The sequence below is a fragment of the Eretmochelys imbricata genome, chromosome 1, assembly GCF_965152235.1.
Source record: "Eretmochelys imbricata isolate rEreImb1 chromosome 1, rEreImb1.hap1, whole genome shotgun sequence".
Lineage (NCBI taxonomy): Eukaryota > Metazoa > Chordata > Testudines > Cheloniidae > Eretmochelys > Eretmochelys imbricata.
The window spans coordinates 217,741,416-217,813,504 of NC_135572.1; the positions used below are offsets into that span (position 1 = coordinate 217,741,416).

Consider the following 72,089-nt stretch of genomic DNA (forward strand, 5'->3'; position numbering starts at 1 on the left):
AAGCCTGGCAAGTATTTGTTGCTTTCAGACCCCACAGCAGTACTTATGGAGTGGACCCAGATCCCTTGTGGACAGTTCAATGCAGTGAAAAGTTCCTATCTCATGATATGAACAACCTTATTAATGACCAACCAGCCTTTAACCTTTTTATTTTGTGGGGGACAGGAATTGGTAAGTAGTCAGTGGGTGGCTTCAGGCACACCAGGACTTGATGGGCTTCTTAGCACCTTTACACTCTCTCCTGCATTGGCTAATGTGGCTGACAATCTGTGCTGGGGATGGATAATAAGGAAAACTGTGCAAATAATTGCTTTTTTTGGTTCAGTGGTGAGAATGAAACAAAGTTAGTTCAGGCTGACCTCAAAGAATTTTTACATTTTTTTTAACAGCAAAACAATAAAGTACAAAACTAAACATTTTGTTTGTGTAGGGTAGGGTTTTAAACTTTTACAATGTTTCATTTGATTGTTTTCTTCAAAAAAATGGAATTGAGGAAAATTCTGAAACAAAAATTCCAAAAATGTCAGAATGAAGCATTTCAAAATTTCTGAAATGTATTTTTATTCAACAAAACCAGTTCCCTGAAACTGACTGAAATTCACTAATTGTTTCAGTCAACCCAAATCTGCATTTTTCTGTAAAATAAATATATAAAATAGTTTGCATGAACACTTTTGCCCAGCTCTAATATTAATGAATTGTCTGTCACACTGTCTGAAATGGCTCATTACCATGAATGCCTGCCTCTGGGCAGACTGTCAAAAACAGGGCAGACACCCTAAACTAGTGATAGATTCTATAATTAGATTTCACCAACCCAGTGCTAAATGTGAACTACTGGATCACTACAACAGTCTCACTATGGAGTCATAGACAGTCCCCCTAGACTCTCCAGTCTATCTTGTCACCCAGGCAAACTGGATTTAGCAATAAATGGTCACTTACCCCACACCAAAAAAAAAAAAAAAGGTTGCTTCCAGTCCTGCGAGACCACTTACTTATCGCAGATCAGTTGGTACGCTAGATCTTACACCAAAGACAACGCCTATAGCCAATTCTGTAATAAGATATCTAAAGGCTTATTAATTAGGAAAGAGAAATGAGAGAGTTGTTTACAGGTTGAAGCAAGCAGACATACACAAATGCGTTATAATGATCTGTCACTTTAAAGCGTCTTTCAGGGTGGACCCAGGGGCTAATCCCAGAAGACCTCTGGCTCCAGCTTGGTGTCTCTGGTCCTGTGAGAGTTCAGAAAGCAAAGAGATGAAAAAATTTCCTGTGTCTTTGATTTAATTCCTTCATTCGGCCTCCAAGTCCATAGGATGAGCTTCCTTGCATGTAGAATTTTCAAGGTGCAATAGAGTCATTATCCAATCCTTTGTATGGTGATGTTCCTTGATGTCCCATCTGATTTTGGTACTACTACCAGGTGGGCAAGGGGGTGGGAAGAAACTTTCCATCTGGGTCCCAAGTTTAGGGCAAATGTTTTCAAAGTTATGAATATTTCCTTATCGTGTGGAATACAGATGTTAGAGGGCTTATTCCTTCACCCACTTACTTCCCTGGTCCTTCTCGCATAAACAGAGAGCAACAATACCCAAAGTCCAAGGTGCAAACAATTCGATGTTTATTGGGGTGAACTTCCAGCAAGCATGATTCCAGTTTCCTTCCTTAGTGTCCCCCTTCCCAGCTCTGACACCATAGAGCCTTACCTGTGTCCCTGTTCCCATTCCCCCACTTAGCCAAACGTGATTCCAATTTCCCCACCCCCATTCCCTGATCCCATTCCCCTCTTACTTCCTGTTTGACTGCAGACTATGTAGTAAAACTTGAGTTCTCTTTGCTATACCTTAACCAATCATTTTCCTGAAATTTAACTAACCAATCCTAACATATTGTAACATGATTAGCCAACCAATTATACCACACCACCTTAATTAGTTTACACCCAGCAAAATTAATTATACAGCAGACAGAAACAATCACAGAACCGGACAGAGATTATACAGACAAACAATAGGGAAATGGGGACTACAGTGATAGAACAACTCAGAAATGAGGACTTCACATCCCAGCTATTGATAAGTGAGTTCTTGCCAGACAGGATGCTATCAAACTAAGTTTCCTTTTACATCTTCTAGGCACTTCCCTTTCTCTGGAGGCGATAGGCATTGTCAGGACAGGATTGTATTTCTAACAGCCCAATAGCACCTTATTTCAATGTGACTAGTTTGAAATGTGAGGATGTGACCGGTCGCTTCCCATTTTATGGCTGCCTCTGCTGCTTAGCCAAAGGCCTAAGAACAGGGCCTCAGACTGTCACAGTAAGAGAAGGCTCTTACACCGGCAGACAGTGATTTTGATTCTTTCTTTTATACCTCTAGAACTGTCTAAGTGATAAGAATACACCTAAATTAGAGTATAGGCCTTTACAGACAGGCCTAAATATCTATATCCTAACAACAGACATTACAAATAAGATTAATGCATGCAGTAACTTACAAGCATTCTATATCATCTAAAAAATAAATACATTCTTATAAGACTAATAGCTATTTTGAGCATAAGTAAACTGGTCTGGTCTCCAGCTATGAGTTTGTTAGTTCTTAGCTAATGCTTTCAGCCTTGGCAAGAGCTGGCATCTGGCCTGCCGGCATCACACTGTCCTTTCTCGTTAATATATTACCAAAGAAAATAAGGAAAAGTTCAAACTCATCACATCTTTAGATCATACTGTAAGATAAATCTCTTCTCTACCAGTGTTTCTCAGAGAGCCAAGGCAGAAGAAAAATCTGCCAGTAAATTCAAAGATAAATGAAACCAGCAACTAAATCAAAGAGCAGGATGCAAACCTAATCCCTGGATAGATTTGACTGTTTTTCTGCATTCCCTGTATACAGTCTAGATACTGTGATGGACACTTTGGAGATGTCAGTAAATAGATAGGAGGAATAAAAGGCTCAGTGTTGGATCCAATAACACACCAGGACTTCAAACCTATCTCTGAACATAGTATGGTTTCAGCAGAGGCAACAGTCATAATCCCTGTCAAACCCATGATTATTTCTTTACTTGATAAGGTCATGCCTTGTGAGAACTTGGATTGGCAATTTCCAAGTAAAACCTGGGGCTGTGGGAATTGTTGGTCGTTCAGCAGTGGGCATTTTTCCTTTGCATCAGGTCTGACCTTCGTTGCCCAACATTGCAGTGAGAGGTGCTGTGCTGGTTTAATGTCCTTTTTACGAGATGCCAAATTGTGGCCCTGACCACGTGTAGTCATTATATTGACCATGTGGGACACAGGGTAAATAAACTGAGCTGAATATCAAAATATAACATGGAGACATTGCACTTAATGGTTTTCATATTTTTCTTCATTACACACCTCTGTATTGTACATTTCTGTGAAGCTGCCCCAGAATGCCAGAACTGAGCCATCAAGAGCTGACCTGCACAAATCTGGCTTGTCACGCTCCTTCCAGGGAACAGAAAAACAAAGATGCAAGGATACAAAGAGCAAAGGTACTGTCTTCATAAACGGCTGACTCTGTACTTTCTTTTGCTGACCATCATCAAACCTCTTCCTCCTTTCACTGCCCAGCATTAGATATTTGGAATGGTAAAGTAAAAATGTCCCTCTGTATGTCACACAGAACCCTGATATGGGGGGAGGTAGGTGGGTAACAGCACCTAGAACCAAATAGGGGTGACATACATGGAGGTTTGAAGATAGGGACTCGCAGCTTGGGCAAGAATGACAAGTACCTATTTCCTCCAAGAATTCTCACTGGCTGCCAGATCCTCAAGGGTATTTAGGTGCCCAGCTCCCACTGAAATCAATGGGAGTTAGGAGCCTAAATACCTTTGAAGGTGGGGGACTGAGTGTCAGTTATATTGGGGATGGGGGACTGAGTGACAGTTATATTGGGGATGGTTATTAGACAAGGTCAGGTGAGTCCTGGCTTTGGGATCCAAGTGCTGCCCAGATAAATTACAGTCTGACCCCAGAGTCTCAGGACAGGTGTTCACTCTGCCCAACTTTATGTTGATTTTCTTCCCATTTGACTCGTCAGCTCCAGCTCCTCCCTGGTGAATCATTGCAGAAATTCTGGGGATTCTCTGCCTGGTATCACTGGGAGCAGCAGTGCCCTTGGCTGTTGAGTGTAAGTATTTGCAAGAAAGACACTAAAGGCCAAGTTCAGATATTAATTGTCACTAGTCTCAATACAGACTGACACTGCTGAAAATAAGGAGGTTACTGTGGCTTTACGGTAGTGACTGAGAGCAGCATCTGGCCCTAGGGATCTGCTCTGAACTATTAGAAATAATTTGAAGTAACCATTCTCCTTATCAGTGCACTTAATTCTCTTTTATTGAGACATGTGAATGCGGTTTTTGTCTTGTTTTTCCGTAGTGCAGGGATGGGTGCAGAAAGGAGGTGCAGAGCACATCAGATGAGGAATGTACAAAGAGCTCCCGTGAAAGTCTCCAATAAAGGTTGCTGTGAGTCTTGACATTGACTTACGGTGTCTTTGCTGTACTGGATGCCCATCTATTTGCACGTCATGTCCAGAGAGGGATTTGAATGCTGTCTGGAGTAACGTGAAATAGGGAAAAGGCCCAGAAATGGCCAGTGAGACAGAAGCAAGCCCTGGGTGGAGATTTGTTGTGATTTATGAGGGACAAACAGGAACAGCAGCAACAGTTCCAGGAGCATCTACTTCAAAGTCATAGGAGAGGTTATCTAGGCTGCACTGACTAGTCTGCCAGTAAATCTTTGCCCTTCATTGTCCAAACAGGGATTGAAAGATTACCCACCTGGCTACTTTTGAGGTGGTGGTTACTGTAGTGCAGTGAGAAGGAATCCTGAGCCATTGGCTCCTCTCCTAATAGGAGAGGTGAAACTATGCATTGGGCCTAGGATACTATTACAGATGATAAGGCTGTACAGGCTGCTGATGTAGGGTCTCTGCAGAAAAATATTGTCAGCCATTGTGGAATGAGCCGTACTCCTTGGGAATGCAGCCACATTCTGTTGTCCAGCCGTATTAGAGTAGTACAAGGTTGAGACCCAGATGCTGGTGCAATTAATTAATGTACTGATATTGGAGCAGTTTTCAACAGCTGCCCAGTGAAGGTGCTCACCGCCAACTTCGTACTTTCTTTTGCTGACCATCATCAAACCTCTTCCTCCTTTCTCTGCCCAGCATTAAATATTTGGAATGGTAAAGTGAAAATGTCCCTCTGTATGGTACCAGCCGTCCACATTGCCCGAGGCCGTACAGTAAAAGGCAGTTCTGAAGGAAGAGCTGACCCATAAGCCATTGTGATTTTGGTCACACTCTAGCACTGAAAGGCAGTTGGAATGGGTCAAAGATGGGCCACTGAAGAAAAAAGAAAGAAAATACATTGGATTCTAAGAGAAGGAACAAAAGGGACAAAAAGCCTCACCCGGAATCCTGAGGGGTCCGCCAGCCCCTCCTGTCGTCTGTTCCAGTGTAGAGGATGGGAGCATTTTAAAAAGTGCTTTGTGGAATGTGACTATAGAGAGATATATGGTACTACAAAGGCCACAAGAGTCAGGTTGCTTAGGGTTTCCAGAAGTAGCCATGTTACAGTGGGTGAGGGAGCATTCTCTGTATTCAATCTACAGTGCTCCTTGCAATCCTCTGGGATGAAAGAAGAGAAGTATAAGATACATTTATGATCCCTTTACAGGTCACTCCTGTATGGAGTGGGTGGCTTTAAGAGGTGGCTTTTTCTCCAGAACAGAAAAGAACTGGAATTCCAGCTAGGAATTTCCTTCTGCAGAAGGATCACATCTATTGGTAATCAGTGATGCCCAGGAAACGATAAATAACTGTGCACTGTGATTTGTGACTTGACACTGTTGCAATACCATTGGAAAATGTGAAGGTTCTCAGCCCTGTGAGGTTACGGGAAAATGGCCATCTGTCTAGGAGTTCTGTAGAAATATGGGAAAATCTACATCTGTTACAGCAGTGGTTAGCCCCTTTCCGTTGTAAAATTTGCAGACATATAAAGAGCAACAACAGGTTGTCAGGACACACCCATGTTCCTCCTGCATCCTGCAGATGTGATGACTTCTCTGTCCTTCATCACAAGAGGGGTTGCAACCTGTCTCTAAATTCCCAGTTCTTCACTGATCTCCCTAAGAAGCTCCATCAGTCACTGGACTTTTAAAGAGGCTGAAATCATCCATCTCACAGAGCAAGTCCCAGGAATAAGGAAGCCCTAGTAACCCCAGTGGATGTTTTTAAATGCTGAACTGTTTCACTCCCTGACAATTGTTGGCTCTGTTTGCCCCTCAGGATTTCAGTATTCAACCTGATCTGTTTAGATCCCTTGACTCTTCTGTCCCTCCCAACCCCCATCTGGGACCTGTTCCTGGTGATCTGCACAGAAGCCCACTGGATTGGGTTGAGGAATAGCACCAGCTCTTGGTGGGCCTGGGAAGAGGGCTCAGGAGTCAATGCTATAAAGTGAGTTTGACATTACCTAGTTTGTTTTTGTTTTCTTTGTGGTTTAAAAAATAAAATAGATCAGGTCTTGTGATCCTTAGTGTATTAGTCAATTCTTATACATGCACCATTCCCACTGAAATCAGGGAAAGTTGAGCCGGAATAAACTCAGGGTTAAAAACTGATGAGGGACTCAAGGATTTTGCCCAGTGGCTTTATGACAATAATGATATACCACTTATTTAGCACCTTCCATCTGAAGTTATCAAAATACGTTACAAACATTAGTTAATGAAGTTGCAAATCACTTTGTTGGAAAGTCAATATTATTATGATTCTTACATTATAGGTGGGGAATTGAGGGAGAGACAAGGTAAAACTTAAAGTCACACACTGTTAGAGCCAGGACTACAGTTTAGATCTCAGGATCCCGGTACAATGCACTGACCATTAGACCATGCACCCTCTGTAATTTTGCCTTTGCCTATTCTGGCTTTAACCATTTTATTTTCTCTAATAATTAAAAAGACCGTCTCCCCCTGAGTAAGAGGCCTCTAGTGATGCCACTTGTATTGCAGTCCCCCAAAATGGCTCTCTGGAGAAAGCAAGTAAACAAGTGTTGCCAAATTTAACGTGGTAATCTGTCTAGGGCAAACTGTGACAGTGTTAATGGCTTAATTGGAATTTTACATCATTTATCCATTGTCTCACTGTCCATATCTGGTTCAGTACCTCTGCCATATGCCATGGAGCTGTTTCTCTCTTACTGCCCCCAATTCTGAGTTTTTCTTCATCCTATTTTGGCAGAGAATCTCATTAATTCCCCATTCTGTGTATGCCCTGTTCATGTCTTTTGCAGTGTAATCTCTACCAGCACTATGGAGTCCTGTTCAGTGGTGCTCTCCAGGCCTCCAGCTGTGAAGTTCTTGCCCCATGGATCTGTGAGAGAGATCTGAAGGAATCTCCTGCTGCGCTTTCCCAGAAAATGTCCATTGTTCATGCTTGCGGGATCCTGACTGCCTAGTAAGGACACGCCTAAAGCTGAGGTGTGGAAGGCAGTGTCAGGAAAGCACTTCTCCATGGAACAGTAGTGCATAATAAGGTACATTGTGGGATGAAGCAAGACACAGCTGTAGATATTAACCAAAGTTCTATTTCAGACCCACTGGAATTATTAATTTACAACAAACACCCACTGAGACAAAGACAGAGTAGGTGCAGCCTGTTATACTGTCTGTCTTTTAGCATGAGGCCCTCTAGATAAAGCTTTTCTTAGATAGGTGTCCAGGCAGAGTGTGCTTCTCCCTGGACTCTGCAGATGGATCACATCTACTGGTGATCAGTGCTGCCCAGGAAATGATAAATGCCTGTGCATTTTGAACTGTGCCCTGACATTGCAACAAAACCATTGGCAGATGAGAAGGTTCTGAACCCCGTAGGGTAACAGGGAAATAGGATTATGGGAAAATCTACACATGGCACAACAGTGGTTAGCCCTTTCACTTGTAAAATTCGCAGACATATAAACAGAAACAACAGGTTGTCAGGAAATCCACACTCCAAACATTTCCTAAAGAGACCCAGCTCTTATTTCTCCATCCAGGACTGACAGCTTGTACACTCCCTTTAGGGCAGGGCTGGTACTTTTTCCTTCCCGACAAGGAAGAACAGTAACTCCTTCCTCTCATTGCTGAGGACACAGAGGGCATATTCACCCCACCTCACTCCCTCAGAATCCTACATCATTTTAGCCTCTATGGTAAGAGGGCAAGGTTCCTGATTCACCCCATGTCACTTTTAAGCACTATGACCCATTAATCTGTCTCAGAGACTGACTCTCTGTTTCCAGTCTCCTTGACTCTGGCACTGCACCATCTGGGCAGAAAAGGAATCAAGATGATGGGGTTGGCAATACTGATGTCTTTGTTTTGCTCAACCTGCTGGCACTCTTGTCAGTGGAAATGAAGCTGCTAGTGCTGAGTCAGGTGATCAGACAGTCAGAGAAGTTAGAAATGATATAGTCTTAGATCCCCCTGCTCATTTCCTGGGGGCCAATGCAGGATGTTTCCCTGTAGCACTTTCCTAGTGCCATGCTGCCATTTTAAATGTCCAAAACTCTGCAACTTCAAGTACTTCCCTTAGACATCCTGTTCCAAGAGACTAAGGTCCTATGAAAAGAAAGTGTTACAAACTCTTTAGCCTGACTACTGGGCATGTCATTGATACCGTTGCTTATTAACTTCAACATTTAAATAGCTGTGACTAAACTTTGAAGGCCTCGTCAGCATCACTGTAGCTCAAAGATGAAAGCCCCTTTATTCTGAACCTTTTGGCCTGGGGGAGGTCTTCTGAAATTAGCAGCCAATGAACTTCCTGTGCAGTTTCACATGTAACATCATAAAGAAACTAAACCTTCCTCTTTTGGCTTGGGCTCTCCATCTTCTGTCAGGACAGCCAAAGGAACAGATATTTTCTCCCTGGGGATTGACATATAAAGGACCTGATCAGACACAGCACAGAAAAGTGCATTTCAGCTCTCCTGCCTCTTCCCAAAAAACTACAGGTACAAATAAAGGTATTGTGGCCAAATGCTTCTGGGGCTTTTAATATTAGAGAAGAACATTAATGTATGCACAATGTATTTGTGTTTTCTTATTCAAGAAATGAGAGTGCTTACCATGAAAATTACTATATAGCGGTATAACTTTGATTTTATTTTTCTGTGTTTATAGGTTAGGAAAAGTGGTATGGATGGTATATTTAAAGATTTACTTGTGAGACAGTCCAGATGATGTGTAGTTTTCTGTTTATAGTTCTATGCCCTACTCCTCCTTGGGGTAACATGCATTAGCTATAGAGATGTCTGATCTAAATTCCTGGGTCTCAACAACGTTGAACTTTAGAGAAATCATATGGCCCCATCTCCAGTTATTTTACCTTTAAAGGCAAACTCTAGTAGTTCAGCATCTCACAAAGAAATTGGTAGATTCAGTATATAGGGATAACAGGAAACATTTGTTATAGGCTCTCAAGAAAATATGTTTGAGAGAACAGTTTACATTATAGATGAAGTGATTTGTTTTGAAGGCTGTTGTGACAGGGCATGGTCCCACACCTGTCTCTTTTCTAACTTGGAGACCGTCTTCTGGTCAAAACACCTTGGGTAATTAATTTACACTGTTCTTTCCCACCACCTTTACGGACGCGCAGTTCTGTATTTACAATCGCTTACTAACCTTAAGGACACAGAAGTTATCTTCCCCCTGAGACATTGCTCCTGGCTCTGACTCTGAAAAGCCTACCAGTCTATTTCTTCCCCTCAAGTACTTTCTCCCTGTGCCTTTCTACTTTCAGGGCTAATTGGCTTAATTAGCCTTGTAGCTCTCTCCATTCCATCCACAAGCTTTGCCCCTCGGGTTTACTCTGGGGTGATTTAATTGGTGCTCCAGTGATCAGAATGCTGGTACAGCTGCTGTTCCCCAGCCTTTGTCACAGTTGTAAACGAAGGGAGAAGTTAAATGAACCATATGAACTTGTTTGTGAAGATGGTGTCTAGTTGAGTACCCCAGAGAACTCTATCGTGTCTGGGTTTACTTATGTATTTATTCATGATCTGTAAAAATGAGTGAATAACACAATATTGACATGGGAAAGTGTTGGGAACATCATGAAGGACTCTGCAACCTAGAGAATTTAGAAACATTGACAGGAAATAAGGTGAGAACCAAGCCGGACAAAATGAATCTGGGTGAAAATATTCTAAAACAATGAGATTTAATAGTACAAAAGACATTTTGGAGATCAGCAATTCTAATATAGGGTAAAAATGGACAGAATAGTATAGCAGACAATAGCTAATTTAGATTTGTTTAAGCAGAAATAGCTTGTCACAGAGCAGGATGCCATATCTAGAATTCTGCATTCTGTTCTGGGCATCTCCATATGAAAAACATGTAGGATATACTAAAATATGAGGATATTCAGAGGAGGAATAAAAATAGTGATTAAGGGCAAGATCGATTCATTAATGAAGTATGAGGGAAGCTAAAAAGAAGGGAGTAGGTATAGGCTATGGTTGCTAACTAATGTCAAAATAAGAGATTTTGGAGAGCATGAAACAGTCTACAAATATTGGGAGATGTAAACACAAAGGATAGAGAAAGAGATTGTTCTGGATAATCCAGAATATAATTTGTATAGATATAATGGTATAGAATTAAGAAAAATTTGCATTAGACACTACAAACATTTTACAACAGTGAGTGACTATTCAATAGCTTCCCAAAGGAACTGGTGAGAATGCAATCACTTAAATTATTTAAAAATGGAAAGGACAAGTGATAAAGGGTCTGATACAGCAAGAGGCTGAGCACCCTCAGATCCTATTAATGTCATAGATACTCAGCAATTTAAAGAAGTTGCTCAGCAAATTGCAGGAGGAAACCAACAGTGTGCAGAACAGTCCTGTACTGGTACTAAATGGATCTAGGAATAATGCCTTGGTTTGTACTAATGAAAATGAACACACATTACGCAAAGGATAAAAGAATACAGAACTAAAAATAATATTGCTACCACAACCATAAACTCTTGTTCGAAGTGCTACAGACAGTTGGAGCTGAATATTACTTTTCTACATATTAGTCAATATCTGTTGGCAGTAGTGAATACAGGTGATCCCTTTCCATGATTTCTTATTATCAAATAGCGTTAATGAAACCTAAAAATCAAAGGCAGAAAAGACCTTGAATGACAAGGCCATCCTGTCCATTGTCCCTTTCACACTTACACATATCCCTCGGACTATTGAATTGCTCCCAAGAGTAGGATTTTTCAAGTCCATTTTTAAGAGGACGCATGGGAATGTTTTTTTCCAGCCTCAATTTTTTTTATCCTGTATCCTTTTGACTGTCTCCTCCAAGCCTCTTATAACCTGAATCTATCTAGTAACGATAGCCCCTCATTTCTCTGTAGATGGGTGGCACTTTGGAGAACAAAATACTGTATATAGAATTACTATGATTATTTATTATTTGTATGAAAGTACAGCCTAGAGGCTCCGACCAAGATCAGGGAAGCATTGTACTAGATAATGTACGAAAACATAGTGAGAGACAGTCCCAGCCCTGAAAAGTTTGCAATCTGAACCACTGTATAAAATATTAAAGGGGGTTTAGGTTGTTCCATTTTAACATCAGTTTCTGTGAGGCTCAGAGGTAGCCAAAATATATTTTAATTGTTCATGTTTAAATAGAGGGCAGATAACAGAAAAAAAAGATAAGATGCATGTGCTGCACTGATGTCCTACATTACGCCATTTCCTCTCGCATTTCTGTTCCTCCTGATAGAGATTATTGTAATGTAGTTATTTAAACCAATCATTGCAATGTCTTGAGATTTGTTACCTGTTGTGATTTATGTCTCATAGATCCATTAGTTGTTCATTAAATGTCATCTCAAAGAAGAGCTCTGTGTAGCTCGAAAGCTTGTGTCTCGCACCAATGGGAGTTGGTCCAGTCAAAGATATTACCTCGCCCACCTTGTTTCTCTAATATCCTGGAACAGAAGCATCTGCAACTACACTGCATATTATCCACCATCATCCACTAAAGCAGAGTCTACAGTTTCCACACTTACAGTCCTCCAGGAATGAGTGAGCAGGAAGTGACTTACACAGAACTGAAACTTCACGCTCCTTCTGAGCAGCAGAGGAGTCAAAGACCTAGGAACTCTGGGAGCAAAGGTATTGTATGTTAACATGCTGCTAACATATTTTCTGTTTAATGTCTATAGTCAGACCTCTACTCCTCCACCCCTGGAAACTGACATTCGACTTTTTTGAATTATAAAGTAAGAATGTTCCTCTGTTATGCTACCCAGTGCCATGCCACTTAGAAGATAAAACATCTAGGAGCAAATAAGGGTGACAGTCACTGAGGTCTGAAAATAGGACTCTCAGCTCTGGCAGTCATGAAATGTACCCAACTGCTCAAGCAACATGCAAGGACAGTTAGTTTGGAGCTGGCTTTCAAACCTGATCTGGTGGGTAGGTTTGGGGTCCAGGTGCTGCCCAAACTATAGTCAGACCCCAGATTCTCAGGACAGGGACTCACTCTGACCATCTTTATGTTCATTCTCTTCCTGTCAGACCCATCAGTTCCAGCTCCTCCCTGGCGGATCATTGCAGTGATTCTGGGGATCCTCTGCTTGGTATCACTGGGAGCAGCAGTGGCCTTGGCTACCAAAGGTAAGTATTTTCAGAAAAGACACCAAGGGCCAAAATCTGATATTAATGTCACTGGTCTAAATACAGACTGACACCACTGAAAATAAGGGGGTTATTCTAGATTTACAGTTGTGACTCAGAGCAGTATCTGGCCCAAGGGATCTGCTCTGAACAATGAGAAATAATTTCACATAACCATTTCCTTATCTCTTTTCCTGAAATCTCTGAATGCACATTTTGTCCTAGTTTTCCCTGGCCCAGGAAGGAGTGCACAAGGGAGGGGCAGAGCACATCAGATGGGGAATGTACAAACAGCTGCTCCCATTGCCTGTGAAAGCTCCCAGTCAGGGTGGCTGCAAGTCTGGACATTGACACAAGGTGCCTTTGCTTGGTTGGGTGCCCATCCATTTGCACGTCATGTCCAGAGTGGGATTTGAACGCTGTCTGGAATAAGGTGAAACAGGGAAAAGGCCCAGAAGTGGCCAGTGAGACAGAAGCAAGCCCAGGTTGAGCTTTGCTGTGATTTATGAAGATCAACAGGAGCAGCAGCAACAGTTCCAGGAGCATCTACTTCAAAGTCACAGAAGAGGTTAACTAGGCTGCACCGACCAGTCTGCCAGTAGATCCTTGCACTTCCTTTCCCCAAATGGGATTGGAAGATTATCCACCTGGTTATTTTTGAGCTAGTGGTTACTGTAGCCCAGTGAGAAGGAATCTTGAGAGATTAGATTGGTTCCTTTTTTGATAGGAGAGAAGCAAACTGTGCAGTGGGCCTAGGATGTTACTGCAGATGAAAGGCTGAACAGGCTGCTGTTGTGGAGAGATGGGGGTCACTGCAGAAAAGTATTGGTAAAGATTGTGGAATGAGCCGCACTCCTTGGGAGCGCAGCCACATGCCTTTGTCCAGCAAGTGTTAGATCGGTGCAAGGCTGAGGCTCAGACGGCTGTGGAATCAATTTAGTGTACTGGTACTGGAGCCGATTTCAGAAGTTTCCCAGTGAAGGTGGAGATGTGGGTGCACTGGCACCAGCTGTCCACATTGCCCGAGGCTGTACAGCAAATGGGAGACTTCCTGGCAGTAGAGCTGACCCATAAACCAGCATGATTTTGGCTGCACCCTAGCACTGAAAGGCAGTTGGATGGGTCATAAATGGACCACTGAAGAGAAGAAAGAGCATACATTGGATTAGAAGGAAATGAACAAAATGAACAAGCATCCTCTCCCAGAATCCTGAGGGGACCACCAGCCTCTCCTGTCACTTATTCCAGTGCGGAGGATGGGAGCATTTTAAATAGTTCTTTAGGGAATATGACTGCAGAGAGATAAGTGGTCTTACAGAGGCCACAAGATTCCTTGGTGTTCGAAGGACTAGCCATGTTACAGTGAGTGAGGGAACATTCTCTTTATTTAATCTACAGCACACTTTGCAACCCTCTAGGGTGAAAAAAGTAAAGTATAAGGTACATTTATGATCCCTTTACAGGTCACTGCTCTCCAGGCTGCCCTGATCAGTGGGTGGCTTACAGACACAGCTGTTACTTTTTCTCCAGGACAAAAAAGGATTGGCATTCAAGCCAGGAATCCTGTTCTGCAAAGGGATCACATCTACTGGTGATCAGTGACGCCCAGGAGATGGTAAATTCCTGTGCACTTTGATTTGTGACCTGACAGTGCAGCAATACCATTGGCAGTTGTGAAGATTCTGAGCCCTTTATGGTTATGGGAAAATGGACATCTGTCCTGGAGATCTATAGGATTATGGGAAAATCTATATCTGGCACAGTAGTGGTTAGCCCCTTTCATTTGTAACATTGACAGATGTGTAAAGAACAACAACAGGGTGTTGGGAAACAGCTGTGATCCTCATGCATCCTGCAGATGTGAGGACTTCTCTTATTTCCACCACAAGAGGGGTTACAACCTATCTCCAAATTCCCAGTTCTTCACTGGTCTATCCCACAAGCCCCAGAATTCACTGGACTATCAAAGAGGCTGAAATTATCTGTCTCACAGGGCTCATCCAAATAGAAGGGATGTTTGAAAATGTACTATTTCTCTCCCTGGCATTAGATTGCTCTGTTTGCCCTTCAGAATTTGAATCTTCAGGCTGCTCCTGTTTAGATTCCTTGTCTCTTCTGTCCCTCTGAAAACTATTCTAGGACCTGTTTGCGGTGTTCCACACAGAAGCCCACTGGATTGGATTGAGGAACAGCACTGGCTCTGGGTGGGCCTGGGAAGATGGCTCAGGAGTCAGTGATATGAAGTCAGTTTGATATTAGTTATTAATATTGGTGATGGTGGTGGGGATTTTGTGGTTTAAAAAATGGGTTAAGTCTTGAGTTCCTTAGTGTTTAGTGTTGTATTAATTTAGATAGAATATATATGCCAAACATATTACCAAAACCAAATCACTAACCAATTTTAAACAGTGTTGAACAAGATTGGGTCTTTGGTGTACAAAGACCTGATCCTGCTTATTATCATGGTAAATACACCATTAAAAATCCTTTAAACCTTTTATTAAAGACACAAAAAAGAGGAAAAAACATAAAGCATTTGAAATGTAAAGTATTAAGTATGGCTTTTATTTTTAACAACATGCCTTCTTCCCTTTCTCTTTAGCTGGAGAGAGTTTAGAAGGAGACCTCTCCTTGTCTGACAGTCTTAGAGGGTATCAAAGATTATAGTAACTGGCCTTTTGGGGAAAAGAAAAGAAATTAGTTGAGATTGCTGCTGCTGTTAAAGTTCAATCCCGTTTCATCCCAGGTGTTTTTTGGGATTCAGCTGGAGCTCGTAGGGGTGGCGATGACATCTGGAGCCCTCTCTCTGGCCCTTTTTGGTCAGGACATTTCTCAGGATGAATATCATCAAGGCCTGGGGTCCCAGAAAACTGTGGGGGTGGCAGCCAGGATGGTGAAGCTTGCTCTAGCAGCCACCATCTTTTCTCCCCAAAGTCTTTTTTTCTTTAAGGAACCACAAAGGGAATGGTGGGTGTAATTATCCCATCCCCACATTATTTAGTTCACCAGTTAGACCTAGTTTCTGATACACCAATATTGGTTTATTAATTTCTGGTTGCACATACTCTGTTTTCATCAAGCATGATTTCAGCTTAGTCTTTGAAGCATATTAGTAGGCCTTTTTGTTGACACTAATTCAGTCTTTCTATCTCCCTGTCTATCACACCTTTCCCCTTCAACATTTGTTACAAAACATTATTGTCACATCTCATAAATACATTTCCAGAAATACATTTCACATATTTTTACAGTTGAGCTCCCAGTTAGGGTAAATTTGTAGGGCCAGTTTTCAAAACAATAATCAGTCCTCATACACACAATGGTCCCATTAAAATCACAGAAAAGTTAGCCAGAATAAACACAGGGTTAAAAAGTGATTAAGGACTCCAGGATTTTGACCAATGGTTTTGATGATGATGATGATGATGATATAACACTTCTCTAGCATGTTCCTTTTGAAGATATCCAAACACTTTACAAACATTAGTTAATGTAGCTGCAAATCACCTTGTTGGTAGGTTAGTATTATTATGAATTTTATTGGTGGGAAATTGATGGACATGCAAGATAAATGGCTTGCCTAAATTCACACAGTCGGTGGAGTCACAGTTCAGGGCTCAGGATCCCAGCACACTGCATTGGCCACTACACCATGAACCCTTTAGTTCTGCCTCTGTTTATGCTGGCTTTACCCACTTTATTTTCTCGAGTACTGAGATAATCTCCCCCTGAGGAGGTGGCCTCCAGTATTGCCACTTTTATACCAGTCTCCTAAACTGGCTGTCTGTGAAAACCAAGTAAATATACACTGCCAAATTTGACATGATGATCTGTGTCTAAGGCAAGGTGTTACAGTGTTAATGGAGTCAGTGGAAGTTTGCACTATTTATCCATTGTCTGACTGTCCACTTCAGATTCAGTCACCCCTGTCACATGCCATGGAGCTGCTTCTCTGTTACCGCTGAGTTTTTCTTCCTCCTATTTTGTCAGAGAATCTCTTGCTAATTCTCGTGTGTGTGTGTGTGTGTGTGTGTGTGGTGTGTGTGTGTTCTATGCATTTATTTTTCAGGGTAATCTCTAACAGCCCTGTGCAGCGCTGTGTCGTCCTGTTTAGTGGTTCTCTCCAGGCTTCCAGCTGTGAAATTCCCTCACCATGGATATGTGAGAAAGACCAGAAGTAATCTCCTGCTACACTTTCCTAGAAAATGTCCATTGTTCATGCTTGCAGGATCCTGATCACCCAGCAAGGACACCGCTAAAGCTTCTTCGCAGTTAGAAAAAATCTGCTGGTACTTCATAGGGGTTATTAGCTGGGATTGCCATGATTCCAGAAATCATATAGGTATCTGAATGGAATTGTACCTGAGCCCCTAGGAAGAGCAGCATAGCTTTGGTGTACAAGAAGGCAAATTCCTCATAAAGGAAAATGTTGCTGATGTTTGTATTCCTGCTCTTTAACATGATTGTATTGTAAGACTACTGGAAATAGAAAAAAAGTAAAAGCTGATTTTATGATATTTTTTACTTTATTACATTTCATTCAATCACAGAAAAAATATTCAGATATGAGAATAAGAATGGTCAGACTAAAAATACCTGTTGGGGAAAATAGTTTAAAGGTGTTCTTTAAAGGTATGGTGAGGCCACATCTGGAGTATTGCACCCACTTTTGGGGCCCCAACTGCAGAAAGGATGTGGACAAATTGGAGAGAGTCCAGCAGAGGGCAATGAAAATGATTAGGGGTCTGGGGCACAAGATGTATGAGGAGAGGCTAAGGGAACTGGGCTTATTTAGTCTGCAGAGGAGAAGAGTGAGGAGGGATTTGATAGCAGCTGTCAGCTACCTGAAGGGAGGTTCCAAAGAGGATGGAGCTCGGCTGTTCTCAGTGGTGGCAGATGACAGAACAAGGAGCAATGGTCTCAAGTGGCAGTGGGGGAGGTCTAGGTTGGATATTAAGAAAAACTATTTCACTAGGAGGGTGGTGAAGCACTGGAATGGGTTACCTAGGGAGGTGGTGGAATCTCCATCCTTAGAGGTTTTTAAGGCCCAGCTTGACAAAGCATTGGCTGGGATGATTTAGTTGGGGTTGGTCCTGCTTTGAGCAGGGGGTTGGACTAGATGACCTCCTGAGGTCTCTTCCAACCCTAATCTTCTATGATTCTATGTTAAGTACAGAGATCACACTTTAAAAGAGTCTTCCATTTGGAAATATGGTCACTCAAACCAGTAGCATATTTAAAAATAGAAGAAACTTTTCATGTGGATCCACTCTACATACAACATGGGAGATGCACACGTACAAAATGGGAAATGACTGCCTAGGGACTGTCACCTGATGTGCTGAGACTACCTCTGAGCCCATTTTCGCTGCCCTTTTGGGACTCCAGAACCCTGTCTTGTTGAGCCAGACACTCAAGCTTGCTGCAACATAGACCCAGGGTCTGAACTATGCCCCCAAAGCTGCAGACTAAACTGAAAACAGCTCAGCAAGTGCTCCTGTGTCCAGCACCCAGACATCCAGCTCCCAATGGGATCCAAACCCCAAATAAATCCATTTAACTCTGTATAAAGCTTATATGGGGTGTGATCGGGTAAGGCCAGATGGCTATAGAAAAGTAGTGGGAGATAGATATATTAGCTCCAGGCTAAACAAATTCCTGATACCAGGATAAGTGAAATGGCAGCTGCTCCAGGTCAATTAAGACACCTGGGGCCAATTAAGAACTTTCCAGAAGGCAGGGAGAATGCTAGGTTGACTGGAATACCTGAAGCCAATCAGGGGCTGGCTGAAACTAGTTAAAAGCCTCCCAGTTAGTCAGGTGGGTGTGCATGTCAGGAGCTGTGGGAGGAAGTTGCGCTGTTGGAGAGACTGAGTAGTACACACCATATCAGGCACAAGGAAGGAGGCCCTGAGGTAAGGGTGAAGTGGAGCTTGAGGAAGTGAGGGCTGCTGTGGGGGAAGTAGCCCAGGGAATTGTACATGTCATGTTTCTAAAAGGTCAGCTACCATAGCTGATACTATTACGGTCCCTGGGCTGGAGCCCGGAGTAGAGGGTGAGCCCAGACTCCCTCCCCACCCCCTTTGCCCCCTGATTAATCACTGAGACTGGGAGACAACAGAGACTGTGCAAGGAAGGATAACTTCTCCTCACCTCCCTCACTGGCTTATGATGAAAATGGCTCAGTAGACTCTGACCCTTGTCTCTAGAGGGTCACAGTGACCCTCTGAGGCTAGCGAAATCCCCCAGGAAACACGGGACCTACAGCGGCAAGGACAGAGCTTTGTCACAGGGGTAAACTCATACATTGTCCACCCTCTATAACACTGACAGAGAGATATTTTCTGCGGAAAAGGACCTAGGGGTGACAGTGGACAAGAAGCTGGATATGAGTCAGCAGTGTGCCCTTGTTGCCAAGAAGGCCAATGGCATTTTGGGTTGTATGAGTAGGGGCATAGCGAGCAGATCGAGGGACGTGATCGTCCCCCTCTATTCGGCATTGGTGAGGCCTCATCTGGAGTACTGTGTCCAGTTTTGTCCCACACTACAAGAAGGATGTGGATAAATTGGAGAGAGTCCAGCGAAGGGCAACAAAAATGATTAGGGGTCTGGAACACATGACTTATGAGGAGAGGCTGAGGGAACTGGGATTGTTTAGTCTGCAGAAGAGAAGAATGAGGGGGGATTTGATAGCTGCTTTCAGCTACCTGAAAGGGGGTTCCAGAGAGGATGGTTCTAGACTATTCTCAGTGGTAGAAGAGGACAGGACAAGGAGTAATGGTCTCAAGTTGCAGTGGGGGAGGTTTAGGTTGGATATTAGGAAAAACTTTTTTACTAGGAGGGTGGTGAAACACTGGAATGCATTGCCTAGGGAGGTGGTGGAATCTCCTTCCTTGGAAGTTTTTAAGGTCAGGCTTGACAAAGCCCTGGCTGGGATGATTTAGTTGTGGATTGGTCCTGCTTTGAGCAGGGGGTTGGACGAGATGACCTCCTGAGGTCCCTTCCAACCCTGATATTCTATGATTCTATGATATGCACAGCTGTTTGCTCCCCCAGGTATTAATCACTTACTCTGGGTTAATTAATAAAAAAAGTGATTTTATTAAGTATAAAAAGTAGGATTTAAGTGTTTTCAAGTAATAACAGACAGAACAAAGTATGTTACCAAGCAAAATAAAATAAAACACGCAAATCTAAGCCTAACACATTAAGAAACTGATTACATATAAAATATCACCCTCAGAGATGTTCCAATAAGCTTCTTTCACAGACTACAGAGTAGCAGCTGTGTTAGTCTATATTTGCAAAAAGAAAAGGAGTACTAGTGGCACCTTAGAGACTAACCAATTTATTTGAGCATAAGCTTTCGTGAGCTACAGCTCACTTCATTGGATGCATTCGATGGAGTGAGCTGTAGCTCACGAAAGCTTATGCTCAAATAAACTGGTTAGTCTCTAAGGTGCCACTAGTACTCCTTTTCTTTTCACAGACTAGACTCCTTCCTAGTCTGGGCCCAATCCTTTCCCCTGGTACAGTTCTTGTTAGCTCCAGCTCAGGTGGTAACTAGGGGATTTCTCATGACTGGAACTTCTTTGTTCTGTTCGACCCCCTTATATACCTTAGGCACAAGGCGGGAATCCTTTGTCCCAATCTGGGTTAGCACCCCTCCTTCTAAATGGAAAAGCACCAGGTTAAAGATGGATTCCAGTTCAGGTGACATGATCACATGTCACTGTAAGACTTCATTACCGATTTGTCAGCACACCGGTATACAGGAAGACTTACAAGTAAACAGAGCCATTACAACCAATTGTCCTGGTTAATGGGAACCATCAAGATTCCAAGCCACCATTAATGGCCCACACTTTGCATAATTACAATAGGACCTCAGAGTTATATTTCCTATTCCTAGTTTCAGATACAAGAATGATACATTCATACAAATAAGATGACCATACTCAGTAGATTATAAACTTTGTAATGATACCTTACAAGAGACCTTTTGCATAAAGCATATTCCAGTTATGTCATATTTACACTCATAAGCGTATTTCTATAAAGCATTATGGAGTGCAGCGTCACAGACGAGTTGTAATAGAGGTTTATAAAACAATGAATGGGACAGGGGAGGCCATTGGCTAATGTAGTGCCCATCTTTAAAAAAGGGAAGAAGGAGGATCCTGGGAACTACAGGCCAGTCAGCCTCACCTCAGTCCCTGGAAAAATCATGGAGCAGGTCCTCAAGGAATCAATTCTGAAGCACTTAGAGGAGAGGAAAGTGATCAGGAACAGTCAGCATGGATTCACCAAGGGCAAGTCATGCCTGACTAATCTAATTGCCTTCTATGACGAGATAACTGGTTCTGTGGATGAAGGGAAAGCAGTGGACGTGTTGTTCCTTGACTTTAGCAAAGCTTTTGACACTGTCTCCCACAGTATTCTTGCCAGCAAGTTAAAGAAGTATGGGCTGGATGAATGCACTATGAGGTGGGTAGAAAGTTGGCTAGATTGTCGGGCTCAACGGGTAGTGATCAATGGCTCCATGTCTAGTTGGCAGCCGGTGTCAAGTGGAGTGCCCCAGGGGTCGGTCCTGGGACCGGTTTTGTTCAATATCTTCATAAATGATCTGGAGGATGGTGTGGATTGCACTCTCAGCAAATTTGTGGATGATACTAAACTGGGAGGAGTGGTAGATACGCTGGAGGGCAGGGATAGGATACAGAGGGACCTAGACAAATTAGGGGATTGGGCCAAAAGAAATCTGATGAGGTTCAACAAGGACAAGTGCAGAGTCCTGTACTTAGGATGGAAGAATCCCATGTACCGCTACAGACTAGGGACCAAATGGCTCGGCAGCAGTTCTGCAGAAAAGGACCTAAGGGTTACAGTGGACCAGAAGCTGGATATGAGTCAACAGTGTGCCCTTGTTGCCAAGAAGGCTAATGGCATTTTGGGCTGCATAAGTAGGAGCATTGCCAGCAGATCGAGGGAAGTAATCATTCCCCTCTATTCAGCATTTGTGAGGCCTCATCTGGAGTACTGTGTCCAGTTTTGGGCCCCACACTACAAGAAGGATGTGGAAAAATTGGAAAGAGTCCAGCAGAGGGCAACAAAAATGATTAGGGGACTGGAACACATGACTTATGAGGAGAGGCTGAGGGAACTGGGGATGTTTAGTCTACGGAAGAGAAGAATGAGGGGGGATTTGATAGCTGCTTTCAACTACTTGAAAGGGGGTTCCAAAGAGGATGGCTCTAGACTGTTCTCAGTGGTGGAAGATGACAGAACAAGGAGTAATGGCCTCAAGTTGCAGTGGGGGAGATTTAGGTTGGATATTAGGAAAAGCTTTTTCACTAGGAGGGTGGTGAAACACTGGAATGCGTTACCTAGGGAGGTGATGGAATCTCCTTCCTTAGACGTTTTTAAGGTCAGGCTTGACAAAGCCCTGGCTGGGATGATTTAATTGGGGATCGGTCCTGCTTTGAGCAGGAGGTTGGACTAGATGACCTCCTGAGGTCCCTTCCAACCCTGATATTCTATGATTCATTCTGCAGCTCCTAATTACCATTTCCTTTGAAACAAAAAATGGGGGTTCACAGTGAAATTAAAAATGGAATACATTGTAAATGGATAAAATTAAATATTCCATTGACATAACATAAAATTAACACGTGGAACTCAGAACTCTATGATATTCTTTGATAATCCACTGCTGAGAAGTAAGCCCTCTAGCTCACTGAGATTAAAATAAGAATTAGACATTTATGGGCTAATTCTCCTCTCATTTACACTTACCTCAGTGGAGTTACACCTGATTTACATCTGAGTAAGGCCCTTCCAACAATGAACTGCATCTTCAGTGAAATTAGTTAGAGTTTAAATTTCCATGATCATCCATCACCATTTTTCAGGACATCAGTTTATTAACAGCGAGGGTGGTACAAGGCGGTGTCAGGGAGAAATTTCTCCATGGGATAGTAGTGCATAATAAGGTACATAGTGAGTGATGCAAGACACAGTTGTAGGGTATTAAACAGGTTTATTTCAGCCCCACTGGAGGGATTAATTTACAACAAACACCCCTTGAGTCCAAGACAGAGTAGGTGCAGCCTCTTGTACTGTGTGCCTTTTAGCGTAAGGCCATTTAGGCCGAGTTTTGATTAGGCAGGGATCCAGGTAGAACATGCTCCTCTCTAGACAGAGGGGTCTTTCCCATACTCCAAACATGTCCCTTAAAAGGCTTAACTCTCTAAAGAGTCCCAGCTAATACCCTTCCATCCAGGACTGACAGCTCATGCACTTCATTTAGGGCAGAGCAGGTACTTTTCCTTCCCTACAAGAAGTGCAGTAACTCCTGGAGCTATGATATTATATAGCTATGTAATCATGATTTTATCTTTTCCCTGTTTATAGCTTAGTACAAGCAGTAGGGATGGTGTATTTAAAGATTTACTGGTGACACAGTCCAGGTGACATGTATTTCTCTGTTAATAATTCTGTGATCTACTCCTCCTTGGGGTAAAATCCATTAGATCTAGATCAGAGATGGGTCCAATCTAAAATTCACCCCATCACGCTCCCCCCGGAGTCCTGCATCATATTAAGTTCTATGATAACAGGACAAAGTTACTGCTTCACTCCATGTCACTTTTAAGCTACGTCTGCTCCACAAGGTAGGGGTATGATTCCCCTGTTTGCATACACATACTCGCAATGGCACTCATCGACCTAGCACAAATATACAAAGCAGGATCATTGCAGTAGCAAGGATAGCAGCAGTGGAGGGATGGCTTAGCTGTGCTGAGTACATACCCACTGGTATGGACTCGTACTGGTATTTCAGATGGATGTGTACTTGACACGGCTCAGCCATGCCTCTGTTGCCACTCTCCATGCTACCATGGCTACACTCACACCCCAGCTCATAGTGTAGACATAGCCTTAGGCACCACGACCCTGAAACTGCCCATTGATCTTTCTCAGAGGCTGACTCTCTTCTCTTTGTTCCCATTCTCCTTGACTCTGGTGTCACATGATCTGGGCAAAGAAGCCTGAAAATGATGATGGGGTTCATGTTGGCCCTACTGGTACGGCGATGTTTTGCTGGGGCTGCTGGCACACCTGTGCTGAGGCTGGTGATCAGACAGTCGGAGAAGTTAGAAATGAGACAATCTTGAATCTTCAGCCTATATCCCAGGGGGCAAGGAAGGATGTTTCCCTGTTGCACTTTCCTAGTGCTGTCCTGTCACTTTAAATATCCAGAAGTCTGGGGCTTCAAGTATTTCCTTAGTGGAGACTGTTCCAAGAGACTGAGAGCCTAGGAGCACAAAATGTAACACATTGTTTGGCCTAACTACTGTGTGTGTCATAGATACTGTTGCTTCCTAACTTTAAAAAGCTGTAAATTAACTTTGAATTTAACACAATGAGCCAAGTCACATCACTGTAACTCAGGAGGCAAGCCCCTTTATTCTGAGCACTTTGGACTGCGGGAGGTCTTTTCAAATTAGCAGCCATGGAACTTCCTGTGCGATTTCAGACAGAACATCATAAAGTAACTAAAACTTCCTCTTTTGGCTTGCATTCTCCATCTTCTGTCAGGACAGCCAGAGGGACAGATATTTACTTCCTGGATATTCATATATAGAGGATCAGATCAGACAGAACGGAAAAGTCTTTTCCAGCTCTCCTGCGTCTTCCCAAACAACTACAGGTACCAAAAAAAAAAAAAAAGATATCAGGCCAAATGCTTCTGGGTTTATTGTTATTAGAATAGAACATAAATGTAGGTAACATTCACTTGTGTTTACTAATTCAAGAAATGAGTGAAAGTGTTTACCATGAAAGATATTATATAGATGTGTAACTTTGATTTCATTTTTTTCTTTTGTTATAGTTCAGTACAAGCAGTAGGGATGGTGTGTTTAAAGACTGGCTGGTGAGACTGTCCAGGTGACATATAGTTCTCCGTTTATAATTCAGTGATCTACTCCTCCTTGAAGTAACATGCATTAGATATAAAGTAGAGAAAAGTCTGATCTAAAATTCTGGATTTGTATGCCATTTCTAGTTATTTTTACTATGAAAATCAAAAGCTACAAGTTCAACATTAGACTCAAAAGGTGGTAGATGGGATATATATAGTTGAAAGCATTTGATATAGTATCTCAAGAAAACATACTTGAGAAAAGAGTTCACATTAGCTTGGCTTGAAGTGGAATCATTTGTCCTGAAAACTGTTGAAGGCTGTCACCAAAGGGGAAAGATAAAAGACAATAATATCAACTTGTGAAGGAGGTGATCAGTGGGGTATCACAAAGGACTTTGTTGGGTCTGGGTTTACCTAATGTATTTGTTCTTAATTTGTAAATAACACAATAATGAAATATTAAATCTACGGATGTGGTAAATTTTGGCTCCACTGCAATGCACAAATGCCCCTGCCTACTCCTGTAGGCACCTAAACTCACTCAGCAATTATAGTTTTGCAATAAAAGTTTCCTAGGCACCTATATTTGTGCCTTTGGGCATGCACACTGCTGGCTCCCTGTCAGTCCCTGGGTACCTATCGCTTGCCTAAGCTCCACAGTGATTCACAAACCCGGGGGGAGACAGGCATTCATCTTCAGGGCCTGATCTTCTAGGTGTGTTATGGTGTGCCTAACGCCACACAGAACAGCTGGGGTGGGGGTGTAGGGGAACGAGGATGACTTCTCATGAATTTTAACCCAGTGGTAAGAGTACTCATAGGTACTGGAACTAGGGGGTGAGGGTGCTGCCACGCCCCCGGTTTGAAGTGATTTCCATTAGGATTTACAGTTCGGTTCAATGGCTCTCAGGACCCCCACTATACAAATTGTTCCAGCATCTGAGTGTACCCACCTGGGATGGTGGAGACTCCCAGTTCAAGCCCCCACCCCCCACCTCCATCTCAGGTAGCACAGAGGTTTGAACTGGGACCTGCCAACTCTCAGGAGCTTGCTTTAACAATTGGACTACAGGACATTTAGATGTGGGGCTCACTCAGGCTCTCCTGTTGAAGCTGTTGCACTCTGGATTAATGTTTACAGAGTCATTGGAGCCAGGGGACTGGATCCGGGAATCCCACATTTCTGAATGTTCTAACCACAAAGCTATACAATCATTCTCATGTTTGTGTTCTCCCTCTTGGTCTCTCTATTTCTCTGGCCCAAATGAGCCTTTAAGAGACAGAGAAAAAGAGAGAGAACAGAGTCATGATGGCTCTATATCCTGGTGGTTAGGGCATTCAGAGACCTGGGCACCCTACTGCAATGCTCATTATTTATCCAGAGTGAAACAGCTTCAAGAGGAGAGATGGAAGAAGCCCCGCATCAGACGATGCCATAGCCCAGTGGTTAGAGCGCTCCTCTGAGTGACAGGATTTGAACAGGGATCTTCCCCTTGTGCTCATGTATGGTTATGAGGGAAGTCCTAACCCCCCTGCCTTCTTGCTAAAGTGGCATAAGGCACCAAACTCTGAGAGGCTGGGGCTTAGCACGCACTCCTCTTGTCAGCATCTCCCATTGGCTAACTGAGGCAGCTCTCTGCCTAGCATGGTGGCTTTGCTGCATCACAGTCTAAGGCTCCTCTCTCCATTCATTCTATAGAGAGCCAGACACTATAGCTCAGGCTTTGTGTATCACAGTGATTTTTTCAGGCACATAAAAGGTAGGTGTTGTGACACTGAGCATCAGAACATCCTTTTGAGCATTCAGCCCTAAGACATTTGGAAATCAACAATGCTAACAGACATACTGGGTGAAATGAATGATATAGCAGCCAATAGCTAATTTAGATTTGTGTAAGCAGAAAAGAGCTTGTCACAGAGCAGGGTGCCACACACAGAATAGGGCATTCTGTTCTGAACACCTCCATACTAACCATATGTATTAAATCTGACGTTATTCAGAGAAGGGAAACACTAGTGAGTAAAAGGCTAGAGTGATTGTCTAATGAGGGATGAGGTAAAATGAAAAGAAGGGAACAGGTATAGGCTAAGGTTGCTAACTAGTGATGAAAGAAGAGGGCAGTTTAGAGAGCTTGGCACAGATATCACAAATATTTGAGAGATGTAAACACAAAGGACAGAGGAAGAGATTGTTTCAGATAATTCCAAATATAATATGGAATAATGGTATAGAATTAAGAAAAATAAAATTTAAGCTAGATACTAGAAACAGTACAGGGAGTGACTGTGCAATAGCTTTCTGAAGGTGTTGCTGAGAACACAATCACTTGAGATATTTAAAAATGGAAAGGATGAGTCCTGATACTGCAAAACATTGAAGGACCTCAAATTCTATTAATACCAATGGTAATCAGCAATATAAAAAAAGTTACTCAGCAAATTGTAGGAGCAAGCAGAACAGAACTGTACTGGCATTATATGGATCTCTGAATAGTGATTATAGATATGGATTATAGATATAGATATAGTGATATAGATATGGATCTCTGCATTGGTGAAAAGGAACACATTATGCAAAAGAAAAAAGAATACCAACCTATAACTAATATCGCTAAAAAGGCCAAAAATTCTTGGTCTAAGTGCAATAGACAACAGAAGTTGAAAATTTTCCCTTTTTTTCTATATATTAGTCAGTATCTTTTAGAGAGCAAATATGAATGAGGTCTTTTATTGGACCAGCTTTTGTTGGTGAGAGAGACAAGCTTTCAAGCTTACACTGAGCTCTTCTAACCTGAAGAAGAGCTCTGTGCAAGTGTGCTTGTCTCTCTCATCAATGGAAGTTGGCCCAATAAAAATTATTACCTCTCCCAGCTTGTCTCTCTAATATCCTGGGGCCAACACGACTACAAGAACACTGCATGGTATTTTTTAGAGACAGACAATGCAGGTGATGCTTTTATATGACTGATTATCATTAATTAACTTTACTGAAATACAGAAATGAGAAAAGACCTATGGGACAAGGCTATCTTGACCATTATCCCTCGCACACATAAACACATCCCTCAGACTACTGGATTGCTCCCCGAAAGTAAATTTTGTTACATTCCATGTTAAACAGACTCATGCAATGGGGTTTCCAACACCAATTTTTTTATCCAGTATCCTTTTGACTGTCTCCTTCAAGCCTCTTAAAACCTGAATCTAACTAGTAACAATAGCCTCTCACTTCTTCTGCTGATGGGTAGCACTCTGGAGAGCAAAATACTAGATTTACAATCATTATGTCTATTTAATATTTGTATTACAGGAGAGCTTGGAGGCAACATACAAGCTATGGGTGCCATTGTGCTAGACACTGTGTGAACACCCAGTGAGAGACAGTCCCAGCCCTGAAGTGTTTGCAATCTAAACCACTGTGAATAGTATTAAAGGTGGTCTAGGTTGATCCATTTGAATATCCAGTTTTCTGAGACTCAGAGGTAACCAGAATATATTGTCATTATATAGGTAAATAGAGGGCAAATAATAGACAAAGATAATAGGATGCATGTACTGAACTCAGTATGCCATTTAATCCTGCATTTCTGTTCCTCTTACTACAGACTATTGTAATGCAGTAAATTAAAACCAATCACTGCAATATCCTGTTATTTTTTACCTGATATTTAGATCCATTGGTTTTTCATCAAATGCCATCATCTATCATAGGCCACTGAAGAAAAGTCTACAATTTTCACACTCACCATCCTCTAGAAATGAGCAAGCAGGAAGTGACTTACACAGAAGTGAACTGTCACACTTCTGAGCAGCAGAGGAGACAAAGACCTGGGAACTCTGAGAGCAAAGGTATTGTATGTTAACTAGGTGGTAACATATTTTCTGTTCTACTGTCCATGGTCAAACCTCTGCCCCTATCCCAGGAAACTGACACTAGATTTTTGGAATAGTAAAGTTAGAATGTTCATTTGTTATGTTGCCATATGCTGTGCTACTAAGACAATAACAACATCTACAACCAATCAGGTTGATGGTATCTGAGATTTGAGAAAGAGGCTCACAGCTCTGGCAGTCATGAACAGTACCCATGAGCACAAGCACCTACAATGGCAGTTATAGAGGGGCTGGTTTTCAGACTGCTCTGGTGGATAGCTTTGGGACCTGGGTGTTGCTCAGATAAACTGTAATCTGATGCCAGATACTCAGAAAAGTGGCACACTTTCCGCATCTTTATGTTCATTCTTTTTAGATTCTCCTACTCCATCTTCTCCCTGGTGGATCATTGCAGTGATTCTGGGGGTCCTCTACCTGGTATCACTAGGAGCAGTGGTGGCCTTGATTGCCAAGTGTAAGTAATTGCAGAAAAGACACGGGAGGACTAATACACTCCTGCATTAATCCAGTTTTATGCCATTGTCAGTCCACTGTGTAACACTGATGTAAAACTGATGTAATGCAGAAGAGCAGATGCAGTGGCTTGTACATAACCCCTCTCCTCCAGCCATCCCCTGATTTAGGGTGCATTTTGATTTGGTCCCATATTTTATTCTTATGAGCCTAGATGTTAGGCTTTACTTTCCTATTCTTACTGTAGAATATGCACCTTCTTCTATACAGGGATTATTGTTCAGAGGAAATTCACAGGTAAGTTCTTCCATACATGTTCAAAGAATCAAATTTCAAAACTCTTCTTTAGCAAAAAAAGTAATGTTATTAAACACACAAGCAAGCAACCCCAGTTAAACATTAATTTTACAAGAACAAAGAGTAATGCCATGATGCTATTTGTGTTTCCTTAAAATGCAAACTTGATTTTTCATTTTAAGTGGTGTAATGTATTAATATAATTGCAAATGCAAGTTTTCCAGGACTCCCATCCATCAGAAAATTTTGGCCAGCTGGGAAATGCATATCAGCAGCAACAGACTAAAACTCCCGGTCAAGAATCACACAAGGAAACCGGAGGTAAATATTTTGGTTGGATCAGCTTGTTAGAGGGCTTTCCCTTCACCCTCTCCCAAGGTTCTTGTCACACAGACAGAAAGCAGAAGACCAGAAGCCCGAAGTGCAGGCAATTTGATGTTTATTGGGGTTTGTTCCAAACAAGCATATCCATACCTCTACACGCTGGCAGAGTCTGTTTCCCAGTGTTCCCTTCCCAGCTCTGATGCTGCAGAGCCTTGCCTGTGTCCCCGTTCCCCCCTCCCACTCCTAATTCCCATCTCCTCCTCTTTAGCAGGCCCAAATATACCTGCAGTGCATGCCCCTATCACACCCCTTACAATTTATGGTCATGTTCCATTTGGGAGGGTCGCGAGTTTGGGTCTTCGTCCCACCTCTTTTGTATCCCATGGGAGGGGTAAGGAGTGAGGTTATGCTCTGGCCAAGGCGAGGGTTTTCTTTGGCTTTTAGTGTTTCTTATGCCTTCCCCCCATTCCTCCTTGCCCCTTCTGATTGGTTGCTTGACCTTGCCTTGAGAGAAGAGCCAGGCAGTCTTCCAGTATATGCGTATATATTACACTCCCCCATACCCTGTAACACTTTAACTGCTCTATCCCTTATCTCCTCCATTGTATTAACAAACCCGTCTGGCTAGGAAGAAGCAACACACACAGTGTCTTTTGTTCTTTGTTCACACATATTAGTATAAGATATAAGAGTATCAAAAAATCAACCCCAAAATTCTATCTCAGGCTGATAAACAAGCCTGTATGCAAAGACAGCTGTCCATATTGTTCAGCTTCCTGAAGACAAAAGCATAAATAAATTGCATATAATTATCACATAATATTGCAGCATGAAGGTTCTCAATAACAGAGCCAAATGAAACCAACTAAACAAGCTGAATGAGCAATGTAGGGAGATCTAAAAATACAAGTTTTGCTGAGTACATGTGGCTGAAATGAACAGAAATGGAGCTCACCTGTTGCTTATGCACTTATTGCTTCTTCAGTAACTCAAGCAAGAACCGATGGGATTCCTGTTAATTGAACTCAGCAGCTCTAGGCTGACGTAGGAAAGCAGTAAGTGCAGGAGAACTTAGAGGAGTGAGAGGGGAAACAAACGATTACAAAATAAAGTAAAGAAATGTATTTAGAATAACCACATCAGCATATAGCCTCCTGAAACACCACAGCATGAGAAGAACTGCAAAAGAGAAGTTGCTTTAAATAATAAAAGCCCTAGAGTACAACAACATAAGCTGCCTAACATCTCTAATACTTCACTTACAGGGGCGCTGATGGGACATGAAAACCAAATGTGATTTGGCCTGACGTAAATCAGGGAGAATTCCCAAACTAAACACTGTAACCATAAGTTTGTAGATACAAAAGACAGTGCAGCTTGGCCAGCCCTACAGCTATAGCCATCACTTTTGGTGCTGTGAGAGGTACAGAATGAGCAGGCCAGCAATAGCTCATGTGAATAATGGCGTGGTTTGGGTGGTGATCGGATCATAACAAATCTACATCCATATATGTGCAAGCCACCAGTCAGGAGCTAAACTACATACTTCCACTATCTGCAATAGAAATGATACCTTTCAGCTTCCATAGCACAGGCCTCTATCACTTGAGATGGGATTATATACTTTTTAGAGGCATCAACTAGGGAGAAAACCGAACTCTTGAATATGTTGCTTTCTATCCAATGGAGAGCAGTAGGGCAACATATACAAATCAGTAAATGACATTAAACAATATCAGATTGCATCACACCCATCAGCCAGATATCTGATGAGGCTATGAATGTGTTTTCTTTTCAAGGAAGTAAATTCAGCCCTTGCCCAGAGAACTGGAGGCAGCATGGAGACTATTGTTATCACTTTCCTACAACATGGAAAACTTGGCAAGAGAGTAAAGATTATTGCCTTTCTTCGGGCTCCAACCTTCTTAAGATTGAAAACAAGGAAGAACTGCTAATCTCTTACCCTTCATTTTCCAGAACCAACCTCCGTATTTTTGGTCAGGACTGCAAAACATTTTTTCCCTACAGCCCTATTCCCCAACCAGTACAGATTCCTGTCCACCATGATCACTGCAGTGTGCAATGGGCCAACTCAAGGATTTGAGGTGCTTAGGAAGGTGATTCCTTGAGTTACCCCCAAATATAACTGTCTCACACAAAGAAAAGGAGTACTTGTGGCACCTTAGAGACTAACCAATTTATTTGTTGGTTGGTCTCTAAGGTGCCACAAGTACTCCTTTTCTTTTTGCAAATACAGACTAACACAGCTGCTACTCTGAAACCTGTCTCATACAGTGTATACAACAAGATTTTGTGCACTAGTTTAAAAGGTACGAAAAGAAATCCTAATCCCAGCTAACCCTGAAGCCAAACACATCTGCAATCAATGGAAAGACATGTATTGACTTCAGCATGCTGTGGATTAGACCCCAAACTAGCAGAGGCAGCCTGTGGGAAGGTCCATTGGCACCAAAGGGTAAAGGTGCCTCACATCCCGCCACAACTCCTGGACCTCACTAAGGAGCAGTAATGACAGGGCCTGCAGGGAACCTCATCCAGGATCCCCGGTTGGAAGGATGGTGGCTGGTCTGTGGAGTGACCCTAAAGGGAGAGAAGAGATCAGTTGTAACAAAATGTATAAAAATTTATAAAAAATCTATAAAATCTGTGGGTCTATTAACTGGGAGAAAAAAACTAAATCTAACTCTTCAGGGACAGTTATGGGCAGGGCAGGAAGCTCAGCACATGGACTCTGTTCAGGACTCCTCAGTCACATTCCATTCCCTGATAGCCGTACTGTGATAAAATGGTCAGATAGCATGGATTGGGGTTAAATGATTTGGTTGTGTTCCCATACAGGATTTCATAAAGTCAGTGACATTTACTTACCACTGGATTGGACTATCTCGTAAGACAGACAATGAGTCCTGGGTGTGGGGGGACGACACAGCTTTCACCAGTGACCTGTAAGTGATTCTCAGTGAGAGAAACTGTTCCCTTCTGTTTAGGCTTGCTACATATGTTCTACAAGCAGCAGGCATTTATGCCACAGCCAAGCATAGGGGATACATGCAGCTGCCCGGCCCCTGAGAAGCATTGGGGAGATAGTGCCTCAGGTGGACAGTTTTTATCCAGGGCTCCTCCATACACACACACAGATTTGAGGAGGCACAATTTGTTTATTCATTAGGTTCATTCATCGCCACCCCTGCCATGCCTGCCCCTCTTCACTATATAACATTTAGTATTTTTCCTCGTCTTATTATTCCTACAGGACAACTGGATGAAAATGAGATCTCTGTTATGCAAGAGAGGGGGATGAGGTGCATTGGTAAAGTTGTGAGGCGGGGGAGCCCTGGGCTGGAATAGCAGGGTGTACTGCAGCTCCGGAGTCAGGGATATTGGCAGAGCTGTGATAGGAAGCTGTCTATCCCTGGCCTAGTTTTTTCCAATGCTTTTTCCTCCTGACTTTCATGAACATTAGATTAATTCACAAATTGTTTTAGAAATTGTGCCCATCTCTCTCACCTGCTGCCCTACTAACCGCACAATGAGTACAACTACTGGGGATTCGTACATGTCACTGGCAGGCAGTAAACTGTGCATTTCCATCCTAGGTTTACGGTCACCCAACATGGTACTCTACAGCACTGTGTACTTTTCCTCAATAGAGGAGCCAAGTCCGATTTTTGTGACAAGCGAAACCCCTGTATTTGTGAGAAGAAGGCAGTTCACACAGACCACACTGCAATGGCAGAGGAAGGATGAAAAACCATGCCAATCACTTGCTGGTGCATCTTGATTCCTGAAGACAAAGATAACGCTTGAATTAATACCCGTCCCTTGGTCAATATATCACATTTGTTGTTTACTGCCATTTACAGTCATTTTCAGAAACTTTGCTGTGATCACAGAATTGTTGAATATTTGCAAAAAGAATGTAGGTATTCAGAATTAGCAATATTAGCTTCATTGATAAACCCCTTCCCTTTGGACTGGTGAACAGCCAATCAGAGCACCCTCGCAACTCTCTCATTAGCCCAAACGGTGGTATATTTAGCCATGAAGCTGTGACACCATTTTTTCCCTGTGTATTGAATTTCTAAGAACCCTGCCTTTCCTCAGAGAGAGCAGCCATTTTGTTCTAAGAGTTACCCCAGCATGTTATGGAAGAGGCACACATACTGTTGTGGTGGGGGCATCTCAGGTTCATTAAGTGGCTTCCCCTAGCCACATGTCTGAGAGAACACTGCTTGCCTCCCACAAGGGGCAAGCACCAGTTTCCCTTCCTCAACATTTAAGGAGACAAGAATTAGTCCCACGAACAAATGCTGTATTCAGATATAAACCAACACTTGAGACAAACCCTTGATTACAACAAAGGGAGTAATTCAAGAGCCTTCATGGGGAGCACACATACTTCCATCCACAGCAATGGTCCAGCATACTGAATACCCAATGCCTAGATACAGAGAGAGTTGTTCTGTAACTCAATTAAGAGTAGAGGTGGGCATGAAACTTTTTTCCTTTCTTGTGAGAATTTTTTAGATTAAAAAAAATCCTTTCCCAAATCAGGATGGAATGTCAAAATCTCTAATATTTTCTCTCACCAAATATCTGGGAAAAATGGATCAGGTCAATGGAAATGTTTTATTTAGCTTTTGACCTATTTAAATATTTAATTTTATTATCCTACAATTATTAACTTAAATTGCAAAACAAAAAGTCATTTGACAACTATTCCATTGGAAAAATGTTGAAACAGGACATTTCAATAATTTCCCTTTTTTTTTTTCACAGTTCTTTCAAAATGGAGAATTTGTTGAAACTGATTCTTTCTTGTGAACAGTTTCAGGTGTGAGGACTTGACATTTTCCAACCAAAAATGTTTTGATGAAAAATTCCCAACCTACTCTAATTAAGAGTCCAAAGTGCCCTCCAGCCCCAGTCTCTTGGTTCCAAATAAGGTGCTTTCTGTTCCGTGTGCTGTTCACTGGTGCTTGGCTGTGGTACAAGCTCAGGGAATCAATCCCTGCCTCTGCTGCTCTGCCTGGCACCCATCTCCATGTACTGGTGAGAACTCCTGGGCTGGGTCTAAGCTGTGCCTCCAGCCTGCTCCTTGGGTCAATCCCCTAGCCCCATGTCCAGGCTGTTTGAGCCTGCTCTCTTCTTTAGCAGCAGCAACATGTGCACAGGCTTCTGTATGTATGTGCTTTCTGCACTCCTGGCCTTTTGTTAGGCAGGGCTCAGTCCCTTCACTGGAGCGATATTCCTCTCTTCCAATGAGAGGTGGACTGGCAGCTGGGAGTCAGGGCAGAGTTTTATTCCTATTCTTCTAGCCAACATCTCTCTGTGGTGAGCTCTTCTCTTCACATATCCCCTCATCAATTGCAGCTCAGGGGATGGGACTGGCCTTTTCTCACAGCTGCTGCTCTGTGGAGTGGGGGTTCCACCCTGTACTCTCTGCTGGAGAGTTCAGTTTTGTTCTTTTTTGTTTGTTCATTCTCTAAAATAAAACTTATTCTAGACTAAATTTATGACTGGTCTTCTTGTTTGAAAAAAAATATGTATACAAAATATAAAATAAGCAACTACCAGTCCCTTTACTATCTGTGAAACATTATTTTAAGGGGACAGTTAGTGCACTATCAAGTTCATAAATATAGTACTTATATAACTGTAACCGCTTTGGAGGGGGTATTGCTCAAAAACCACACTGAGTGTATAGGGGACTCCCCTCTGGACTACAGCAGCAATGGTGGCTGAAGTTCAGGATGCTGTTTTCCACATTGTTGACAGTCCAGAGCAGAGAGAGAACTGGGTAGCAACACGACCAGAACCAATAATAAACCAGAACTCAGAGACAAAGGGTTTGGTTTTACTTTTGTTTTTGGCTCTGTTTGGAGTACAACAGGGAAAGAAGCATCACAGTCAGGGAGGACCCTTCTACCCTCCATATTCCTACCCAGGGGAAGACATTGAGTCCTTCTGGGAGTTCTGGGATATTGAACCGTGTCATCTCAGCAGACACCAGAAATCGGAGTCAGAGGAAAGTCACATCCAGGCTACCAAGAGCCAAGCTACCTACACATTTGAATGCAGCACAGAGAGCTACAGAGATGATCTTAACATCCTTCGTGTGAATACTTTTAAGAACATCCTTGTTTATTTATTTTTCTATTTTATTTTAAGATGGACACTGACTTCAGTACTGCATCACCCATCAAAGACTGAGCCTAAATTCACTATCTGCGAAGGCAAGTGCTGGAAGGGAGAACATGGTGGTTTTTAGCAGCTGTAAATGGTTGGAAGGGTATAGTTTATGTATTGTTGTTTTTGTCTTTTATTATCCTTATCCCCTTTTCCACTGTCCCTTATCCTGATTTCCCAATACCTAATAAAGCCCCAGTTCCTGTTTTATTACTCTGCGATTTGAGATAGTACTTTATTTTTGTGTGCTCTGACTGACACTCCTCTGTATGAGATTGGGTGTCAGATATTTACCCAAGGGACAGGCCCTCTGTGTTCTTTACACTAGGAGGGGTTTCCTTGTGTGGAGGCACCAGGTGCCCTTGTAGGTAAACTCAGGACCCATAAACCAGAGGAGAAATGAGAGAAGACTGCCATGCCCCAGGGATGGGGTAATATATAATAATAGTTCATTCAAAATAGTAAATGCTAACAGTGAACACCTTAACACAATACTGCTCCCTCAGATCCTCTTCTTAGCATGGCATCAGCTAGTAGTGTTGCCACCTCTGAGGTAAAAACAACCAGGACATCTGGGATGATCCTGAGCCCACAAAACTGGACAGCCTTACAGATTTCCTGGGAATTCTACCTTAAAAATGAATAATTCTTGGAAGACCTGGGCAGGTGGCAACCCTGTCAGTGAGGGTATGTCTGTGCTATAGGCTTACCGTGTGTTTTTATTGTTTTAGTCCAACCTCCTCTTCTATCCACACACAAGTCCTAAAGCATGTTCTTATATATGCTTTGAATCCATGCTCACTTTTATGGCTGGGGCATGAATTAAAGCCTGGGTTTTGCTTTAAGGTCCTGTCCTACCTGCACACTTTGCAGTGAGGAGGCAATTAAAGTACATGTTCCTGAGTTCATGATTATAGAGTCCTTCAATAGCATCCCACAATGCCCAGGGCCTGTATGTTACAGACCTTCTACTTACTCACTCCCCATTCACCTCCTGTGCATTGGAAGCTGCCTGTCAGTTTATATACTCCTGACTGGCGTTTAACCCACTTTTGCCAGCTCTTGTGAATTAATCAAAAATCACAGGATTTCAGTCCTACAGGAAGAGTTCTTGGAATAACACAAGAAGCTTGTCCAATCCCATGATTTTTAAAAATGCCCAAGTCAAACCAGCAACTTTTCTCATATTCCTTCCTCCCGCAACTCCCACTGTCTCATTGCTTCCCCTCTGCCCAAGACCCAGGAGCCTTTCTTCTCTGGGCAGGCAGAGGGAAGAATAATTAAAATAAAAATGAATTATTTTTATTTATTTGGACAATTAATTATAATAAAAGAGAAAGGTGTTGCATTGTAGAACTGCTGTCAAAATTTTTCAGAATTGCTGGTTATTTATGACAGGCAATGCTGGGACTGTAAACTCAATCTTTGGATTAATACAAGCCACATTGTTAAATTGGATTGTTTTATTAGTACCAAGGACTAAATCAAATCATACAAATGTTAAGATAAGGAATCTTGGCTTCTAGAATATTTAACCCAGTAAATAAAATATGGATGATCACAGTTGTCTTTCAAAAGGCTAAACCAGTCCATACTGGTTTTAGTGAGACATTATCACATATATGAATGATTGATATAAGCTTTTTCATAGAAATATAATCATTAGGGGGACATTTCTAGAATTGTAAGGGGGAGTATTCCAGAATGGTAAGTGGGTATAAGGATAGAGGAATCAGAGTGGGGTGGGGTGGAGACAGGATCACTCACTGACTCTCTGGCCCAATGACTCATTATTTAGTCAGAGTGAAACAAATTTGACAGGAGAGATTGAGGCTGAGCTGCTGTTCTTTGGTGGGAGGCAATTTTCTGCAGGGTGGCGTGAAGTGGTTAACAGGACCTATTATACTGTGAAAATTCTGCACTGCAGAAACTCTGAGAAATGACTGATTACTGGAGATGGAAACAGAGAGTCCATTCAGTTGGGGGAAAACTACAGAAAGACACTAAAACACAAGGGTGTAATGATCTCTTCCCACCTATAATTCTCCAGTACCAAAGATTTTAAGCACACATAAAAAGATCATGCATGGTGGAAGAAGATAAGACAGGATTAAAAAAGGCCTGATAATTATATCTGAGTCATCTTAACTCTTAGTGCTCTGTGTAATGGCAGGTCATCTCAAAATAGCAGCACAAGTCTGGCACTTCCTTTGTGGTTTTAACCAGAATATTAAAACAAAATTAATATTTCACCTATAGGCGACTGCTGTCCTTCTTGTAACAGGACCATCAGACTTTAATCTTCCCACAACAAGGTCTCTTTAAGTCAGACCTTGTTGTGGGAGGATTAAAGGAGGTGACATCTGAATTCTACTCTCCTTTCTGAAACTTACTCATACCGGAATAAAGTACCATTTTCTCTCTGCTTTTCCTGATTGTGATAGTTAACATCATGAAGTCATGACTGATCCTTAACTGTCCATATTTATTTACCACCCCAGAGCCTTAAAATCTTTCCTATGCAGTGGAGGAATTCCACTGAGCATCAAAGAAGTTGAGCAGTTAGTATTTGAGAAGATGACATTTAAAAATGCTCTTTAAAAAACAGAAATAAAACATGGTGTCCCTCTAGAAGAGTGTAATACATAGTAGCTTGCTTCCACTGGAGTACAACTATTGACTTCAATGGGAGCAGGAACAGGCTTTTAATTAAGGAAATAGCACTGGATATGTCAAATGAGTTTATAAATATGTGTTGTGGATCACGGTTCAATTTGTTTTGAAGTATGTAAAGTCAAATTTTACATTTCAAGATTGTCATAAGCAGAATGCATGAGTCATAAGGGTAATTGAGTAGATGTGCTATCTGAACTGGTGAACTAGTGATTTCCACAACTTGGCTTTTTTGGCAATTTTCTGACTACAGAGCATACACAAAGGGTTATATTAGTCACTTGAACAACTTTCAGTGTAAATTGACATTTGAGGTAGGACTAAAAGAGGATTCAGATATTGGACGGAAAAAAGGTGATAAGATGCATGTGCTGAATTCACAGATGTTGGTCAATCCCAGTACACTTGTAGTAGTAGGATTTTATGTTTGTATTTTATATAATTTAGAATGAAGAATAAAGAATAGTAAAGTAGCAGGTATTAAATGTATTGATGTATGATTTGATCATATCCTGCCAGCCATCCTTTTTGAATAGCAGAAAGGAATGGCCTAATGGGCCATTGGTAGAAATACATCAGCCAGAATCTGTGTCCGTGCTGATTTCAAGGCAGTGACAGACCTTTGAGGGTCACCAATTTGTTGTAGGTTTAGCATTTTAAAATAAGTAAAAGAATGCAATGATTGTTTTTCTTTTGCATTGCAATTTGATGTTCCTGTTCAAAATGTTCTGTGTACATTAATTTTGTTTTGTGTGTGAATGTGGAATGTGTGTGTTAAGAGATAAGTCTGAAGGCCATCGCTGAACCAGATGGTCTAAGGAGGAACTGGAGACCGATGCAAGGGCTCCAGGAGGCTGCAACACACACCAATTGGAAAGGCAGAGGAGGGCAAATTGACAACTCTAAAGATGAGACAAGAACATACCAATGGGGACAAGATAGCCGTGATCAAAACCAGCATGGGATAACTCCCTGAGGAACTTGATGAAAGAACAAGATAAAGAATTTAAGAAAACAAGCAGTCATCAAACAACAATTGATTACAGCATGACTGTGCAAAACTCATTGGTCCCAATGAAGGAAAATCACTATAAACAGGATGTTTTGCCATGAAACTTTGGGTTCATCCTGCCAAGACTTCCCCGAAGCATCATGTCGCAACCAACAGAACCCAGCTCCTCCCTACCAGTGATCACCCTAGCTGGCCACTAGGTTGATCCAGACTCTGGATTGGTAAGTATAACATCGACTCTGTGTGTGTGTGTGTGTGTGTGTGTGTGTGTGTGATGTGATTAAATGCATATGGTAATTGTTGTCTCTTCAATAAACATGGCGTATTGCCTTTTCCCCTGAAAAAGATCCCATGTGCTTCTTATAAGCATAACACACTGACAGGCTCCTGCAGACCATAGTACTATGGGACTAAACTTTTTAATACAAAAGTCCTTCCATGCCCTACGTACTGCAGCAGCAGTCTCATAGCTCTATTGGATTTTAATCAGAACCATCTATCTTGTCAGTGCACTGAATGAAATTCACTATTTCTATGCCATAACTCACTAGAAGGAAACGAGGAGGTGGTGACCTACCCAGAACTGAAATGCCATAAGGCTTCTGAGCAGCAGCAGAGAAAAAGTACTGTGAACTCAGAGAGCAAAGGTTCTATGTACTCCAAGCTGCTGACTCCATATTTACTGTTGTTTAACTGTCCACAGTCTAACACCTTCCCTGAACTGTATGAGAATATTAAAAGCAAAACTTTGCATGAAGATTCATGAGTTAAATACCAGCATCAAGACATTCAATGGCTGAGATGCCTACAAGCATTATCCACCTGGCCACCTTGCACATTCTTCATATTAAGATATAAAGGTAATTCTGAATTTATGTAGTATGGGAGAATTGGGACCAAATTGTTTTCAGCCACTGGTGAATGTTTGAGGGGAGAGAAGCAAAGCATGCCAGGAGTGCCCTGCCTTCTACCCCCAACCGCAGTGGTAAGGCATTTTCTTCCCAGGTGCAGGGACTATTCCCTCATAGAACACATTGGGTGGAGAGTGAGACACAGCTATGACCTTATCTAGCCCCCACTTCACTAGGTAACTCAGGAGAGCTGCTCCACCATCCTATACAATGGTGCAGTGGGTGCTCTCCTCTTGCACACTTGAGAGCTCAGGAAGGGACTGCGCCTCAGGAGACATGATCCCCACCCTGACCTCCTGCTGGGAAGGCACCACACCAGCCCAACACAGGGCTGTCCTAAAAGGCACAGCTGAACCCTTAATGCTTTTTTTTCAAGGTGCCCTTGAAAGAGTAACTCCCACAATGAAAAGGAGCCCTTTTTAGTCTTCCTAGAACTCTTTGTTCTGAGCCTCCTTATCCTTACCCCACCTTAATGAGTGTATGCAATACACTCTTTCACAAATTGCTGCATAGAAGCAGTTTTGTCCATTGCACAGGGCTTCAAATGGACAGTCAGGGGAGCTGGTTTTATTCACTTCCTTGGTAAGCGTGGGAAAAGCACTTCACCTCTCTCTGTTTCAGTTTCCCCATCTGTAAAATCCAGATACAAATTCCACACCTTTTTAAGTGCTACAGTTGAAAAGCTCCATATAAATGCTAACGTGGAAGGAATATCCCTTAATGATGTTCTGCTAGGACCCCAGAACACAGTTCCCATGTAAATCTGCCTCCTTAGTAAAACTTCATTAAATCTAGATCCCGCTATGCAGGCATCCTAACCTCTATAACCTTGATCAGGAAAAGAGTTTTCATTCCATAGTTCAAGATCCCTGATGACCTGTTCTGGCATAGCTGAATATGTGTGAGGGTAGGTAAATGAATACTTGTGTGTGATATCAGACTTTTTCGCAACTGCATCACATCGTTGACTCATATTCAATTTATTATCCACAATAAGCCCCAAGATCCTTTTCAGCCATCCTACCACCTAGCCAATTATTTCCCATTCTGTAGCTGTGCATTTGATATTTTCTTCCTAAGTGTAGTTTAGCAGGGTAGTCACCCCGCTCCAGTCAGAAAGGAATTAAAAGCAGCCAAGAGAGGCTGGTTGGGTAGTCAGCCATAGATGTGGTTGCACCCAGTTAGGGCACAGATGGCCCTGATAAAAGGGCAGGCTGAGCAAGTAAGAGAGAGACTCTTGTGCCAGCTGGGGAGCAAAGGACTAGGCTGCCTGGGAGAGTAAGTAGGGTACCTGAGGCAGAGCAGGGCTGGGGAAAGGCAGGAAGAGCTGAGGAGCTCTGGCCTGGTGACTACTCAGGCTGAGGCCTTGCTAAAGGCCAGAGGAGGTACTAGGGCTGCAAGGAGGCTGCTGGGCAGAAGATCCAGCCCCTTTGCCAGTGATGAATGGCCATTACAGATGGCAGTTTGCCCCTGAGAGAAGGGGCTACATGACGACTGGCTGCACCCACTGAGGCAAGATGGGTATAGGGGGTTGAGGTTCTTCTGGAAGGGGAGACCCAGAGTGTGGGGCACTGCTGTGGGGCAGCACCCCAAAATAAGGGGCACTGGGAGGTAAGGGGTCTGGGAGGGACGTGGGGCCTAAAGCACTACAAGCGGTGGAGACTCACAGGAAGTAGGTACCGTTAGGGAGACACCGGCCAGCAGGAGGTGCTCTGAAGCTGGAATTGAGCTAATTCCTGGAGGACCAGTAGGAGGCGCTGCACCGGTGAGTCGGCATACTGTTACATGTAGTAATTTGCACTTGTTTTTACTGAATTTCATCTTGTTGATTTCAGACCAATTCTCCAGTTTGTCAACGTCAGGTTGAATTGTAATCCTGTCCTCCAAAGTGCTATCAACCCCTCTCAGTTTGGTGTCATCCACAAATTTTATAAGCATATTCTTCACTCCATTATCCACATCACTAATGAAAATATTGAATAGTACTGGACCCAGGAGACTGAAGCATTAAAAACTATTTTTTGAGTATGGTCTTGCAACCAGTTTTGCATGCACATTGTATTAATTTCATCTAAACCATATTATCTTAGTTTGTTCATGATTAATGTGGGACTGTATCAAAAGCCTTACTAAAATCAAGATATATCACGTCTACAGCTTCTCTCCTATCCACTAGGGCAGTAGCCCCATCAAAGAAGGAATTTATTTTAGTTTGGTATGATTTTTTGTCTTGACAAATCTATGTTGTCTGTTATTTATCACCCTATTATGCTCTAGGTGCTTACAAATTGATTGTTTAATAATTTGTTCCAGTATCTTTTCAGGTATCCAAGTTAGGCTGACTGCTCTATAATTCCCCAGGTCCTCTTTGCTCCCCTTTTTAAAGATTGGTACTATGTTTGCCCTTCTCCAGTCCTATAGACTCCTCCAGGAGTTCTCAAAGATAATTCTTTACAGTTCTGAGACTGCTTTAGCAAGTTCCTTAAGTACTCAAGGGTGAATTTCATCAGGCCTCACTGACTTGAATACATCTTACGTATCTAACTAATATTTATCCTGCCTTTTCCTTGTTTTGGCTTTTGTTTCTTTCCTTTTGTTGTTAATTGCATTTAAGTATCCCATCAAAAATTACCTTTTTAGTGAAGAATGAGGCAAAATAGGCATTAAACACCTCAGCATTCTTCATATCATCTATTATTAGCTCTCCTTCATGCTAAGGACCTTCACTTTCCTCATCTTGCACCTAATGTATTTATTATAGAACCACTTCTTATTGCCTTTTATGTCCCTTGCCAGCTTCAACTCATTTTGTGTCATAGGCTTTCTGATTTTGTCCCTTCATTCTTGTGCTGTACTCATCCTTATCAATTTGTCCATGGTTCCAGTTTTTGTAGGATTCCTCTTTGATTTTCAGGCCATTAAAGAGCTCCTGGTAAAGCCATATTAGCCTCTTCCTATTCTTCCTGTCTTTCCTTGACATTGGGATAGTTTGCTGTTGCATCTTTAATATTGTCTCTTTGAGATACTGCCAGCTGTTCTGAACTCCCTTTGCCCTCAGACTTTCTTCCCATGGTATCTTACAAACCAGTTCTCTGACTTTGTTAAAATCTACATTTTTTTTAAGTCCATTGTCCTTATTCTGCTCCCTTCACTCCCTCCTTTCCTTAGAATCCTGAAATTTATGATTTCATGATCATTGTCACCCAAGTTACATGTCACCTTCAGATTCACAACCAATTCCTTCCTGGCAGTCAGAATTAAATATAAAATGTCTGTCTCCCTGGATACTTCCAGTTAATGCTGGGCTGCCACCAGTTTCCTGTAAGATAGGGTGATCAGGTTAGCAGCATGGGCTACACAGTGAAGCCCTGCACAGTAGAAACAACTATAAACTATCATGCTGGAAGCCTTGGCTGGCTGGCTGGTTGGTTGGTTGGGTAGTTTTTTTTTTTCTTTTTTGTTTCTTACTTGTATTTGAAGATTCAGAAGTTGAGGAATGCAGAAAACACTGCAGAAGGGCCCTCCGAACTGATTTTTTGCACCTGCAGTTTTCTAACGTTTGCTGTTACATGTACACAAACACACACACATTAAAACATTGGATTGATTTTGTAAACAAATATGAGTTAATATGGAAGTATTAAACTGTAGAATTTTACTCCTCTTCACCTTTTTATTTTTAACTAGCTCTGAGTGCTCTGGTTAGGGTGCAGAGCTTCTGACTTCCAATGTGGCTTAAGCCAGTGCTTTTGAAAGACATTCTCATTTCTTCTGTTGGCTGCTACTGCCCTACAAAAGAGGCCAGACGGGTGATCTCTCTCCCTTGAGGATTTATAGACAAGGAAAGAGTAGCAAAGCAGAACCAGAATTACTTGCAATATGAGAGAGAGAGACAACATTTGTTCACTTTTCAGAGTAGCAGCTGTGTTAGTCTGTATTCGCAAAAAGAAAAGGAGGACTTGTGGCACCTTAGAGACTAACAAGGTGCCTGCCACAAGTACTCCTTTTCTTTTTGTTCACTTTGACATTTTTCAATTTTCTCACCAAATACTAGCTCTAGGGGCATGGTTCCCACTTTGTAACAATGTTGCATCATGATGATGCAAACATCCATGCTCTTTTTAGAACTTCAGGCTGTTTCCCTTGTTAAGATTCAGGAAATGCATGTTGATCTGAGATGCATTATCTGTGGAGTGAATCCACATTGTGCCTGCACAGTGAAAGCTAGTGGGAGGCTTCCCTTCTAATACTGAGGAAAATGCTCAGTGCCTCAATCTGAGAGGGAAGGACCCCACCATCATGTGAGTGCAGGTTTGTCTTAAAATAACCTTCTCATCGTGCGAACAACTTGAGTAAATACCAATTTGTCTTAAACCTTCCTTTTGTCGGGGTAGGCAATAAGATCTTCATCTCCCCTCAGCATGCTCCTGGGATCCCATTGATCTTTCATTTGCACTCCTGGTCTCACACAGTTTGAGCTCCAGACAGGACACAGCAGCAGCAGTTGCTGCTGCTGCCTGGTACTAGTCAATATTTTCATTAATGACTTGGATGATGGAGTGGAGAGAATGCTTATAAATTTGTGGATGACACAAAGGGGTTGCAAGCACCTTAAAGAAGAGGATTAGAATTTAAATAGACTTTACAGATTGGGAAATTAGTCTGAAATCAACAAGATGAAATTCAATAAAGACAGGTACAAAGTACTGCACTTAGAAAGAAAAAAACTCAAATGCACAACTACAAAATGGGGAAATACTGGCTAGGTGGTAGTACTGCTAAAAAGGATCTGCGGGTTATAATCAATCACAAATTGAATATGAGTCAACAATGTGATGCAGGTTAGAAAAAAGCTACTATCATTCTTGGGTGTATTAAAGGGAGTGTTGTATGTAAGACGTGGGAGGTAACCATCATGCTATACTTGGCACTGTGGAGGTCTCAGCTGGAGTACTGGGTCGAGTATTGGGTGCCACACTTTAAGAAGATGTGGACAAATTGGAGTGTTCAGAGAAGAGTGACAAAAATGATAAAAGGTTTAGAAACCCGAGCTATGAGGAAAGGTTAAAATAACTGGGTATCTTTAGTCTTGAGAAATGAAGACTGAGGGAGGACCTGATAAGTCTTCAAATATGTTAAGGGCTGTTGAACTGTGATCAGGTTTTCTCCAAATGGCTAGGCAGCAGTTCTGCAGAAAAGGACCTAAGGGTTACAGTGGACTAGAAGCTGGATATGAGTCAACAGTGTGCCCTTGTTGCCAAGAAGGCTAATGGCATTTTGGGCTGCATAAGTAGGAGCATTGCCAGCAGATCGAGGGAAGTAATCATTCCCCTCTATTCAGCATTTGTGAGGCCTCATCTGGAGTACTGTGTCCAGTTTTGGGCCCCACACTACAAGAAGGATGTGGAAAAATTGGAAAGCGTCCAGCAGAGGCAACAAAAATGATTAGGGGACTGGAACACATGACTTATGAGGAGAGGCTGAGGGAACTGGGGTTGTTTAGTCTGCAGAAGAGAAGAATGAGGGGGGATTTGATAGCTGCTTTCAGCTACCTGAAGGGGGGGTCCAAAGAGGATGGATCTAGACTGTTCTCAGTGGTAGCAGATGACAGAACAAGGAGTAATGGTCTCAAGTTGCAGTGTGGGAGGTTTAGGTTGGATATTAGGAAAAACTTTTTCACTAGGAGGGTGGTGAAACACTGGAATGCGTTACCTAGGGAGGTGGTGGAATCTCCTTCCTTAGACGTTTTTAAGGTCAGGCTTGACAAAGCCCTGGCTGGGATGATTTAGTTGGGGATTGGTTATGCTTTGAGCAGAGGGTTGGACTAGTTGACCTCCTGAGGTCCCTTCCAACCCTGATATTCTATGATTCTATGTCCACTGCAGGTAGGACAAAAAATAATGGGCACCACCTCCCTTAGGTTTAGTTTAGATATTCAGAAAAAACTTTCTGACTACAAGGATAGTTAGGTGCTGGAATAGGCTTCCAAGGAAGGTTGTGGCATCCATGTCATTGAAGATTTTTAAGACAAGCTTACAAAAACACCTTTTAGAGACAGTCCAGATATACTTGGTCCTGCCTCAGATTCTTAAACTCTGCTAAAATGATAGGCTATTATTGCTAGTGACTCCATATGAAGAAGACTTGACAGAGAATTCAGAAAAGGGTCTTAGAGACAGACAGCAGTGTGGTGTGCTGTCTCCCTGGAGCAAAGACACAAGATGCATCTTTTAGTTTGGACAGGATTCTGAATTCATCTGGCAAATCTTCACTGCTGATGATGCACATCAGAACCGACAATCTGACATCACATGGAACTACACAGATTATAGAAGATTTCAGGGATTTTGGAAGGGAACTAAAGAAGAGGAAGGTCCAAGTGACCTCAGAGGTCCTAGTGGTCCAATGAATGAGAGAAAGCAGCAGGCAGAAAATACTAGAGGACTTGATTTTAAGTGCCTCTGACACCTTTGACATGTAAGTTTTATTGCTGATATGACTAGAATGCTTTGATGAGAGAGAGAGTAGTTTTGTTGAATCTAGGAGAATTGGAGACCCATTAACGTTTAGTATGGTGACCCACTAGGAGTCATTGTTTAAAGTTAGCTATAAAAGATTAGATGTAAGAATTTGCTTTGGAGCAGTCTGAGGGAGCTATACTTTGGGCAAGGATCTGACACCTCAGTTTCCCAGAAGCTAGATGGAAGGAGGGGCACTCTAGAAGCCTGACTATTGATGCCTCGAAACCATCTTAACTTTAGTAAATATAAAGGTTTAAGAGGCTCTGAACCTACTGCTACAGCGTGTGTGTGTAGTGTGTGTGTGCGCACACATGCTTGAGACCTAATAAAAAGTAATTTAGGTGAAAGTACTCTGGCTTGTATCAATCATTATTCAGACAAATGAGCTGTGCTCCCACTGATTTATTCCTGACACCACCTGGAGAGAAAGAGTTAAGTTACCACTGCTTTTGGGGTCTGCATAACAGGGGTGCTGAAGGAGAAGTAATCAAAAATAACTAGAGCTTCAAATTCAATAGGGCCAGTTTAATGACAGCCTCCTACACAACAAGGAGCCAATGTAAAAAATGTAATGAAAGATGAAATACGATCCCAATTTCTCAAACCAGTAAGCGGAACTACAGGTGCATTGAGAACAAGTTCAGAGCTAGGGAGAAGCCCTGCTATGAACTCTTATGCTTACAAGGATAGAGTTTGTTGTCATAATAGGATAAGTAAGGGTGCACATGTACAAACTACAAAACTGTGTGTTGGCCACTTTTGTACCATCTTTAATACAAGGATGTTCATGGTAAGGTCTAAAGTGATGCAAAGATTCTTAACCTAATCTGTGAATGATCCCCATTGCAATATGTGGTATGACAGAGGAAGCAAAAGCATAAAGAAAACCTGCCCACCAGCAAGAATTCCATCTGTCCATCTTTCCAGGGTTGAAGATAAAGTGTCTCGGACACAAGCATCTGGAAAGGCCCCCAGGCCTAAGGCCGAGCTGTCAGAATCCACTCTGAGGAATTTGTCCAATACTGTAATTCCAGCACCCTGTGTTTGGGACAAAGCTGTGTTGCTCCACAAGATTTACCCGCTGCTCATGACCCAGGCACCTCACTACTCTGGAGAAATGTACCATGGTTAGGAATTCTGTGGTCCCCTGTTATATTTATTATCTTGTGTCCACTCACAAAAGCACTCCAAATGCATGACAAATACCATTTGGAGTAGACTTGCTTTCAGCTGTGTTAAATGCTGTGTGGTTCTCTTAATCTATTTTCATCTGAATTATTTTAGTGTGGGTGTGAGTTGTAATGGTTCAACCATTCCCCAATGGTGGCATTTCAAAAACCTCCAAAAATACACTGTTTTGGGGAGCTGTGTTGAGCAAGGTACCAAGAAACCATTGTAATTGGAAGGCTTTATAACAGAGCTATTGTGGATGCAGGGCAAACCTGCAATTGTTTTTAACATGAATCAGCATGGCTAGAGAGGATGCACTTAAACCATTCCTTGCCTGCGCATTCAGTAACAAAACAATTCAGTTCTCTGGCATGCAAACAGCTTAGTGCAAGCTAGAGCTGCCTGGAATTTGTGAGACTTTGTATGTTCATAACTGAGCTGCTTCTCAGTTATTTGACCAAAAGGTGAAGTAAACATATTAGCAGCATAATTTACACTATGAAAGCTTTGCACTATGGAAGATATAAACTACTCCAGTGGGGCTTCCTTGTGTGTTTGTTTCTCTTTGAAGGCTCGGAACCTAAAGAAGTAATGAAAACACCACAGAAAGGCCCTAGGCCACAGAGGGCTTTTGATTTTTTTTACTCTTGGAGATTTCTAGTGTCTGCAAACATACACATACACACACACACACACACACACACACACACACACACACACTTTGAAAAGATAAATTAATCTGAAAGAATTTTACTTTTCTTAGATGATTTGTCTTTAACTCTAAAAGTTTCCATGCTCTGAGTTCTCTGGTTAGGGGCAGGGCTTATCACTAGCAATGTGAGTCTGATGCTTCCTGTGTGGTATAAGCCAGTGCCTTGAATAGACATTCATATTTCCTGTGTTGGCTGCTATTGACCCTTTAATATGAGGACAGCCAGAGAGCCTCATTTAACAGGAAAGAGTAGCCACATGTACCAAATTGTTTGCAACCTAAGATGGAGCCAGCATTTGCTGTCTGAGACATCTTTCTCTGTTCAACCTTCTCACCAATTTGGAGAGCATGGTCATCACCTTTATAACAATGTTGCTGTTTAGTGGGGTAAACACCCAGCTCTCTTGGTTGAATGTGACATTGTTTCACAAGCAGGACCCTCAAAGTATGTGGTGCTCTCAGACCCCCCAGAAGTACATATGGAGTGCACTGATGTCGCACCTGGAGCCAGTGAGTGATCCTAACTCTAGTACTGAAGAAAGTCCCTCGGTGAAGTCCCTCACTTAAGTAAGGGTGTGGAGGTTTTTCCATTGCTTTAAACAACCTTCACCTGTTCTGAGCAACCTGATTAACTACCTGGAGTCCCGGGGGGGGCAACCTGGGCTGTGGGACCGCTGAGCCTTTCAAACGCAGCAACCTAGACTGCCTCTCACAATGTGATACCGACGTCAAGCTACAAACCTCTGATAGGCACTATGCCATAGGTGCTGGAACTCGGGGTGGGGGGGTGCTACTGCACCCCTGGCTTGAAGTGGTTTCCATTATATGCAGGGTTTACAGTTTGGTTCAATGGCTCTCAGCACCCCCCCACTACACAAATTGTTCCAGCGCCCCTTGCACTGCACTTACACAGGCGGGACACACCCAACGGAGTTACATGAATGATCTCCCAGCCGCTCATGAACCATCAGTAGAAATGCCCCAGCTAGTTTCAGCATCTCCAGCCCTATACCCCAGGACTGTACTGTCTTACACTGCTCCAGGCCCCCTTGGGCAGTGCAACTTCATTACGTGGTTTGCTACTCCCTCAGTGTGGAATGGACACACACTAGCCTTTGTAAACTGCACTGAGAGTTCCGAAGCACTTCAACCAAACCACACTGTTTCAGGCAAAATATAAAGCAAGTTTATTAACTACAGAAAGATAGCTTTTAAGTGATTGTAAGTGGTAGGCATAAAGGTCAGAGATACTCACCTTATGAAAATAAAAAAGTAAACATGCATTCTAAATCCTAAGCTTTTAGTTTAAGAAAGAGTTGAACCAAACAATGTCTCACCCTGATGGATGACACAAGCAGGTTATAGTTCCTCATTACAGATGTAACCCTTCTGCCAGTCAGATTTGGCAGCAACAACGGTCGGCTTCAGTATCTAGCGGTTCCTTTTCAACAATACAACACAAAACCGGCTCAAGCCCCCACCCAGGGACCTGGAACAATCACATACCACCCCCTGGGTGCCTCTAAGAGGCAATACTTCCCCTCTCGCAAGCACAGAATCTGAGTGTAGCAAAAAAACTTTTAATAAAAGGAGGGAAGTAATCGGGCATTAATTTGGGAAAACACCAGAAACAGGGTTCATAAACATAAACCATGAGTAAAAGACCCATCCCCCCGACTAAGATGGGCAGAGTCCTTTTCCCTCAGGTTCTTAAGTACAGCAACCAAAGGTCCCTTTAACGTGACCGTCCCTTCTGCGCACCCCACTCACAGTTGTTGTCCTGGGTCAGTGCAGGCCTAGAATTCAGAGGTGCATCTGCAGAGTTCACGTCCCACCTCCCACTGTGTAGAGAGGGGGGTAAGAAGGCACCTTGCTCACTCCACTGCCCAGGCACTTTGCTCGCTTCTCCTCTCTGCCAGTGGCTCGCTGCTCCTCTTCGCCAGCTGCCCTGCTCGCTGATCTGCCAGGATGTCTTGAGGTCCCACCACATAATACAGCTCTCAGCGATTTCAGCTGTTAGTGAGGGAGACTCACTGCTGGTGCACACTGGGCAGTCTCTTGTATAATCCATGTCAAACTCATGATTATTTCCATTACTTGATAAGGTCATGCCTGATCAGAACTTGTACTGAAGCTGGTCCAGAATTTCTAGTCTGCCTCACCAGAATTCTGGAGAATCCAGGGGCCTTGTTGCAGAAATTATGTCAAGCTCACTGTGGAGTATACAGAGCCTCATACATTTGTTATAAAGCTCTCTGAAATCCTTTGGGATGAAAGAAGTTATCTAATTGTAAAACATTATTATTATTGCTATGGACTGTATGGTAAGTGCTCATGACTTACACGGCATCATCACAGGATTTCTTGTACTGGATGCATTAAGACTGTTAGTTCTGATTCTGGTGGCTACAGAGTCATAGACGTTACAGATGGAATAAAGCCTGTTAGTTTATTCTGCCCATAACCCTACCAGTGTGGGATTACTCATGAAACTACATTTTCTAGTGTGCTTCCAATCTCATTTTAAATGCCCAAAGCCATGCAATCTTCCCCATTTCCCTTGGGCAATAATTCTGCAGCATACTGCATCTTAGGGTATGTCTACACAGCTAAGATAAACTTGTGGCTTGCCCGTGCCAGCTGACTTGGGCTTGCAGGGCTGGGGCTGTTTTATTACTGGATAGACTTCCAGGCTCAGGCTGGAGCCCAAGCTCTGGGTCCCTTCCACCTCACAGGGTCCTAGACCTCAGGCTCTAGCCCAAGCCTGGAAGTCTACACAGCAATAAAACAGCCCTGCAGCCCGAGCACCACCAGCCTGAGTCAGCTGGCACAGGACAGCCACAGGGGTCTAGTTGCTGTGTAGACATACCATTCGTGTCAGGAAGTTTCCCTTGATTTTGGAATAGATCCTCTGGTCTAGCTGAGCTGCACTTGGCATGAAACTGGAGTGGGGATGGGTTGGAAACCAAGAAGGTTTTAGGACACCATTTATCCCTTGGATAATGGAACAGATCTGCATGGGTCTAGATCCCTGGTGCAAGTCGGAGCAGTTTGAAGTCAGATCTAACTTAACAAGCTGAACACTGGCTGTGAGGAGCCATTCTGGCAGCCAGCGACTACCTGGATTTAGGGATCCCTATGGAGCATAACAAAGCAGCTCATGTGGAACTTGGTATCTTGTCCATTTAGTCTTAATTTTCCCTTTCTTAATTTAACTCATTACTCTTAGTTATATGCCTGTGAACCACCCTAAATAATTCATCCCCCTCATTGGTGTTTATGTTTATCAAACCTTAGTAGACTATCTTATGGCCTGTGCAATCATTGTCTAGCTAAACTCGGCTTCCATGGAGTTGCCCCAGTAAATGGGAGGAAAATTGTGCCATATACATTTAGCCCATTTAAAATTTTCCTGCTAAGTCAGTTCTTCCAATGCAGCTGATTGGTTTTGTTGCTGACCTCTGAACTCCCTCCAGGTTGTCAATATCTTTCTGAGTAGACACACAGAACTGAATGTTTCAAGTCCAATGAAAAGGAGAACACATTTTTTGACCAAAAACATTTGTTTCTTTTTCTTATTCTTATGTATTATTTGTATTATCATAGTGTTTACAAGCCCCAGTAATGGACCAGGATCCCATTGTGCTACCCACTGTATAAACACAGAACAAAAATACAGTGGGGTGTTCATCCCACACTAGCCCTGGAAGGGTTAATAGAAGGTATGTTTTCAGGAGATGTTGTACCTGCCTGGTCTCTCTCTCCATCCAGAGAGGGAACAAACAGAGACCCACAAACAAAACCTACCCCCCTCAAGATTTGAAAGTATCTTCTTTCCTCATTGGTGCTTCTGGTCAGGTGCCAACTAGGTTACTTGAGCTTCTTAACCCCTTAGAGGTAAAGCGATTCAGTACAGCTGCCCTTATCTCTATGTTTATGACATGCCCCCCAAATCACAGACGGTGCTGGACAGCCTGTTCCACACTGGCTGTGATTTCTTCCTGGAGCTCTACGAGAAAACAGAGTTAATAAGACACATGCACCTCTAGACATACTACTGATTATATAAAAACTAACAATATTCTCCACATTTTAAGGACGATTTTAACCAGTTGATTCTGGGAAACTTTCACGGGAGAGTGCATCAGCCACTTTGTTAGAAGCCCTGAAATGTGTTGTATTTCAAAATCAAAATCTTGGAGACTTAAACTCCACTGAATAAGTTTTTTGTTATTTGCGGTACAGATCACCTGTAATATCTGGCCAAGCCTGAGAAGGATTGGACCTGTTTTTTTGACTTTGGGACAGGCCACTTTTGGGTAGCATTCACTTTGGCCTATAGGAGGTTGATAGTTCCTTAATCCACCTGATGTCCAAGGTAAGTCACTCTGTTTAGGCCTATTTGACACTCCTTAGCCTTAACAGTTAGTCCTGCCTCCCTTATGCACTCAAAGACTTTTTGTAGATGCTCCAGGTGTTCTGCCCAGGAATCCGAAAATATGGCCACATCGTCAAGGTAGGCAACTGCAGATTCTCCCAATCCTGCTCAAAGACTATCTACAAGTTTCTGGAAGACGGCGGGTGCATTTCGCAGCCTGAAAGGAAGCACATTAAATTCATATAGCCCCTTATGGGTGATGAAGGCTGACCTTTCCTTGGCAGATTCATCTAGCGGTACCTGCCAGTACCCCTTGGTTAAGTCTAAGCTAGAGATGAACTGGGCACATCCCAGTTTCTCCAATAGCTCATCTGTGTGTGGCACTGGATAGTTGTCTGGGCAAGTTACAGCATTTAGCTTACGGTAGTCCACGCAAAAGCATATTTCCCCATCTGGTTTGGGAACTAGAACCACTGGAGATGCCCATGCACTGCCAGAGGGGCAGATTACACCCATCTGTAGCAAGTCCTGGATCTCCCATTCTATAGCAGTTTTGGCTTGAGGAACCACCTGGTAAGGTTGGGCTCTAACTGGGCGAGCATTACCTGTGTCAATGGAGTGGTATCCCCGTTTGGTCCATCCTGGGGTGGCTGAGAACATCGGTGCGAAGCTAGTACACAGCTCCTTGATCTGCTGTCAGGGCAAATGGATGAGGGTCATGGAGAGGTTCGCCTCTTTCATGCCACCATCACTTTTTCCTTCGTAGTAGACACCTTCAGGCCACTCAGCGTTGTCTCCTCCCTGGGCTGTAAACTGAAAAACCTTGAATTCATTGGAATAAAAGGGCTTTAGAGAATTAACATGGTTCACTTTAGGCTTTAGGTTTGAGGTGGGGGACGCTATGAGATAGTTAACAGCTCCCAGGCACTCTTGGACAGTAAATGGCCCTTCCCACGATGCTTCCATTTTATGGGCCTGGAGCGCCTTTAAGACTATGACCTGGTCCCCTACTCCGAAGGAATGCTCTCTGGCATGTTTATCATATTAGGCCTTTTGCTCTTCCTGAGCATCTGTTAGGTTTTCTTGAGCAAGGGCTAAAGAGTCTCAGAGGGTGTTTCGTAGGTTGGTTACAAAGTCCAGAATGTTAGTTCCTGGAGAAGGTGTAAACCCCTTCCATTGCTGCTTCACCAACTGTAATGGCCCCTTAACCTCGCAGCCATACACAAGTTCAAATGGTGAAAAGCCAAAACTGGGATGTGGTACAGCCCTGTAGGCAAAGAGCAACCTGCTGCAACACTAGGTCCCAATCGTTAGAGTGCTCATTTACGAATTTACGTATCATAGCCCCCAAAGTTCCATTAAACATCTCCACCACGCCATTTGTTTGATGGTGGTAAGGGGTGGCAACCAAGTGGTTCAACCCATGAGCTTCCCAAAGGCTTTTCATGGTCCCTGCCAGGAAATTAGTTCCTGAATCCATAAGGATGTCAGAGGACCAACCTACCCTGGCATAAAAGTCTGTTAATGCCTGGCACATGCTTTTAGCCCTGGTGTTGCTTAGAGCTACTGCTTCCGGCCATCAGGTGGCAAAATCCATGAAAGTCACTATGTACTGCTTTCCTCTGGGTGTCTTTTTAAGGAAAGGACCCAGAATATTGACAATTACTCTCTGAAATGGAACCTCAATTATGGGGAGTGGCTGGAGGGGGGCTTTGACCTGCTCTTGGGGTTTTCCCACCCTCTGGCAGACCTCACAAGGCTGGACATAGGTAGAAATGTCATTGCACATTCCCTCCCAGTGGAATGACTTCCCCAAATGATCTTTGGTCCTGTTCACCCCAGCATGGCCATTAGGATGATCATGGGCTAAGCTCAAGAGGTTTACCCTGTACCGAGTTGGAACTACCAACTGTCTTTGAGGATGCCAGTTCTCCTGGTGTCCACTAGAAAGAGTTTCCTTGTATAAAAGTCCTCTTTCTAGAACAAACTGGGACCTATTAGAAGAGCTGAGAGGCGGTAGGTCACTCCATGCCACCTTCCAAGCTCCCTGGAGGCTCTCATCCACTTCCTTCTCTGCCTGGAACTGTGAAAGAGATTATATAGATGTGTAACTTTTAATTTTTCTTGGATGCAGTTTAGCCCAAGCACAAGGAAAGGCATATTAAAGGATTTGTTATTTCAGGCAGCTCATGGAGCGCACAATTCCCTCCTTGAAGCTTTGTTTGTCATTTTCCTCTAGTGAATTATACTTTGTCTTTAGAAATGGGTCCAATCTAAAAACTTGGAGGCAAACTCCATTGAACTTCAGGGAGTTCAGATCCAATCCAGACTTTGTAGCTAGTCACAACTCTAAAATCCACTTAAACAGAGTCTAAAATTTCTACTATTATAAACCACCAGAAACGAGCCATCAGGAGCTGAGCAACACAGATTTGGAATGTCACACTCCTTCCAAGAACCAAAGGAAACAAAGACCTAAGGAAACCAAGAGCAAAGGTACTGTCTTAATAAGTTGCTGCCTTTATACTTTCTTTTACTGACCATAGTCAGAACGCCTCTTCCTTTCGTGGCCCTGACTCTTGGTATTTGGAATGGTAGAGTAAAAATGTCCCCCTGTATGTCACACAGCATCAAGTTATGGGTGGGGGTGACAGCACCTAGGTCCAAATAGGGTTGTTGTTCATGGAGGTTTCAAGCTGGGGGCTCACAGTGCTGGCAGGCATGACAAGTACCTATTTTCTCCAAAAATTCTCATTGGCTGCCAGAGTTATTGAGGCCCAGATACTCAAAAGTATTTAAATCAATGAGAGTTAGGTGCCTACATATCTTTGAGGACCAGGGCCTGAGTGTCTAATCAATGAGAGACAAGGTGGGTGAGGTAATATCTTTTATTGGACCAACTTCTGTTGGTGAGAAAGGGAAGCTTAAGAGCAACACAGAGCTCTTCTTCAGGTCTGAGAGTCACAGGAGACGTTAAATAGGTTGCACTGACCAGTCTGTCAGTAAATCCTCAACCTTTCTTATCCAAACTGGGATAGGAAGATTATCCACCAGGTTACTTTTGAACAGATTATTACTGTAATCTAGTGAGAAGGAATCCTGAGTTAGTTAATTGGCTCATTATCTAATAGGAGAAGTGCAAACAGTGCACTGGGCCTAGGATGCTACTCCAGATGACAGTGCTGGACAGGCTGGTAATGTGGACAGACTGGGTACTCTAGAGAAAAATACTGGCAGAAATTGAAAAATGAGACAGACTTCTAGGGAAAAAGAAAAGGAGTACTTGTGGCACCTTAGAGACTAACAAATTTATTTGAGCATAAGCTTTCGTGAGCTACAGCTCGCTTCAATAAATTTGTTAGGCTCTAAGGTGCCACAAGTACTCCTTTTCTTTTTGCGGATACAGACTAACACGACTTCTAGGGAGTGCAGCTACACACCTTTGTCCAGCAGGTATTACATTGAAGCTGAGCTGAGACCCAGATGGTACTGGAATCAATTAATATGCTAATATGCCCACATTTAGGGAAATAATCTGATATAACTCATATTTCAGGCTCAACAGATTCAACGGTCTTTCTTTTTTTTTTAAGTCTCCTTCAATCATTATTAACTATATTTGTGTATTTTCCCCATCATGTTTCTAAAAAGAGAAGTCTAAGAGAAGATGTGATAAAGGGTTATAAAACAGTGAATGAGACAGGGGAGGCCATTCAGGAGATCCTATTTACCCTTTCCTTTGAAAGAAAAAAACATAGTGGTTCAGAGTGAAATTAAAAGTTCAGTACATTGTAAATGGCTAGAATGAAATATTCCATTGACGTGACATAAACTAACTTGCGGAACTCCAAATTCCATGATATTCCTTGGTAACCTGCTGCTGAGAAGTAACCCCACACGTTCATTGATATTAAAATAAGAATTAGACCTGAATCTCCTCTCATTTACACTGATTTCAAAAAAAGAAAAGGAGGACTTGTGGCATCTTAGAACCGAACCAATTTATTGGAGCATAAGCTTTCGGGAGCTACAGCTCACTTCATCAGACGCTGAATTACATCTGAGTCCAGGAAGAATCAGGCACTTCCAACAGTGAACTCTCCTCAGTGAGCACTTTGCATCGAGGGAGGTCTTTTCAAATTAACAGCCAATGACCTTCCTGTGCGGTTTCAGCTAGAACATCATGAAGTGAATAAGCCATTGTCTTTTGGCTTGCATGGTTGATCTTCTATAGGGACAGCCAGAGTGAAATATCATCTTTTCTCCCCTGGGGATTCATATATACAGGACCAGAAAAGATTGAGCACAAATTATCTACCCTAGCTCTCCAGCCTCTTCATAATAACTACAGGTACAGACAAAGGTATCATGGCCAAATACATATAAAGCTTTTATTATTAGAGTAGAACATTAATGTTGGTAAAATGTACTTGTGTTTTCTAATTCAAGAAATGAGTGAAAGTGTTTTCATGAAAGATATTATACAGGCATGTAACTTTGGTTTTATTTTTTTTCTCTTTAGGGATTATGTATTTAAAGATTTATAGTTGTGAGAGTCTCTGTGATATATAGTCCTTTGTTTATAGTCCTGTGATCTCCTCCTCCTTCGGGTAACTTTAGTTAAATATAGAGATGAGTCTGATCTAAATTCCTGGGTCTCAACAATCTTGAACTGTCAGGAAATCATCTGACCCCATCTTTAATTATTTTGTCCTTAAAGGCAAAAACTACAAGTTCAGCATCTGACAAGGAAGGTAGTAGAAGGAACAAGTTGCAGTGGGGGGGGGGTTAGATTGGATATTAGGAAAAACTTTTTCACTATGAGGGTGGTGAAACACTGGAATGCGTTACCTAGGGAGGTGGTAGAATCTCCTTCCTTAGAGGTTTTTAAGGTCAGGCTTGACAAAGCCCTGGCTGGGATGATTTAAGTGGGAATTGGTCCTGCTTCAAGCAAGGGGTTGGACTAGATGACCTTCTGGGGTCCCTTCCAACCCTGATATTCTATGATTCTATATGGGGATAGTAGGAAAATATTTGATATAAACTCTCAAGAAACCATGCTTGAGAAAACAGTTACATTGGTTTGCCTGTGAATCAAGACATTTCATCTGAAAGCTGTTGAAGGTTGTAAGCAAAGAAAGAAGGAAAACGACGACGTATGATCTTGCGAAGGGGGTACCACATAGGACTGTGTTGGGCTGCGTTTACTTCACATATTTATGCATAATCTGTAAAAGTGAGTAAATAACATAATAATGAAATATTAAATGGGGAAAGTGCTGTGAATATCATTAAGGAGAGTGAAATAATATAAATCACCCTAGAGAAGTAAGAAATATTGACAGGTAATAAAGTAAGAATCAAGCTGGACAAAGTGCAAGATATTACATTTGGGGGAAAATAATCTGAAACAATGGAATGTAATAGTTACTAAGGGCAGAATGCTCAGAAGGAGTCAAGCACCTAAGACCCTATTTTAGGTGCTTACACTTAGTTTTAGCTCCACTGTGATGTACAAAACCCTATGACAAATCCTGTAAGCACCTAAACTCACTCAATGTCTAAGTTTTTGCAATAAAATTGCCCTAGGTGCCTGAATTTCTGTCTTTAGGCATGCACATGGACAAAATGGGGTAAAGGAGGGGTGGGTGTGGAATGTTGTCAAAAAGAAATCTATAGCCAATATTCTTGGAGAAAATGAACAATGTGACTGATCTGGCCAATTTGATTTTTGAACCACAGAGAAGTTTCAGTTAATCAGGACTTGTTAACCACACTATCCTACCTGATATCCATGCCTCCATGAAAGAGCAACATTGGGAATCTAGTTATGATTTGCTATTGTTCTTGCACTGAATTTCATAAACCCACTGACAACTTTTCACCGTGATTATCCCATGATAAGACTACAGGCCCTGCATGCGGGGAGGCAGCAGCTCTTGCTAATGACCCAAAAGTCTGAAGCTTGATAAGTTTATGGGGGGGATGATATGACAGGACTGCCTACAACGGCAGGTGGCCCATTGGCAACTGCCAGTAGCAAAAATCCCCAATGTCCGGAGACAGGACACTAGATGGGGAGGGCTCTGAGTTACTACAGAGAATTTTTTCCCAGGTATCTGCCTGATGGGTCTTGCCCACATGCCCAAGGTCTAATCGCTCGCCATATTTGGGGTCAGGAAGGAATTTCCCCCAGGTCAGATTGGCAGAGACCCTGGGGGATTTTGCCTTCTTCTGCAGCATGGGTTACGGATCACCTGCAGGTTTAAACTAGTGTAAATGGTGAATTCTTGGTAATTTCAAGTCTTTAAATCATGATTTGAAGACTTCAGTAACTCGGCCGGAGGTTAGGGTTCTATTACAGGAGTGGATGGGTAAAGTTCTGTGGCCTGCAATGATGAAATTCTCTGCTTTCTCTAGATCTCCCTTGCCTTCATTCATCATTCCTTTGAGATATTTATATGCTTCTCCAAAATCGTTCTCTTATTACTAAAATGATTTGGCATTGTTATATACCACAGCTCATAGATTCGAGAGCGATTAGGTACCTATGGGAAACTAAGATAGTGATGTTGAAATAAGTACTACATTTTGGAAGGAAAACTCAAATGGGATATAACTGGCTAGGCAGTAGTACTGCAGAAAAGGATCTAGAAGTTACAGCAGATCACAAATTTAATATGAATCAACAGTGCCACACCACGGCAGAAAAGCAGATGTCATTCTGGGATGTATTAACAGGAGTGTCATATGTAAGGCATAGGAGGTAATTGTTTCACTATACTCTGCACTGGTGAGGTCTCAGGTGGAGTAATGTGTCTGGTTTGCAGCAACATACTATAAGAATGTTGTGGACAAATTGGAGAGCGTACAGAGGAGAGCAACAGAATTGTTAAAAGGTTTAGAAAAACTGACCTATGAAGAAAGGATTAAAAAAATGGACGTGTTTAGTCTTGGGAAAAGAAGACGGAGTGGGGACCTGATAACAGTCTCCCAATACATTAAGAGCTGTTTAAAAGAAGATGGGATCAATTGTTTTCCCTGTCTACCAAAGGCAGGACAAGAAGTAATGGGCTTAATCTGCAGCAAGGGATATTTAGGCTAGATATTAGAAAAAACTTTCTAACTACACCCCAGAATTATATTAGCCTTTTTTGCAACTGCATCATATTATTGACTCACATGCAGTTTGTGATCCACTATAACTCCTAGATCCTTTTCTGCCTAGCCAGTTATTCCACAGTTTGTATTTGTGCATTTGATCTAACTTTCCTAAGTGTAGAACTTTGCAACTGCTTTTATTACATTTCATCTTATTGATTTCAGACCAATTCTCAGATTTGTCTAGGTCATTTTTTAAGAGCAAGTTAGAGAAACCTTTGTCAGAGATGTTTTAGGTATACTTAAACCTGTCTCGGTATGAGGGGATGGACTAGATGATCTCATGTGGTCCCTTCTAGCCCGACAATTCTATGATTACATAACTAAAATGGCTGGAAGTAAAAAAAAAAAATTCCATCATGAGAAAAGGTACATTGATAGGGACTGTGTAGTTGTCACAGGTGAAGAGGCAACTGCATGGATGCAAAGTGCTATATTTATGAGTAGTCAGTTCTTTCATCAAAGCCTGACACATTGGTACAAGGAGGAACATGGAAACCATGACACCTGTATCTTACACTGTGACTTAGTGCACAAAAGTCAAGGTGGTAATCTACTGCATATTAACTCACCATGTAGACAAGACAACACTAAAAGGAGCTTGGCCAGAATAAGAAGCAGATGCTTAAATCTGCTAAACCACAAACCATTCAGGATTTTCACCAGCCAATCAGAGCTCTCACGGCATCCCAAGTGGCTGTCTTTCCACTGCCAATTCAATTGTACTTTATTGTGAAAGGGTAAGTAGTTCGAAAACAAATATATTTTCAAAAGCATTTTACTACCTGTATCACTAACAGAGCAGGAAATGGTCAATTTTATGAATTTGTTTTATTTTTCATCAAGAAGTTCAAAAGAAAAACATGTTTCTAATTAATAATTTAAGTGAAATGAATTTTCTCATTTCAAAATGTCAATTTCAAATGATTTTTTTCTACATTGCTTCTGAGAGTTGAACTGGGAACTATCGGATAGGTACCCAGAGAGCACTTTGACTGGAATGGATTTATAACAGTGGTAGCATGGGTGCAGGGCAAATTTGCAATGATTCTCCGTATTAATCACCATGGGAAGTGAGGTCACACTGAATCATGTGTGCTTAATCCAAGTCTATTCTACTTTTTAAATAACAAACCGTTCCATTCTCTGATGAACAAAAAAACATGTGTGTTTGGGAGATGAAGTGTGGGAGTACCTGAGCTGTTTTTCTCAGATATTGATGTTTGGTTGCAGACAGTTTCCTGTAAAGTCGAGTGACCAGGTTAGCAGCTTTGGTTACTCTGTGAAAGCTCTGCACCATGGAAACAACTATAAATTGCTGTGTTGGGGGCAGGAGTTGAGTGGGGCTGCTGTTTGTCTGAGAAGGCTCAGAATGTGAAGAAAGCAGACAATACTGTAGAAAGACGCTAAATATTATGGGACTGTACAGTGTTGTTGTAGCCATGTTGGTCCCAGGATGTTAGAGATTAGGTGTGTGGGGTAATATATTTTATTGAACCAACTTCTGTTGGTAAAAGAGCTGAAGAAGAGCTCTGTGTAAGTCAGAAGCTTGTCTCTTCCGAGCTACACCTCACCCACCTCATCTCTCTAATTGTGGGACTTTTTTTTTTTTGCATTTGCCTCTTTATATTGTCTGTACACACTCTCTCTCTCTCACTCTCTCTCTCTCTCTCTCTCTCTCTCTCTCACACACACACACACACACACACACACACACAGAGTAAACAATTAAATTTGCTAATATAAATTAATCTGGAAGTAAAACTGTAATGTTTAACTTCAACATTAACTCATATTTGTTCTCAAGTAAATAACGAGGAAGTAAAACATTACAGTTTTACTCCTTGTTGCTTACTTGTATTTAACTCTAAAAGTCCCCTTGTTCTGAGTGCTCTGGGGAGGGTGATTCTTATGAGTAATGTGAGTAAGCTACTTCCCACGTATAAAGTATAAGCCTTCAAAAGACATTCCTATTTCCTCTGTTGGCTGTTGCTAACCTAATAAAAGGACAGCCAGATAATCTCTCATATAACAATAAAGAGAAAGAGTACATAAGCTCAGATTGAAACAGAACCAGTAATTGCTCAATGTGAACTTTTTCCTTGTTTGGTATTTTTAAAAATCTATGTTTTAAATGTAAATGAAGTTCCCACAAAATGTCCTGTCCGCTGCACCAGAATGCTGGAGAATCCAAGGAACTTGCTGCAGAATTTAATCTCTGCTAGTCAAGGAGTATATGGATCCTTGTTAATACTTCTTAAACCTCTGTGAGAACTTTTGGGATGAAAGGAGCTAAATGTGATTTTATGAGAGCTGGTTAAATTTTTTTGTTTGTAACTTTTCCAATAAAAATTGACTTTAAAAAAGTAACATTTTTGGGAAAGGATTTTCTTCAAGAATCTATTTGTTCATTGAAGCAATAATTTTGAAATTTTGAGATATTAATATTTTCATATTCCCCTTTTGACCCTCCTCTTTTTTGATTTGCCACTGAATACAATATAGTGTATCATGTCTACATTTTCCCTTTTCTTCTGTTCCTTTTTCCTTTTACCACTCTAGCTTTTGAAAACTCCCTCAACTATGCAAAAGTTGCAGAGTGGCAAAAGGAAAAATTAAACACTATACTGCAGCTCTTCCAAATTTGCAGAAGTTTTTCAAAGTTACAACGTAACATAAGGAAAAAGGAAAATATGAAAAAAGTGAAGGAAAAGAACCCTGGACATCCTTCATTTCATTGCATTCTATGGCAAAAAGGAAAACCAGGATGGAAAGAAAATAAAAATTTTAAAATGCAATTTAAAAAAAAATTCTAAGATTTTGGGGGAAATATTTCATGGACAATTTTATAAAAGTGAAAAATTGATCAATTTCAAACCCTGCAAAATGGAAACAGTTTCAAAATATTGGAAGTTTGCCACCAAACTGTTTTTCCATTTATTGACCAGCCCCAGATATTATTGTTATTATTATGTACTGTGCAGTAAGTTCTCAATACACACATAGTAATTTAACAGGATTTTACTAGGCCAACTGATTTCTTATAGAAGTTCTGAGTGGTTGCACTCAGTATAGCTGGCAGTAAATGCTAAGTAAATATATAGATACATTTTTTTTGTATCAGCCAGAGGGGATTGCAGTTGAACACTCTGAATCATCACTAAGATAAGTGGTGTAGAGAAAGTGAGGAAACATACTGAGCACTGTTGTGTCCATGAGGCTTTCATAGAATCATAGAATATCAGGGATGGAAGGGACCTCAGGAGGTCATCTAGTCCAACCTCCTGCTCAAAGCAGGACCAATCCCCAATTTTTGCCCCAGATCCCAAATGGCCCCCTCAAGGATTGAACTCACAACCCTGGGTTTAGCAGGCCAACGTTCAAACCACTGAGCTATCCCTGCCCTCTCCTCAGTTATGTGTGTATTTCTGTAAACTTGAAAAAGAAACAAAATGTTGAAATCGTACTACAGACTGAAACTCTAAGGAAACTGGAGTCCATAACTATCCCTTTTCACACACAAAAGGCCACACAGTCTTCCATTACTGGAAGGGCTCTGTTGGTAGGCTTGGAAAGATTAGATTTTTATCGACGAATGTTGATAAATAGTGATTTCACCAGACACACACAAACTGAAAAGGAAATATTTCTCTCAATAATTATCAAAATTTACAGATCGTCAAAGTAAGACAAATGCTGCTTAAGAACATATTAGAGTTTGATTTAAGACGAACATTTTGACATATGATGTTGACAGTTTGTGTTTTAAGAGTTTTACATCTTTCATTATTTAAATCTCAACATCTACTGTCATTAAATAATTATTGTCTGACCCTCCATAACTTTCCACAACTGTAACAACTCAAATGGAGAAAAAATCGCTTAAAACTCATAATTTTGCACCACTATGAATTTAAATTGATCAAAATTTAAAAACTTAAAAATAAAGACAAATATTATACATTGAAATTATTTTAAAAAATGTATTTTTCCAAGCCTATCTATAGGACACTGGGGGAAAGTTTCTATTTCATCAGAATGTCACTTAAGCGCCATCACCCAGAAGCTGCCCATTGACCTGTATACAAATTTGTTTTCTTGTCTCATATAGTAGCTTAATTACTTCACCATTTAAATCAGGGGTGGGCAAACGTTTTGGCCCAAGGGCCACATCTGGGTGGGGACATTGTGTGCAGGGCCATGAATGTAGGGCTCGGGCAGGGAGTTGGGGTGCAGGAGGGGTGCAGGATGCAGTAGGGGGCTCAGGGAAGTGGGTTGGGGTGCAGGGGGAGTGTGGCAGGGGGCTCAAGGCAGGCAGTTAGGGGGCTCAGGGCAGGGGGTTGGGGTGCAGGAGTGACGTGGGCTGTGGCAGGGGGTGGGGGCTCAGGACAGGAGGTTGGGGTACAGGAGGGGTTCAGGGTGCAGGCTCCAGCCCAGCATCGCTTATCTCAAGTGGCTCCAGGGTGGCAGCGGGGCTAAGACAGGCTCCCTGCCTGCCCTGGCCCCCCGCTGCTCCCAGAAGTGGCCAGCATGTCTGGCAGTGGCTCCTGGGGGTGGAGTAGGTCAGGCGTCTCCACTGTGCGCTGCCCTCGCCTGTGGGAACCACCTCCGAAGCTCCCATTGGCTGCGGTTCCCCGTTCCCAGCCAATTGGAGCTGTGTGGAGTGGTGCCTGCAGGAGAGGGCAGCGCACAGAGCCCTCTGCTCCCCTGCCCCCAGCCAGGGGCTGCAGGAATGTGGTGCCATCCGCTTCCTGGAGCAGCACGGGGCCTGGGCAGGCAGGAAGCCTGCCTTAGACCTGCTGTACCACAGGGATGGCAATCCTGCTGGCCAGATTGAAAGCCCTAACCGGTCGGATCCAGCCCATGGGCCGTACTTTGCCCTCCCCTGATTTAAATGGTTCCAGCTAGAGTTTGAAGTTAACATCATGATTATAATGAGTGTCATTTGAATCCTGAGAAGATAGCCCCTTTGCTCTGAATTGTTTGTGTTGGGATAGAGGTGTGCACGTTTCCTGTGTCATTACAGTTGGTATTGTTCATTGCAGAGTTAATAACTCTTCATTTCTCCACCATAGTGCTTCTATCAGGTTACTCAGAAGTGATATCAGACTCCTTCTTCTCCAGGAATACAGGACAAGGACAGATACACCACATAAAGTTGTGTTCCAAATTTTCAGCTTCTTCCTAAGGGTCTACAGGTGCAAATATATTTTTCCTGGCGAAATGCTCCTGGTGCTTTTATCGTTAGAGAAGTATATCACTTGTGCTGTAAATTCAGAAAGGTGTGATGATACTTACAATGAATGAGATTATATAAATGTGTAACTTTTTAATTCTTCTGTGGTACAGTTTAGTACAAGCAGCAAGAAAAAAGTATATTAAAGAAATTATTATTTTAGCCAACCCATGTGAAACACAGTTCTCTCCTGTTCTAGTGTATTATGATTTGCCTTTAGAGATGGACCCAAACTGAAAAACTTGATCCAAAAGCCAATCAACTTTGCGGAAGTTCAGATCCATATCAGATTTTGCAGCTAGTCACCTCTCTACTCATTTCTTATCTTAGCCCCATAAATAGTCTAAATTTCCACTCTTATAACCCACTAGAAATGAGAAAGAAAGAGACGATCTACACGAATACAAAATTTCTCACTTCTCCTAAGCAGCAGTTGAATCAAAGACCTGAATATGCAGAAATCAAAGGTATTGTAAATGATCAAGCAGCTGATATTCTTCCTTTTGTTGTTCTGTCTTTAGTTAAACAACTTACTACTTCCTCTGCCCCTAAAGAGATTTTTAAGGATATTCAAATAAGAATGTTCCTCTATTATATCAATCAGCACCATACTAGCAGGGAGATAAAAAGCAGCACATAGCACAGAAGCAGGGTGGTTTGCAGGTGAAGGGCTCTGACAGACCAGACAAATTTGTTGCAAGCACTCTCACTGGCTGCCAGAATTACTTAGCATCTAGTGAATGGAAATGTGTTATTTGGTTTTCAGATATGGTTGTGTGTTATCTGACTTCAGATACTCAGGACAGTGGCTCATTCTGCCCATATTTATGTTTCCTGTTTTCTTGATAGCTTCCCCTGCTCCGGCTGCTCCCTGGCAGATCATTGCGGTGATTCTGGGGATCTTCTGCCTGGTGTTGTTAGGAGTCTCAGTGGCCTTGGCTATCAAGTGTAAGTATTTTCAGGAAAGACACAGAGTCTCTGACCTGAGCCATTATAAGTATTTTATGATTCCTTTACAGATCATTCCTGTCCGGGATGCTCTGACCAGTGGGTACGATATAGAGACAGCTGTTACTACTTCTCCAAGGAAAAGAAAGATTGGAATTCTAGCTGGAATTTCTGCTCTGCCCAAGACTCAGGGCTCTTGGTAATCAGTGACAACAGGGAAAAGGTGAATGCCAGTAATGCAGCCAAATCTGTAGCAATTCAATTGGCAGATGTGATAGTCTGGAGCTCTGAGGAAGGGCTGGTTGAAAATTTATCATCAAAATGTTTTTGACAGAAAATGAGTGTTTTGACTAAATGGAAATTTTCATACCAAGAGTCTGTTTTCCTCACAAGTTTTAGATTTTGGAAAATTGAACACCCAAAACTGAAAATTTTGGGAGTTTGACTGAAGTGTTTTGGTTTTCATCTGAAAATTTTCAGTTTCTGAAAATCTAAATATTTCTAGTTTCTGGGGGTTGGAGTTTTAGGTGTCTAGTCAGAATTTTCCATTTTGGTAGAAATTTTCCACAGAAAACAATACCATCTTTGGACCAACTCTACCTGTGAGATTATGGGAGACTGACATTTGGTGCAGAGTCCCATAGGTTATGGGAGAACAGGCATCAGAAATGGAGATCTGTAAAATTATGGGATGAATGACATCTGGTAAAGAATTGTTTAGCCCCTTTCATTTCTAGTTAACAGACACGTAAAATAACATAAGTGAGTGCTGGGACATGCTCCTGCTCCTCCACGTGCACCCTGAAGGTGTGAGGTCTTTGCTCCCCTTCACCACCAGTTGGGATCACCACTAGTTCCCAAATTCTCACTTCTTGTGGGTCTTTCCCACAAGTACTATGACTCAAGGAAGTATTAAAGAGGCTAAAATTGCTTGGCTCACAGAGCAGGTCTTAGTCAGCGGGAATCACAGTGGTCTTTCTGAAAGGTTGGAATATTTTACTCCCTTACATTATTACATTTTTACTCCCTTACATTATTACATTTTGCCCAGGGTGATTTTGTTCAGATCCTTTGTCCCTTCTGTCCTTCTTCCCCTTGTAGAACCTGTTCCTGGGGATCCATGCAGAAGAACACTGGATTGGATTGAGAAATTTCAATGGCTCTGGCTGGGCCTGGGAAGATGGCTCAACATTCAACGATATAAAGTTGGTTTGATTCAATTTTTAGTTTTGGGGTTTTCAGTTGTTTTCAAGTCCATAAGACAGATCCTGAGCACCTTACTCAGTGTTTACTCAGGAAAAACTCCCTCTGAAGTCATTAACCAGAATATGGGTGGAGTAAAACATGAGCCTGTTTCTCTTTCGGCAAGGGATCTTTCACTATTCTTCCCACAACCCATCTGTGTTCCTTTTGTGTCTTTTGCAGGGTGACCTCTAACAGCCCCGTGCAGCACTGTGCTGTCCTACTGAAGGGTGCCCTCCACGCCTCCAGCTGTGCAGTTCCTTTCCTATGCATCTGTGAGAAATCCCCCAAGTAATCTCCTGCTGCACTTTCCCATCCAATAGTCTTCACGCACACTCAGCCAATAGACCTGAATCATGAACCCATTAAAGATGCTCCTAGCTTTGTTCATGTGGGACAAGTCTGACAGTATTCCTAGGTGGTTAGCAGCATACACTGCCTTGTGGGAGACCAAGGTTTGATTCCTGCTGTAATGTAGGTATACAATTGTGTCTAAGCATCTAGTTAAAGCAGCATCAGCTGAAAAAGCTGAAGTTCTTGTTAATACACGTATTGTTGTTTATCTTTGTATTTCTATTTTCAGCACAGTTGTACTGTGGCTCAGACTGCCAGAAATTAAACTGTGTTTAAAAAACTCAATAAAGGAAAATAATGGGACAATATTAAGTATTTCTCCTTTAAAGATGATATCTCACTGTTGTACTTGGAGTGAAGTAAGCGGCATGTGTAGGATTAAACTGGATTTTTTATTCATTCACAAAATGTTACAGTTACACTGTGTGTCTTTTCCTCTTTCTTTAGCAGGATTGCTCGAGTATTCTCAAGTAATTATTACATTTACTCACTCCTACCCTACTCAATTAACCTTTAGATATAATACTTTCCCCAAATGGAGGGAAATACTCTGGCATGACTCATATTTCAAGGTAAACAGATTTAACATTTACTCCCTTTTCTTCTGCTTCCTTCAGCAATTATTAGCTATACTTGTGATTTTCCCCTCTGATTTTTTTTAAAAAGAAGACTAAGAGGAGATGTGATAGAGATCTGTAAAACAAAGAATGGGACAGGGGAAGCCCTTCAGGAGCATGTATTAGCTTGTTCCTATGTCCCGGTCTGTACTACGAGGTTAGGTCGAATTTAGCCGCGTTAGGTCGATTTTATAAGGAATGTGTCTACACAACCAACCCCCTTCTGCCAACCTAAAGGGCTCTTAAAATCAACTGCTGTACTCTTCCCCGACGAAGGGAGTAGCACTAAAATCGACCTTCCTGGGTCGAATTTGGGGTACTGTAGATGTAGTGCTGTGCAATTCGATGGTATTGGCCTCCAGGAGCTATCCAGAGTGCTCCAATGTGACCACTCTGGACAGCACTTTCAACTCCAATGCACTAGCCAGGTACACAGGAAAAGCACTGGGAACTTTTGAATTTCATTTCCTCCTTGGTCAGCATGGCATGCTCAGCAGAACAGGTGATCATACAGATCCAGAATCGCACACGAGCTCCAGCATGGAGCGAACGGGAGACACTGGATCTGATTGCTGTATGGGGACAAGAATCTGTGCAGGCAGAACTCCGATCCAGCAGAAGAAATGTTAATATATATGCCAAAATTGCACAGGGCATGGTGGAGAGAGGTTACACCAGGGACACACAGCAGTGCCACGTGAAAATTAAGGAGCTCAGGCAAGCCTACCAAAAGACAAAGGAGGCAAATGGTTACTCTGTGTCAGAGCCCCAGACATGCCACTTCTAAGATCAGCTGTATGCCATTCTAGGGGGGGACCCTACCACTACCCCACCAGTGTCCGTGGAGACTGCAAGGGAGGAGTCTCATGCAACAGGGAGGAGGATTTTGTGGATGAGGAAGAGGAGGAGGAGAATGTGCAACAGGCAAGCGGTGAATCCGTTCTCCCCAGCAGCCAGGACCTTTTCATCACCCTGGAGCCAGTACCCTCCCAGGGCATATTGTTCCCGGACCCTGAAGGCAGAGAAGGCACCTCTGGCGAGTGCACATTTGTAACTATAGTACAGGGTTTAAAAGCAATAGTGTTTAATGTTTGATTTGCCCTGAAGAATTGGGATGCATTCGCAGCCAGTACAGCTACTGGAAAAGTCTGTTAACGTGTCTGGGGATGGAGCGGGAATCCTCAGGGACATCTCCATGAAGCTCTCCTGGAGGTACTCTGAAAGCCTTTGCAGAAGGTTTCTGGGGAGGGCTGCCTTATTTCGTCCTCCACGGTAGGACACTTTACCATGCCAAGCCAGTAGCAAGTAGTCTGGAATCATTGCAGCGCAAAGCATGGCAGCGAATGGTCCTGGGTTTTGGCTGCATTCATGCAACATTCAGTCTTTATCTTTCTGTGTCAGCCTCAGGAGAGTGATATCATTCATGGTCACCTGGTTGAAATAGGGGAATTTTTGTAAGGGAACAGTAATCCCATTTGTTTGGTGATCCCCGGCACATTAGACCCCAGTCATGCTAGGCTGTTTGTGCTTGGCTAAAAGGGATCATCCTGGAGAATAGCCACGCAGTGGGGTGGGGGGAGGTGTGTGCTGCACATCCATCCCAAAACCGCAGCCCCTCCTTTTAAATGGCAAACCCAACCGGCATTGGTTGCTATGGGAAAGGAGGGCACTGCAGTTTGAAACCATTCCCACATGTTATGAACGTGGAAGAAGCCAATCCTGCATACCCTTTGGCTTACCATGGCTGCCTGGAAACCGAATTCTGTTGCCCAGCCGTGTGTGATATTTCACCATACCAGCAGGCGCTCAATATAAAAAGCAAAATGCGACTTTGTACCTAAAACACATGTGCTGTCTGCTATGAATTGCTTGATTCACTGTGAAAGAGTCTCCCTTTTGTTCTCAGAAATGTATCTTCTTAAATTCTACTCTCCCTTTTTTTCCCCCCTGCAGGTGCAAATGTTTCTATGCTCCCCCTATCAACTCCATCCCTGAGGTTATCGCAGAGCTCATGCACTGATAGGGCACAGCTGAATGCATGGAGGCATTCGGTGGCAGAGGCCAGGAAAGCATACAGTGAGCATGATCAGAACACGCAGGAGGAGTTGCTGAAGCTAATGGGGGAGCAAACGGACATGATGAGGCATCTGGTGGAGCTGCAGGAAAGGCAACTAGAGTACAGACCCCCACTGCATCCATTGTGTAACCGCCTGCCCTCCTTGCCAAGTTCCATATCCTCCTCACCCAACGCCCAAGAACACGGTGGGTGGGAGGGGAGGAGGCTCTGGGCACCAGCCACTCAACTCCAGGGGATGGCCCAAGCAACAGAAGGCTGTCATTCAAACAGCTTTGATTTGTAGTGTGGCTACAATAAGCAATGTGGCCTTGTCCTTCCCTCCTCCCCCACCCCACCTGGGCTACGTTTTACTAGTCAGCATTGTCAAGGTTTTTTTAATAAATAAAGAATGAATGGATTCAGAACAATAGGGACTTTATTTCCTGTGCCAGCAGTGGTTGAAGGGGGTAGGGGGACTGGCTTACAGGGAAGTACATTCACCAAAGGGGGCAACTTTGCATCAAGGACAAACACACACAACTGTCACACCATAGCCTGGTCAGTCATGAAACCGTTTTTCAAAGCCTCTCTGATGTACAGCGCACCTCAATGTGCTCTTCTAATTGCCATGGTGTCTGGCTGTTTAAAAGTGGCTGCCAGGTGATTTGCCTCAACCTCCCACCCTGCAATAAACATCTCCCCCTTACTCTCACAGATATTATGGAGCACACAGCAAGCAGCAATAGCAATGGGAATATTGCTTTCACTGAGGTCTAACCTGCTGAACAAACAGCGCCAGCACCCTTATAAACATCCAAAGGCACATTCTACCACCATTCTGCACTTGCTCAGCCTATAGTTGAACTGCTCCTTACTGCTGTCCAGGCTGCCTGTGTATGGCTTTATAAGCCATGGAAGCAAGGAGTAGGCTGGGTCCCCAAGGATAACTATTGGCATTTCAACATCCCCAATAGTAATTTTCTGGTCTGGGAAGAAAGTCCCTTCTTGCAGCTTTTCGAACAGCCCGGAGTTCCAAAAGATGCGAGCATCATGCACGTTTCCCAACCATCCCACGTTGATGTTGGTGAAACGTCCCTTGTGATACACCAGTGCTTGCAACACCATTGAGAAGTACCCCTTGTGGTTTATGTACCATTTGGCAAGGTGGTCCGGTGCCAAGATAAGGATATGTGTTCCGTCTATTGCCCCACCACAGTTAGGGAACCCCATTGCAGCAAGCCATCCATTATGACCTGCACATT

General features: G+C 42.6%; 2 protein-coding genes across 2 annotated transcripts; both read left to right on the top strand.

Moving 5' to 3' along the window:
- Nucleotides 1–12,094: 12,094 nt before the first annotated feature.
- On the top strand, nt 12,095–16,910 carry LOC144268044 (killer cell lectin-like receptor subfamily G member 1). The gene is made up of 5 exons (XM_077822632.1): nt 12,095–12,225; nt 12,631–12,729; nt 14,193–14,344; nt 14,869–14,972; nt 16,799–16,910. The coding sequence occupies exons 1-5, from the start codon at nt 12,132–12,134 to the stop codon at nt 16,908–16,910; spliced, it is 561 nt and encodes a 186-aa protein (XP_077678758.1). The 5' UTR covers nt 12,095–12,131.
- Nucleotides 16,911–28,416: 11,506 nt separating this feature from the next.
- Nucleotides 28,417–33,394, top strand: LOC144259193 (C-type lectin domain family 1 member A-like). The gene is made up of 6 exons (XM_077807374.1): nt 28,417–28,507; nt 28,908–29,006; nt 29,519–29,623; nt 31,426–31,576; nt 32,485–32,592; nt 33,244–33,394. Exons 1-6 carry the CDS (start codon nt 28,417–28,419, stop codon nt 33,392–33,394), a joined length of 705 nt encoding a protein of 234 aa, XP_077663500.1.
- Nucleotides 33,395–72,089: the final 38,695 nt, after the last annotated feature.

Coding starts and splice junctions, on each gene's coding strand:
- LOC144268044 (XM_077822632.1), top strand. CDS start 12,132: ATGAGTGAGCAGGAAGTGACTTACACAGAACTGAAACTTCACGCTCCT. Junction 12,226..12,630: donor TAGGAACTCTGGGAGCAAAG/GTATTGTATGTT, acceptor TCTTCCTGTCAG/ACCCATCAGTTCCAGCTCCT. Junction 14,973..16,798: donor TCAGGAGTCAGTGATATGAA/GTCAGTTTGATA, acceptor TTTATTTTTCAG/GGTAATCTCTAACAGCCCTG.
- LOC144259193 (XM_077807374.1), top strand. CDS start 28,417: ATGAGCAAGCAGGAAGTGACTTACACAGAAGTGAACTGTCACACTTCT. Junction 29,007..29,518: donor GGTGGCCTTGATTGCCAAGT/GTAAGTAATTGC, acceptor TGCAAATGCAAG/TTTTCCAGGACTCCCATCCA. Junction 32,593..33,243: donor ACAGCTTTCACCAGTGACCT/GTAAGTGATTCT, acceptor TTTCCATCCTAG/GTTTACGGTCACCCAACATG.